Source organism: Girardinichthys multiradiatus, chromosome 2 (genome assembly GCF_021462225.1).
Source record: "Girardinichthys multiradiatus isolate DD_20200921_A chromosome 2, DD_fGirMul_XY1, whole genome shotgun sequence".
Classification (NCBI taxonomy): Eukaryota; Metazoa; Chordata; class Actinopteri; order Cyprinodontiformes; family Goodeidae; genus Girardinichthys; species Girardinichthys multiradiatus.
Window position 1 is genome coordinate 51,593,744 of NC_061795.1, and position 58,318 is coordinate 51,652,061.

Here is a 58,318-nt window from a genome sequence, read left to right on the forward strand (position 1 = left end):
AAGCTTTATGGAGATGAAGATTTCATTTTTCAGCACGACCTGGCACCTGCTCACAGTGCCAAAACCACTGGTAAATGGTTTACTGACCATGGTATCACTGTGCTCAATTGGCCTGCCAACTCTCCTGACCTGAACCCCATAGAGAATCTGTGGGATATTGTGAAGAGAACGTTGAGAGACTCAAGACCCAACACTCTGGATGAGCTAAAGGCCGCTATCGAAGCATCCTGGGCCTCCATAAGACCTCAGCAGTGCCACAGGCTGATTGCCTCCATGCCACGCCGCATTGAAGCAGTCATTTCTGCAAAAGGATTCCCGACCAAGTATTGAGTGCATAACTGTACATGATTATTTGAAGGTTGATGTTTTTTGTATTAAAAACACTTTTCTTATATTGGTCGGATGAAATATGCTAATTCTGTGAGATAGGAATTTTGGGTTTTCATGAGCTGTATGCCAAAATCATCTGTATTAAGACAATAAAAGACCTGAAATATTTCAGTTAGTGTGCAATGAATCTAAAATATATGAATGTTAAATTTTCATCATTACATTATGGAAAATAATGAACTTTATCACAATATGCTAATATTTTGAGAAGGACCTGTAAATGTTAAGCAATAAAGTTTCACACAACACGAAGAAGGACACTGAATTTTTTGACAATCTGCAAAAATATTCTTGATATGAAATAACTGAACATAAAATATTTAGCTGTGGAAATATATGGGTGTGTTAACCAGGTCAGATCACGCCTCTAGCCAACATATTCATTCTGTGTCATAGAAAGTTATACAAACAACCAAGATGTTTAATACACTGATCTCAAATACAGACTTATAACTGGACCCTTACTGTGTGACCCATCAAGGTCGCAACATGGAGAAAAAACATTAGTTTCAGCACCTTGATGAGCTCATAACATCTGCAGAACCTGAGCTCTGACTGAAAGGTGATTAAGGGCTCAGGGTTCTCCATAATGTTCTTCATTTTATGAAGAATCCTTCTTTCCACAATGATCTCCAGAGGTTCCAGAGGAGTCTCCAGAACAGAACCAGCCTTCTTTATCAGCTTGTTGAGCTTTTTTAAGTCCCTGGCTCTGATGCTGCTTCCCCAGCAGATGATGGAGAAGAGATCACACTCTCCACAACAGACTTATAGAAGATCTGCAGCATCTTGCTGCAAACACCAAAGGACCTAAGCTTCCTCAAGAAGTACAGTCTGCTCTGTCCCTTCTTGTAGATGGCTTCACAGTTGCATCTCCACTCTAGTCTGTTGTCCAGGTGAACATTGAGGTATTTATACTCTTCCACCACCTCCACTTCTTCTCCCATGATAGAAATAGTTTTTGACTTATTCCTGTTTCTCTTAAAATCTACAATCATCTCCTTTGTTTTAGTCACGTTCAAAATGAGATGATTGTTTCCACACCATGCCACAAAGTGGTCCACCACCTTCCTGTACTCAGCTTCTTGTCCATCTCTGATCCACCAACGACTGCAGAATCATCTGAGTATTTCTGCAGATGACAGGAGTCTGTCTTGTACTGGAAGTCTGAGGTGTACAGAGTGAAAAGGAATGGTGAGAGTACCGTCCCCTGTGGTGCTCCTGTGCTGCTGACTACCTGGTTAGACTCACAACCCTTCAGTCTCACAAACTGTGGTCTGTTTGTCAGGTAGTCTTTGATCCAGGAGATTGTTGAGGCCTCCACCTGAGTCTTCTGGAGTTTCTGACAAAGCAAATCAGGTTGGATTGTATTAAATGTTCTGGAGAAATCAAAGAACATGATCCTCACAGTGCTGCTAGCTTTGTCCAGATGACAGTGGGTTTGTTGAAGCAGGTGTATGATGGCATCTTCAACTCCAACTCCACAGAGATAAGCAAACTGAAGGAGGTCCTGATGGTTTACCGTTTGCTTACTCAGGTGGGCCAACAGGAGTCTCTCTAGGACCTTCATGATGTGAGATGTCAGGGCAACAGGTCTATAGTCATTGAGGACTGATGGGTGAGTTTTCTTTGGTACCAGAACAAGACAGGAGGTCTTCCACAACACTGGAACCTTCTTCTGGGCCAGGCTAAGATTGAAGAGGTGCTGAATCCCACAGAGCTGCTCTGCACAGGCCTTCAGGACTCTAGGGCTGACATGATCTGGACCTGCAGCCTTATTCCTATTCAGTCTCTCCAGTTGCATCTTCACTTGACTTCTTGAGACACACAGGTGGAAGGGGAAGGCAAATGGAGCAACAGCATCTTCTGATATGGTTGAAGGCAAACATGTAGAAGCAGAAGGGTCCAGGGTTGAGGTGGAAGATAAATAATTTGAGGTGTTACTGGACAGCTGTGGGTCCTGTGGGTCAAAGGAGGGTGGAATGTCTGTTTGGATGTCAGCAGGAGAGGAGGATGCTGAGCTTTAAATGCTTTATAAATAAAGTGGTGGACAGATGGATATTATTATTATTGTTATTATTGACATTTATTTTACCAGAAAAGTCCCACTAAGAATAATAATCTGTTTTACATGAGAATCCTGGTCCAGACTGGCAGCAGCAGCACAGAGTTACATGACATTCACGACAAAACACAGAAAAATAGAAAGGACAAATATTAACACATCATAAACACAATATTAAAACATCCCTCACATAAAACATTTTCAGACAAATAATTCTCTATAAAGATCTTTAGGAGTAACATTAAAAGCATTTAGTGACAGCAGCACTAATGACCAAGTTGTAGCGTTTCTGTGACTGCCTCCATGCAGATGAACTTCACACTTTAGGCCTGAAAAGTAAAAGAACGTTCTCACAACGAAGAGAAGAACCTCAGTAGCTTTTCCAGTTCTGTCGGCCAACAAACAGGAGGAAGCAGTCCAAGTATGGCTTTGAAATAAAAGTGTGCCAATGATGGAGTCTACAGGGGGCCTCAGATGTCCACCCAACTGGTGCGTACAACAATATATAAAACTTTTTAACCTGTTATAAACCTTAAGGCTCCAGCATGCATGTATAAAATGTCACCATAATCCTGGACATACAAGAAAGAAGCATCAACAGTCACTTTTTAGCCTCAAAAGAGAGGCATGATCTGATCCTAAAATAAAACCACAATTTTAATTTCAACTTCCTCACCAACTGTTGAACATGGAGTGCAAAAGGTTGACAGTCATCAAATAAAAATCCTAAATTCCTCAATTTTTAAACCTTGAGCTGTAGAAATGACTGCCAGATCTTTACCTTCAAATAAATAAACAGGAGCAGCCCCAGAACTGACCCCTGTCTGTAGAACACCATTGATTCTTGGAAGAGAAGTAGAAACCTTCTCCATGCAAACCTGATGGTCAGATAGACCATCCCAGAGTTTGTTCAGACAAGCCAATAGTGTGTAGCCTCTGCATTAGAACCTCTTGGTCAACTGTATCAAATATCAAATAATAAATATATCAATAAAAAGGTGTGCACAATGTTGCTTATTTTTTAAAAATTCATTAAAACCATTAATCACTTGTAGCGCAGCTGTAGGAGTACTACAGCATGTGGCTACGTGAGATTTTTAGTAGTCTAGTAAAAAAACTTTAATTATAGGACAATCTGTCACTGTTTCAGAATATTTGGCAACCCTTATAGAAGAATCTGTCTCTGCTGAATATCGAATATATTCTTTTTTTGTTGCTTTTTTGTTACATAAATAAAACATTTTGAGCTTTTCTATGTAAATTTATAGCTGTATATTGTGAAACGCTTAATAATAAAAAGAAAGGAAGAAAAGGTGATGCAATAAAATCAACAGATAGGGTTCCATCTGATCAGAACCTGCTGATTTTAAGGATCCAAAAGCTAGATAGCACTGTACACTTCAGATAAACCAGTTGTGTGAAACATGTTCTGTTCTCACATACAACATTATTAAGAGATTCTGGACCAACCCAGTTTTCTGTGTAAATGCTGTTTCTATAGACATCTCAGTGAATAAACAGGTCAATGCAAACAGAACTGAGTTCTATTCATACCAATCCAATGCCTGTGGCAGATAAAAACAGCCAATACCTTCATAAAGAAAGAATCTTGTGGCCAAGTGGCTCGGAGGATGTGCAGAAATTTCCCTGAAATTGCTTCGACCTGCACTGAAAATTTGCAACCACTACGTAGAAGCCAGGATTGTGCCAAGAAACCAGCCAATCAGAATCATAATTAGAGCCAGAACCATGCTAGAAGCTGTTTAGTTGAGACAAAAAGTTGTGGGTTTCTCTCTTATAGACTTTAAATCTTGCATCAGTGGGTTTGGTTGTTCAGTTCTGTGAAAAAATGTTTTGTATTTAAATGTCTGTATGCAAATGTGACCTCCAAATGATTTATTCCTTTAATATTTCATGTTGAAAGGTTAGAAGCCTTGTTATTTTCCAGGATGTCTGGGTGGTTCCAGATGGGTTTTGGTCTGCATGGGAGAACTGAAGACCAGTTCATCTTGAGATCTTCCCACAGGCAGCCAGAGATGTACTGATAGTGATGCTTTTAAAACTGCTAATAATTAGAGGGCTGATAAATGGAATATCTGACATAAAGGTTTCCATAGCATGTGTTCAATGAAGTGAAGTTTAATTAAAAAAAAGTGCTTAATCACGATTAATTTATGATTTAAGAAGGGTGAAGCAACCAGTTATTAGTTTAATGGGTGATGTGTCCTCAGGTTATCTTTGTCTGATATTAACATTTCTTTAATGAACTGAAACATTTGAGTTGGACAAAAAGCAAAACTAAAGAAATACTTCTGCACAGCCACATATTTATTTGAGCCTGTATGAATACTTTTGGACCTCTAAATTCAAATTAATGAACTCATTTCCTGTTGTTGTTATCTTATCATTGCAGCCTGGACAAAGAATGTTTCATCTATGCTAAACTTTTTACCCAAACAGTATTTGTTTAACATGATCATTGCTCAGAACTGGCTTAAAATAGAAAATATTTTATTTCAATCCAACCCTCATTTCCTATTCAAGGCAACAGAAATAAAGAAGAAACAAGGACCAGACATTCTTGACTATTTGTTAACGTTTGCCAAAATTATATTGTTTTTTATTTCCACACCTGTTCAAAAATGCATGTCAGCTAGCTTTAACAGAGGCTGTAACTCATTTCCTTGGAGCAACCTCCCCCTTGGTTCTGAAGATCTGAAAAAGCAGCCAGTGTGTCAGATCCAAACCCCTACAACATGTTTGATCAGCAGCGGACTCGTGACAATAATCCATCCAGCAGACAGGATAACGGGGGACATGCTGTCAGTGTTTGGGTTCAAACAGCTGGGAGCCATCGACTGACCCGATACCGACCAGAGGGCGTCTCTCACACTGACGGAACCTGCAAAATCAGGCCTGCTTATTGAAGATCAATATTCTTTGTGGACACGCTGAGATGGCCTGATGAGAACGCAGGGAGGAAATCATTAGGATCCAGCAGCAAGAATCGGACAGAAATGTACTTTTTATTTTGGGACTTTGCTGAAATGATGGTTTTTCTTTCTGTGATCAGCAGATTTTAGAAATGTTGGAGTCTGATTATAATACAACTTATCTCACAATGGAGAAATCGACCTCTGCATTCAACCCATCCTTTAGAGAGCAGTGGGCTGCCATTGTGTGGCGCCCAGGAGCATTCAGAGGTTAAAGGTCATGCTCTGGGACCCAGAGTGGCAGGCTGTGGGATTCAAACCAGAGTACTGGTGGCCTCTCTGGGTCACAAATACCCTGCTCTCTAACCTCTAGGTCACCATCCACACTGATTGAATGATTCCAGGTATTCAGAACCCTGTTTTTATGTTAATGGTTAAATAAGAATATTTTAATTACTGCTGATCTTTAAAAAGTAAAGGATTCTTTAGCATTTTACTTGCAGACACACGTTACTGGATAAATAAATTGTGACTCATGTCATGGTTATTGGGATACTGAGATTTTTAATGGTAGGGACCAGGATGGACAGCGTTAGAACTGAGCAGATCAGAGGAACCACTAAGGTTGGCAGGTTTGAAGATCAAGTTATGGAGGCAAGGGTGAGATGGTCAGGGCATGTTCGGAGAAGAGATGGTGGACAGACTGGAAAGAGGAAGTTGGAGACGGAGCTGCCAGGCAGGATGAGAAGAGAAAGACGTTTCATGGACGTAGTGAAGAAGGACATGGAGACGGTTGGTGTAAAAGTTCAAGAAGCAAAGGATAAGGTGAGATGGAGGCAGATGATCCACTGTGGAGACCCCAGAGAGGAACAACTGAAAGATTAGTAGCACTACCATTGATATGAGTAGTGCTACTAGTAGTGATTCTAGTAGTAGTGGTGGAACTAGTACTAATAATAATCACATCTCATTATTATACAGTGTTTCCTCCCAGCTTGTGCAATAAAAATGTTTAATATTTAATATACTGAGAAAATTATTATATTAATTATGATAAATTAATCAATGTCAGCACTGTGAAAGCTCAACAACCGTGATCCTGTCTGATTGTCCTCCAGAGCAGGTGTTCTGTGTCTGCTGCTACCTGCCTGGGTGGGACGTGGAGCTGGCTCCTCCCTCCTGGCGCCTAGCTCCTCTGCTATCCAATCACAAGGGGACCAGGAGGGATCAGACTCAATGACAAATTGTTGGTCTGTGCCTGATGTTATTCAGCCATCCCAGTACCTTCCCAGTCCCATTCCTTCCTAGTATAGATCTTTAGATCATTTCAGAACCAGTTAAAGACCAGACCTGTTTCATGCACTGATACATGAAACTTATTTGATTCATGACTAAATACTCCATTTATGAAGTGATGTTTGTTTCTACAGTTTTAATATCCAATAACCTCTTAAAAATCAAACTGAACTCCTAGTTGTGTTTTCACTGGTTGATATTAAATCAGCTAAAACCTTAGTGCTATAAAGGGAAATCTTACGGTTCTCAGGCACCGTGTCACTCCAGGAGCTCTCACTGGAAACAGGACCAATGGGTCTCTTTCTGGTATCACGCAGGTTCTGTCAGGTTCCCAGGCTCGTTACCATGACCCATACGTTCATGGAAAACATGTTGCTCAGTAATAAAATCGGTCGTGACAGCATGTTGTTGGAATGACTGGTCTGTGGTTGAACTTTGCTCTGGTGTGAATGTTGACACCAGTAAAATTAATGTTGAATTTAGCTTTTTTTTTTTGGAAGCCATATTTCCATCAAAAAGTTGAATATTTTTTTATTTAACTGTTGCGAGTGGTACCAACAGGCGGATGGTGCTTAAGGGAATGCTAACTGTGGCGGACTTTAACTGGTTTTATCTCTTCAGAACATCAACCAAGAACACCAAGAGGATGATTTTGTTAAACCTGCTACAGACCAGAATAACTCCTGCAACTGTATGAAACATCCATAACTACAAAAATATACATGATGCACGCCTCGAACTTGTGATTATGGAAAAACGCAACTAATGTATCTTAAAAATGTGATTTCTTCTGACTTGTTTTATGGACGTATCTCCTTTCAGAGGAACAAAAATCCTGGAGAAGCAGAATGTGGAAAAACAAAACACCAAGTTTTATTTTGAAATGTCTCTTTTCAGTTGTCTTACTTTTTGCATGCTTTTTTGGAAAATGTTTTCACCAGTGTTAAAGATGGAAAGATTCAATTAACAGTAAAACTCTTCAGATGAAATAAAATGGACAGAAAAATGAATCATTTTCTTTATTTTTTTGGGAGGAAGGGAGGGTTGAAACAAAAATAAAATGAGATACAACAACTGAGAAGCTGCTCCTCCTTAGATTTGAATGATGGGTCTGGACCCACCTCCTGCGCCTCGATGAGGACAGCCAATCACAGTGTAGTGTCCATAATATCCCATGATGTCTCTCTCTCCATGGGAGACTAAGGCAGTCAAAGACAGTGGGTCACAGTATGCATGTACGCAGGTGAGATGTTGCACCAGAAGAAAAGATCTCCATTTTCAAAATCTGTCCTGAAGTTTTGCTACAGGTTCAGAATCAGCTGTTGGTCTCTGTGGCAACACATCCACATCCTTATCGTTTGTCTTTGAGGATGAAAGAAAGCTGACAACTAGCAGCTAGCAGAGTTTGAAGCTAAAACTGGAGATCTGTTCTTCACAGCAGTACAGTTTGTCATGACTGAGAGCATGTTGGCTTCAAACAAATCTACTGGGTTCCTCCAGCAGCGGCTGCGGCCCAGCTGAGATGACCATGAGAGTGAGATGATAAATCTTAGCACAGTACAGAACCGACCATGAGTGGACAGTGGAGAGGGCAGAGTCGGGTGTCTTCAGGGTGCTTATAAAACCTGCTTTTCAGTATTTGGGAGGCTGGAGAGAACCGGCGGTCACACAGATCTGACTCTTCAAACGTCTTATTGTTTCTGTATACACTATGATTAACATGCAATGAACCCAACTGTTGAAGAAGTTCTGGTTCAGGTTTGTTTTAAAACGGCATTCTGCAGGGCGGCAATGAGCAGTTAATATCTTGCTAAACAGCTTAGTTTCCCCCAGAGGTTAAAGCTAATGGCTAAAGATTTTAAAACAACTCGCACAACATGCAGTTTTAGAAATCTGTACATCTGTCATGTTTGCCATAGATCTGCTTTCAATGAGGCTTTCAGAGAAAAACTCTTTCTCTCAATCTGAAGACATTCAAACATTCATCTTCTTCAATTAAGATAATAACCACTAATAAGCAGCTCAAAGAACCCTAAACACTAATAATGTGAACTATCCTTTGCATCTTTCTCAAAATTTACTGTAGTACCTGCCAGCCTTTTTAGCCAACAATGTTAGTCTCCATTTTAAATTTACATGTGGAGAAGTGCTTGTTAATCGTTTAACAGTACAATATTGTACTGTTAAATTGAAGTTCCAGAGTGGTTTCCCTAATTTTCGTTTTTTGGGCCAAAATGAAATAAGTTAGGCCAGTTTTCAGCTCCTAAAGAAGGGTGAGCAGTCCTACTAATCCTAGATTTTCCAGGGAAAAAGTAAAAACTCTTCTTTTAGCAACACAATCTGGCGCTGGCTGATTTCTGGTCATGCATGTCACAGTAATCGATGTTAAAAAACAAAGACTTTTTATTATTTTGGTTCATTAAGATGTTTCGCCTCATATCTAGTAAATCAGGAAAGATGACAGGAAGTTCCATTTACAAACACTTTAAAAGTGAGGATATAAGCACCCGTCAGACAACACGAAGCAAACAAACAACATTTTCTGTAGGATCTCATGAGATTTCATTAACAGGCCCATCAAGTGGTGTAAAAATATTTAGTGGTCATGTGCTCTTTCCATTCCCCCTCACTCCTTTCCTGAGAGGTAGCAGCCCCGCCCCAACTCTCCCCACCCCCTTTCAGACCACACAGTCCAACCGTGCCTAGTTCCCCCGACCCAGACCTTTCCATTGGACCGTGGGACTTCTCTACTCGGCCTGAGCATCATAGTTGGCTCCACCGGCCTTCTTCAGCTCCATGCGAAGGTATTCTTCTTCCAGTTCCCGCGGATCACTGATCATGAACTCCTTGGCAAAGTTCTGCAGAGAGAGGATGTCTGATTAGCTAAAGAACGACTGGAAAAGAACCTTCTATGACCCAAGAGAACATAGAACTAACACTTAATCTATCAGTGGATTTTGCCCTCCTATACAAAACTTGCAGGAGCCAGTTAACCCAGTAAGGTCCAGTTTCTCCTAGGGGAACCGTCAGTTTAACTGACACTTCTCCAGAGTCTCTGACCTGCACAACGTCCTTGACGAGCGTCTTATCGGTGCTAATCTTGGCACGCTGCAGTCCGCTGACATTTTCGCCAATCCAGGTGATGAGGGTGAACTTGGCCCGCTTGCTCAGAGCGTCTCCCGTCGTAAATCGGACAAAACCGAACAGACGTCCATCATCTGAGGGAACACAAGATTTATTTGTGATAAAATGGTGTAGAAAGCCAACATAGTTAAAGTGTTAAAGTTCAAATGGAACTGGACAGAGTTGGTTAGACAAATTAGCTTGAAGCCCCAGCAGTCCAAACGGGACTGAACCGGGTCGATAGGCTTCCAGAGTAAATGTGCTGCCAGCTTTGCAGCCTTCAGTAATCACGCCTGTTAAGAAAAGATCTTAGATATAAACTCATCCAGTCTGTAGATCGTTTGAATTTGTTCCGATCAGTTCTGATTATCTGTATTAACCAAACGGGTCCCAGTTAAAACCCAGTTCATTCCAGCCAACAACAGTCCAGTCTATGGACTATAGATCGGCCATATTCCGATTTACCGGAAGTAACAAAAATTATGCTGAACGCGATGAATGATAAAACTGAAGTGGTAAAAACGGGGGCGTTAAAATCAAGGCAGTGAATGAAAACAGGCAACGTTAAATTTAATAACCTTAATATTTATAACATTAATATTTACCATGTTCAGTATTTCACACCTTCAGTTCATTTCAAGTCTTCTTTTGTTACTTTGACCTCTCATACTGGTCCAGTTACAACAGAAACCAGTACTGGACCACACCTGAACACCTTCAGATGTGTCTGTTTGCAGAACCTTAATGGAAAATTGATTTATTCATTTGACATTCTTCATGCTGTTATTCTACCTGCAGCCCAATCGCTCTGTAGAACCTCTCTGTACTGTTCTCCAACCGGCACTCCAAAGAAACCCAAAAAGCTCCAGTTTATGATGGTACCGTTCAAATTTACAGGACAAATATGCACCAGTTCTGCACAGATTTCAGCAGACCGTCCTGGTTTACGAACTGCAACCATCTGATCTTCTCCATCTAAACACATCATTGAGAACCGGATCTGACCCGACCCAGTTAAGATTACACTGTTGGTAATAAGCATTGTGGTGCTCTCTTCTTTAGCTCCGTGTCTGCTCAGATCAAATGTGTCAGAACCAGTGAGCGTTAGAAGCCAGAAATGATCGATTTGATCTAACAAGACTTTGATTAGAGGTGCCATAAAACTTTCCTGTTTTACATTTTTAATTGGTAATCCATGGCTTCCTGTTTTTCAAGGGTAAAACATGTGATGTAACACGTGATGTAACAACTTCCCTTAGCAACTCTTCAAAACGGAAAAGACAAGAGAACATGCTCTAAGTAAGGCAGGCTGGAACTGGCCTAACGTGTCTACAGGGAGAGCTGCAAAACATCACAGGTTTATCATGGTGGCCAAATCAACACTAGAGAGAATCATATAGACTAAAAATTAGCTGGTTCTATGCATTCATGCCTCTGAAGCCTGGTATATACATATGTAGTGATGCTTGTAGTTTAATGCAGCAGAGCTCAAATGATCTTTAATCATTATTATTAAACGGCTGCAGTTCATTTCAGTCTGAATGCAGTGATTTTCTCAAGTCTCCATTGCAGGTGGAGGTGCTGTGTAGGGCTGCAGGACGTTAGAAACTCATGCGATGGTCATGTGACTGGTGAATATTGTGGTGGTGATGATCACATCGCATCAAAAATAATCTGCTTCTGCACACCAAACATCACTGAACTCAATGACAGAGCAATGGGCCGTCTCACACTGAGCACCGCTCCATGACCTCTTTCAGCTCCTGCCCTCTGGACGCAGATATCGGACACTTGTCAACCCGTGGAAACAACATTTTCCTTTGTGGGACAATAAAGCCATCTGTCCGTCCGTGACGACAACCATCTTGGGCTCTGGGTCCGGTCAGAACATCTTCTGCTCTGAGACTCCATCCAACAGGCTGAACATGATATCAGGAGGCAACAGGTGAACTCATCACACTGGAATATGTTCACTACTGCAGTCCTTTTCTGTCATTAATATTGCACACTCATATTTTTGACATATTGTAATGATTTATTATTAGCATTAGAATTTCTTAATAAAAATAAGAACTTATACAGATTTAAAAGCAGAATGAAGAGAGAAACAGGCCTTCACTAACTAAATATAATCTTCTAGAGAAACACATGTTGAATCGCTGCATGTTCTCACTTCCAGAGGTCCAAACGTGTGCTCATTGATGCTTCTCAGCCGGAGTCAGAGCTCTGTAGTCATTTTCAACATTATAGCTGTAGTCTCAGAGCTCCAGGAGCTGGATCCTTCAGCCCAGACCACAGTGAGCAGAGCTGTCACATCATGAAGTTCCGGAGTACAAACCGTAGAGCAGCAGCAGCCTTCAATAACAGCTCCATGTAGATGTGAACCATCACCCTTTGAAGATCTCATAGATCTGAAGGTGCAGTGCTGGAGAAGAGGGCCTCTGCTGGACATCATGGTTTGACGTGGCTGTTGCAGTATCTTCAAATGACCACTGCAGAGAACTGCAGCCAGGATGCACAGAGCTGGGTCCAGTTAGCTTCGTCAAGTCTGAGGTCACGTGTCTAAACCAGAAAAGGTGGACAGCCACCTTCTTGTAGTTTTGTTCCCAGTTGGTGGCAGTATGGAGCAGGGGATGGAGGTAACCAGAGGCTGGTTAAAGCAGGCAGAGGGTTTAAGACGTTTTTAAAACTGCTTAAAGAGAGACCAGGCAGAGTACCACAGTTTTCTCCAGCTGTATAGACCATAGAGTCACCCAGTGCTGCCCCTCCCCTACTGGTTGCTGTGCACTGACTAAAGGAGCACCACCATGAGTCTGACCAAGGCAATGACTGCAGGTTCTACCAGAGCAGACAGCCTGACTAATTAAGCAGCTCGTTATACTTGTGTGCGTCTAGAAAGAGTAAAATCTCCACAATAAGCAGGAGTGGGTGTTTATTCTGGAGTTTCACTGAAGTCTATGTATCAAAATCAAAAATCTAGATTATAGATAACCTTATTATAACTGGAATAGCCACTATGTTGTCTTATTTTAGCAGCTGCAGGAATACCTGTCAGTTCTGTTTTAAATAAATATGATTGAATCATGTTATAGTTTTATGTTTTAACATGACTGACCTTACAGAAGGTTTTTATCCAGTGAGAATGTCAAACCAGCCTGGTGGAGAAGGAGGAGTTGAGCTGCAAAATACAGGATTTACTGATCCATACACATTCCAAACCTCCTCTGTGGTGTGGAGATATGGGTCTGGGCTGGAAGAACCAGAACCTGGATGTCTTTCCTCTACAGACTGGTCTTAGAGATGAGGGGAGGAACCGCTTCTCTGCCACATCCAAAGGATTCAGCCAAGGTGGTTTGGGCGTCTGATCAGGATGCCTCCTGGGACCCTCCATTGGGAGGATTTCTGGACACGCCCCACAGGGAGGAGAACCTGGCCCAGACCCAGAACAAAATATTTCTGCCTTATAGATGGAGAACGTTTTAGGATCCTCCAGAATGAGCTGGAGGGGGTCAGTGGGGAGAGGAATGTGTGGCTTGATTTTTGTCCAGTGAAGGAACCGGAGTCGGCAGATGTTTGATGTGAAACGCTCGTTATGATGAGTTCATGATGAACGTTGTGGTGATAAGATGTGGCGCAACTCTCACCAACAGCAGCAGGAACGTATCAGTGCGGCAATTAACGATGCAGGTAAGGACACCTGCTCACCTGATTGGACTAAATCAGCCAACGGTTATGAAGGGTAAGTCATTTATTATTCAGTGGCGTGCTTGTGTTCCTGTTTATTGTCACAGCTTGAGGAACCAGAACAAAAAGAAACCCTCAGCCCAACCCAAAGCTCTCCACCTCCCCCCACTTCCTCCCTCTGCAAGACTCTTCCTGTTTCATCTTCTGTCTATCGCTGACTCTGCAAAGATAACAGCCAGGACACTGTGACGATGATGAGACGGCAGGAAAACCCTAAGCTCAGCCAGGAACCCTGGAGAACATGAGAGCCACGAGTTCAGCAAGGAAGGAAGCTCCAGCTGCTAAAACCGCACATTTCTGTATGAGCACTAGAGCCCGAGAAGGTCTGAAATCCTGAGGAGTTCCCCACACCTGAAGCCCGAGTTACTGCCAGATTTCCCTAACATCCTGACCAATAAGAGACAGAGCCCATCTGTGGTCACCAGACAGTTCAGTCAGCTGCAACAGCATCATTATCTTCGTCATCATCTGCTTAAAATCCTCTGGGAAACAGAAACATTTTGATTTATGTGCGAAACTAAAATCAGAATCAGCCAAGGTCCCCAGATTTGGGCCTAACTGGTGATACTCAGGTCAAATACTGAGAAATCTGATTTTTCTTCTAGTCATTAAAGACAACACCACCATTTTCTGTCTAGAAATACAAAACGACAAATCATATAGAGGTGAGGAACATATGCTTTGATGCTTTGACTTCTAATTCCTTTATTTTCTGTTGGATTCAAAGCAGCACGTCTAACCTGCAGCTCACTGCGTCTCTTTTATGTCTTCAATTAAACCTTGAAACAACAGATCAAACCTGAAAGAAAAGCAATAATTCATATCATCCTGGACTGTTTATTGTGCATTTTAGCCTCCCTGTGAACATCCAGAACATCTGAGCTCTTATTAACATCCAGGCCTGAAAGTCAACAGCCAGCTACTGCGGACGGACCTAAGGGATAAAAACCAGTGACGGCTTTGAGACTGATCCAGTGGGCCGGTCCTCAAGATGATCTGTAGAGTTTAAACCCAGAACGTCCCTGGGAGCAAGATCATCCAGTTCCTGTTGGACAGAAAGCTGAAAAACGAGCGAAGACATGAGATATGATCTTTGGCTGGCTGATTGAGTCAATGTGCTATTGTATATGAACTACTGAGTTTTTGTAAAGTACCTTGAGATGATGTTTGTTCTGAACTGATGTTATATAAATAAACTAAATATATTTCTATATTTTTGGTTGTTTAAAAGCTAAAAATGAAAATACTCTGGTTCAGAATATGAATTTCGAACCCTAAAAGAAGAGCTTTGGGAATGAATGAACTTGCTGTGATCCGTTTCTCTCATTGCTCATTATGCAACTTCTTGCTGGCACATTTTGCTACCAGGAAGTGGGCTTAAAATTCCCAAAGTGCTTGCGAGAAGGAAAGAGGATTTAGTAGAAAATGCTATACATGCTTTGTGCTCTTCTGTTATCACTTCCTGCTTCTGCAGAAGTTAGAGACAGATCGATACTCTGCAGCTCTGTATCTGGATCATCTCAGCCCTGATCAGCTCCTCCCACACTCAGAGGGTTTTCTGCAGGGCGAATGCTTCACTGCTAAATAAGGAAGACAAGCTCAAAGATGTGCGTGTGTGTCATCTCTGAACAGGAACTGAAGGCAAACCCAGCAGCTGGACCGATGTTGCATGAAGAAGAGGGATAAAGACTTGTTTCAACACAGGAATGTGAGCACCGAGAAGGAAGAAACAAATAGGAGACCAGCCCAGAGGCTGCAAATGTAGAAAAACTGAGAAAAGCCTGCAGCTGAAACTCCCGCACCCAATATCTGAGCAGATGCTTCACTCTGACCAGGAGGGAACTTTTGAAATCTGTATAGAAATGTGAATATTGACTTGAAAACTAGAACAGATCCTGCAGCACCACTAAGACAGAGTTAAATGATTTGACAGCTTCATAGCAGCGCTCAAAGGTAATGATTGACAGAGAACACAGTCTTATAAGATTACTGCTGCAAAGTCAAGTCATGGAACATCAGGCTGGCCATATAACACAGTATAACACAGGTATACCTGTACATTCACAACAATAACTTCTGCTTACCTGTACACAGCTTCTTGAAGTCCTCATAGTCAGTCCCCAGTCCTGCAGGCACGATTTTGGAGCCCTCATATTTGAATGCAGCCCTGCAGGAAGAACAGTGTGTTATTGTTGCACATTGCATGGTGCACTAAGTCACAAATGTGTGCAATAAAACGGGCAAGTTTCCAATAATCAAACTGAGAGATGCACCAATCACAGATCGGTGTCTGTCAATATGGACTCTGATTGGTGGACGGAAGATCATATACAGATGTTTTACTCATTAAATGCATTGTGACTCAGACCTCCTATTGTTTGCTGTTAAACCCATTAAGCAACAGGATGAACTTTAAAGGAATTTATTAAAAATCGGATCATTTTTTTGGGACAACTGCTTTATTTTTAGTTGGACTCTCAACAGCACATTTTGTTTTCTTTTACGCGGTACTAAAAGGTTGGTTACACCTGAAAGAAAACCGGAAATTGGTAGCAGCAAAGAAAGGCATCTTCACACAGACTGCCTGAACCACCACCTCCCCCAGCTATGAATCAGCCATGTTTCTGTGGCATCACAATAGCGTCCAGCTCTATGCATACAGGACAAAGTAAATCACTTCTGCCCCGCTGGGCCTCAGAACCAGACAGAACCCAGACACATGTGCGGCGCAGAATAAGAACATGTAGCTCCTGAACTTGAACTGTTCCCACGGTGAGCGAAGGTCCAACAAGCTGCATTAGAACTTGAAGAACCGCAGGTGCCACTCTTTGTTCAAGTATTGCGACACAAAACATATCCGATCACTTCTAATCTTTATTTAGTGCTTCGTCATAAATCCCGCATAGCTGCTCATATTTCCCAGACGCCTTGCTCTATTCAAATGAAATGACGTAAATTAAAATGTTTTGCTCTGATTAAATTCATTGAAAACCTGCTCTGTGCGTTTTTTCACCAGCCGAAGAACAGAATAACTGCAGATGACTCCGAATCTGTTCCACTTTATATGTGTGACACGTTTTAGTTCATGAATAAGTGAAAAACGCTAAAATAGTCCGATTCTTGAATGGACTCACCAGCTGGTTTCCGTGTTATCGTCTCTAACTTGGTTATAAGCTTCTCTGCAAGCCTCTTTATCGATCTGAGTAGCCATCGTTCAGCCGGACAGAAGTCAGTGGAAAATCAGAACCGAACCGGGTTAGTGCCAAACGGTTGAAATAGCGTCTAACTGGAGCGGTGGATGCTGCACATCCGAGAGGAGGAAGGGAGTCTGCGGGCTGCTGCTGCTGCGGGTCTCGCTGAATTAACGGGACGACGCGGCGTCTCTGGTAGAAAGTCGCTTCATTTCCTGGATGTTTCCACTTTATGGGCGTTGGTGATGTTAGTCAATCTGGCTCCAGTCAGGAGACACGCCGAGTTCACCTCCTCCTTCTGGCCACTGATCAGCGGCTCTGACGTCACCGTCAATCACAACAGACACGCAAATACAGCTTCCGGGAGAGACTCTTCAAAATAAAGCACGGAGCTGAAGAAAACCTTAAATTAGGCAGATTCAGACTAGGTACCCTGATAATTTCAATCATTTCAGTTACATTTTTGACAGAATCTATGATTATATTATAATAAAAAACGCAGTTTACATTTTGTAATGTGATTTGATTTTTTTGCCCTAGGAAAATTTGAAATGTTGCTGTGAAGCGGAAAAAAACTAAATTTCATCTTTGATACTGTGCTGATAGTTTTACACAGACAAACCTAAACTGAATTTCCTTTAAAAACCAAACAAGTCCATGAATCATAGAATATGGTCATGTGATGACCTCCAGGGAATGTTCATTAATGGGTTCCAGAAGGTCACACTGTGGATGTTGCAGCAACATCTCTGAAGGCTTTCTGAATGTCACTGAAATTTCCTTTCCAAAAATGTCTGGAGAATATTCCCTACAGCTTCCTAGAGAGTAAAAGTTGAAATGAACCTCCAGGAAATCTTTAGAGAAGGTTTTCTGTGAATGTTGAAGGTACGTTTAGGGGAACAATCCATGCAGGTTGCTTGAGTGTCACATTATAAAAGTTTAAATTACTTATGCACTAACCTTTACAGAATATTCCCGTAAGGTACGACTGAAAAACCTTTACGGATCCTTCCCTGAGGATTTCCTGGAGGTCATTTTATATTTATAACCAGAGGAGATTATTCCCAGATGGTTTTTTTCAGGCTATCATATCTGTGACCTCCAGAGACTGTTATGTTCAGGGAACATTCTCTGGTGCCTTTACACTGTTTAACGGACCAGGAACCTTTCCTTTAGAGAATACTTCTTGAAGGTTACTGTGAGGTTGATTTTTCTTGATTCAGCCAATTTTGATTCTAAATTCAAGAAATCCAAAATCAGATCAAATCTAATGAACTGGGTTGGATCAAAAGCACACAGCACTACATACTCAACTAAACTACTAAATGTGATACAATGAAAGTCCAGACCATTCTGTATCCATGTCTTGGATTTTAAACAAATCACACATGTGTAAAACAACAATCAAGTCAATACTTGTGCTGTTATTTATTTTCTGACTTTCTGAAGACGATCAAGCGTCAAAAGGTTTATGCCAGCTTCCCTGCTGCATTAAGGGTTCTGTGGTTATTTAACATGTTCATGCCTCATGTTCTGGATGCCAGCAGATGTGGAGACTGAAGAGGAAAACGGGAAGCAGTATTCAGAAGAACCTTTAAGGATAATTGTCATTTAGACATTATTTCAGACAGTTTCCATTCATTTTTTCAGGTGAACACCCTCCCTGGTACTTGTAAATGTCATTGTCATGTTAGACTCCTTCCACAGTACTCGTGCATCAGCTTTGTAGTCCCTATGTTACCAGGTTATGACAAAATGGTTCCTCCACTCTTGCTTCAATTCAATTCAGTTTTTATTTATATAGCGCCAATTAACAACACATGTCGTCTCAAGGATTTTCACAAAGGGTCTGAATGGTGTGGGTTGTTGGGGAGGTTAGAATAAACTACTGAGTGTTTGGACATTTTAGAATGGGCTATGTGTAGGGTTACTAAGTAAAATAATAAACTGATAAAGTTTGTCCATCTAGAGCCCACTGATGGTCATTGTTATACTAAAAACCACAAGGATTGGGATACCTCCCTCTGTCAGACTGATTATAATCATTGGAAAAGAGAAGGGGTCATACAGGTAGCAGAAATGGAGGGTGTGTTTGCACCTCAACCATAACTGAGCCGGTTTAGGCTAAACCTGACTCCCCCTTACTCCAACCAACAGGGAGGGAGGAAGACGGAGGTAAAAATAATTGGAGAGTAATAATAATTACTGACTTGAGAACCATGTTAATTACAATCAAACTGACACCATAATGCTAACAGCTATGTGAAAACCAGCTCTAGAAATGCGTCATGTAAAAAAACCTCCGTTTATTCTGAAAGATAAAGGAATCATTTCCGGTTACTGCTTTACTAAATAACGCAACTTTACGAAGCGCAATTCCCTTTGATTCGTTTGATTTAATCATTTTTAAATGTACAGAGCTGATCAAACTCCGCAGCTGAAAAGCATCTACTAAAAGCAGCTCAGGTCACGCACTGGCTCTCTGTTGGCTTTGGTTATTAATTATGACACCGTGGTTTTATTTCAGGGGCGGAACTCAGAGTTTCGGCGCATCATACAGCATGAAGGGCTGCATCTTTCCTCCAGTCCATCAGTTTCACCAGCTGATCAGAAAGTGAGAAGAGGATGACCTCAAACTGCTGAATGTGAGACCAGTAGCTGCATCGTTCTGCCACCTGCTGGTGCATCCTGCCTATTGGATACCTGAGCATGCAGGCCATTAGCAACCATCTGCTCTAATAGTACCATAAAGCAGAGCAAAGAATCAGAATCAGCTTTATTGCCAAGTTTGTTCAGACAAAAAGAGAATTTGACTCCGGTACACTTTGCTCTCAATAAAGAATATCTTTTTAAATGTACATATAAACACAACTGACCTTACAATAGAATATAATGTGAGATCAGTCCAAGTATGCCTGGTGTTGTTCTGGAGTTCTGACTGTCAAGTTTTCATCAGAGAAACAGCCTGGAGGAAGAAACTGTCTCTGTAGCGGCTGGTTTTAGTGAACAGTGCTCTGTAGCGCCACCTGAAGGTAAAGCTTTGAACAGTTTATGTGCAGGGTGTGTGGGGTCTGCAGAGATTTTAGCAGCTCTTTTACTGACCCTTGACCTGTATAAGTCCTGGATGGAGGGAAGGTCAGCTCTGATTATTCTCTCTACAGTCCTGATTATTCGTTGCAGTCTGGACCTGTCCTGTTTTGTGGATGATCCAAACCACACTGAGATGGATGAAGACAGGACAGACTGAATGATGGCAGTGGAGAAGATGACCAGCAGCTCCTGTGGAAGGTTGATCTTCTTGAGTTTCCTCAGGAAGTACAGTCTCTGCTGGGCCTTCTTTCAAACAGTGTCTATGTGTGAAGACCATCTCAGGTCCTCAGAGATGGTGGTTTCTAAGAACCTGAAGTGGTCCACAGCCGATACAGTGCTGTTGAAGATGGTGAGGGGGGTGTATGGGGGTGGTGTTCTCCGAAAGTCCACCACCATTTCCACAGTCTTGAGTGGGTTGAGTTCAAGGTAGTTCTGACCGCACCAGTGGACTAGCTGATCCACCTGCTGTCTGTATACAGACTCATCACCGTCCTGGATCAGTCCAATGACAGTGGTGTCATCTGCAAACTTCAGGAGTTTCACGGACGAGTCCGATGAGGTGCAGTCATTTGTGTAGAGAGAAGAGGAGTGGAGATAGAACACACCCCTGGGGGGCACCAGTACTTATTGATCTGGATCGGGAGAAGATGCTCCCCAGTCTCACCTGCTGCTGTCGGTCCATCAGGAAGCTGTTGATCCACTGACAGGTGGAGGCTGGGACGTTGAGCTGGGTGAGCTTCTGGTGGAGGATGTCTGGTATGATGGTGTTGAAGGCCGAGCTGAAGTCTACAAACAGGATCCTGGCGTACGTCCCTGGGTGGTCGAGGTGTTGCAGGATGAAGTGTAGACCTAAGTTAACAGCATCATCTGACGACCTGTTTGCTCAGTAAGCAAACTGCAGGGGGTCCAGCAGGGGGCCTGTGATGTCTTTCAGGTGCTTCAACACCAGCCATTTAATCCTACGATGGTGGGTTTCTTGTGTACTGGGATGATGGTGGAGCATTTGAAGCAGCAGGGAACCTCACACAGCTCCAGTGACTTGTTGAAGATCTCAGTGAAGATGGGGCAAGTTGGTCAACGCAGGCTGTCAGGTATGATGGAGAGACATCATCAGGTTCTGAGGCCTTCTTTGGTTTCAGGTGCTGAAAAAGCCTGTTTACATCTTCCTCTGAGATTCTTAGTGCAGGCAGGGGGTTCTGAAGGTAAGAGGTGGTTGGTGTACAGCAAGAAGTAGTGTCTGAATGGGATGTGGATGAGTTGGGTTGAGGTGTAAACTGCTGCTTTTCATACCTGCAGTAGAAGCCATTCAACTGGTTTGCCAGGTGAGGATTCTGCTCAGGGTTGGAGGAAGGTCTCCTGTAGGCAGTCAGGTTTTTTGTACCATTCCAAGCAGCAGAAACATCTCCATGTGAGAAGCTTTTCTTTAGCTTCTCTTCACTGCTTTGATCTCCTTGGTCAGTTTGTTCTTGTCCTTCTTATACAGGGCCCGGTCCACACTGCTGTGAGCCTCTTCCTTATCCCTACGCAGATGCCTCAGATGACAAGTGAACCAAGATCTATTTTTATTGAATGTGCAGAAGATCTCGGTGTGCATGCAGCTTCATCATTCATTTCACTTTATTTCTACACCATGCCGCAAAGTGGTCCGCCACCTTTCTGTACTCATCTTCTTGTCCATCTATGATCCACCAACAGCTGCAGAATCATCTGAGTATTTCTGCAGATGACAGGAGTCTGTCTTGTACTGGAGGTCTGAGGTGTACAGAGTGAAAAGGAATGGTGAGAGTACCGTCCCCTGTGGTGCTCCTGTGCTGCTGACTACCTGGTTAGACTCACAACCCTTCAGTCTCACAAACTGTGGTCTGTTTGTCAGGTAGTCTTTAATCCAGGAGATTGTTGAGGCCTCCACCTGAGTCTTCTGGAGTTTCTGACAAAACAAATCAGGTTGGATTGTATTAAATGTTCTGGAGAAATCAAAGAACATGATCCTCACAGTGCTGCTGGCTTTGTCCAGATGATAGTGGGTTTGTTGAAGCAGGTGTATGATGGCATCTTCAACTCCAACTCCACAGCGATAAGCAAACTGAAGGAGGTCCTGATGGTTTACTGTTTGCTTACTCAGGTGGACCAACAGGAGTCTCTCTGGGACCTTCATGATGTGAGATGTCAGGGCAACAGGTCTACAGGTCCTTCTCAAAATATTAGCATATTGTGATAAAGTTCATTATTTTCCATAATGTCATGATGAAAATTTAACATTCATATATTTTAGATTCATTGCACACTAACTGAAATATTTAAGGTCTTTTATTGTCTTAATACGGATGATTTTGGCATACAGCTCATGAAAACCCAAAATTCCTATCTCACAAAATTAGCATATCATTAAAAGGGTCTCTAAACGAGCTATGAACCTAATCATCTGAATCAACGAGTTAACTCTAAACACCTGCAAAAGATTCCTGAGGCCTTTAAAACTCCCAGCCTGGTTCATCACTCAAAACCCCAATCATGGGTAAGACTGCCGACCTGACTGCTGTCCAGAAGGCCACTATTGACACCCTCAAGCAAGAGGGTAAGACACAGAAAGACATTTCTGAACGAATAGGCTGTTCCCAGAGTGCTGTATCAAGGCACCTCAGTGGGAAGTCTGTGGGAAGGAAAAAGTGTGGCAGAAAACGCTGCACAACGAGAAGAGGTGACCGGACCCTGAGGAAGATTGTGGAGAAGGGCCGATTCCAGACCTTGGGGGACCTGCGGAAGCAGTGGACTGAGTCTGGAGTAGAAACATCCAGAGCCACCGTGCACAGGTGTGTGCAGGAAATGGGCTACAGGTGCCGCATTCCCCAGGTCAAGCCACTTTTGAACCAGAAACAGCGGTAGAAGTGCCTGACCTGGGCTACAGAGAAGCAGCACTGGACTGTTGCTCAGTGGTCCAAAGTACTTTTTTCGGATGAAAGCAAATTCTGCATGTCATTCAGAAATCAAGGTGCCAGAGTCTGGAGGAAGACTGGGGAGAAGGAAATGCCAAAATGCCAGAAGTCCAGTGTCAAGTACCCACAGTCAGTGATGGTCTGGGGTGCCGTGTCAGCTGCTGGTGTTGGTCCACTGTGTTTTATCAAGGGCAGGGTCAATGCAGCTAGCTATCAGGAGATTTTGGAGCACTTCATGCTTCCATCTGCTGAAAAGCTTTATGGAGATGAAGATTTCATTTTTCAGCACGACCTGGCACCTGCTCACAGTGCCAAAACCACTGGTAAATGGTTTACTGACCATGGTATCACTGTGCTCAATTGGCCTGCCAACTCTCCTGACCTGAACCCCATAGAGAATCTGTGGGATATTGTGAAGAGAACGTTGAGAGACTCAAGACCCAACACTCTGGATGAGCTAAAGGCCGCTATCGAAGCATCCTGGGCCTCCATAAGACCTCAGCAGTGCCACAGGCTGATTGCCTCCATGCCACGCCGCATTGAAGCAGTCATTTCTGCAAAAGGATTCCCGACCAAGTATTGAGTGCATAACTGTACATGATTATTTGAAGGTTGACGTTTTTTGTATTAAAAACACTTTTCTTTTATTGGTCGGATGAAATATGCTAATTTTGTGAGATAGGAATTTTGGGTTTTCATGAGCTGTATGCCAAAATCATCCGTATTAAGACAATAAAAGACCTGAAATATTTCAGTTAGTGTGCAATGAATCTAACATATATGAATGTTAAATTTTCATCATTACATTATGGAAAATAATGAACTTTATCACAATATGCTAATTTTTTGAGAAGGACCTGTATTGTCATTGAGGACTGATGGGTGAGTTTTCTTTGGTATTGGAACACAGCAGGGTTTTTTTTTTTACAATGCTGGAACCTTCTCCAGGGTTAGGTGGTGCTGCAGAATCTCACAACTAGTCTGCAGACCTTCAGGACTCTTAGGTTGACACCATCCAGACCTGCCGCCTTGTTCTGATTCAATCTCTCCAGCTGCCTCTTACCTGTTTTCAAGACAGGAGGAGACAAATGGAGCTCCAGCACCTCCCTATTTGCTTAAAGACAAACATGTAGAAGCAGAAGGTCCATGGCTGAGGTGGAAGATAAAACATCTGAGGTGTGACAGGGACATTTTGGGTCAGAGAAGGGTGAGATGTCTGTTTGGCTGTGAGCAGGAGAGGAGGATGCTGAGCTTGTAGGGTTGAACATTAGCGTTCATCATGATTATATAAAAACCATAAGAAATATGTTGAAATAAAACCAGGTTGATAGAAATCATCCTAACAGACAAGTAAACGTGTCATTATGCTTTCCTTATGAATTACTGACTTCAACCTTTTTTAAACGCCTTGGCAACGTTTCCTGTCTTGAACGCACACCTGCTCTAAAACGGCTAATTTCAAAATATGTGACATCAGTGACAACTTCCGGTTAAAATGTTTGACTTCAAAATAAACCACAGCAGGTTCCGAGCTCAATTCGTGGCAGTGGCAGGAGCAGCCACAGGATGCCAGAAGGTCCCAGCCCGTCTGTAAAAGTCTGTCTTTACATAATAAATGTTTCTTCTCGACATATAGTCACATGTGCAACATTTTATTTTGTCTAAAATAAACAAAGTTTAGGATTCTTTGTTTTATGTCTTGTTTCCGTGTGCTGTAGTACACGCCATAGGCTGCAGGGGGAGTATTATCTGCTCTATATCAGCTTTTCTTTGAGCAACCTGGGTCTTAACAGAACCACGGTCCCACCCACCTGAAGCAGCTTCTCCAGTCTTCTCCTTTAAATCAGTAATAATCTCTGGTCGCCCATAATCCCACAGTGAAGATGAGAGTTTCTGTTTTATAATATGATGCAGAGGCCGTTGAAATGCCTCAAAGTGTGAAGCTGAGGTACAAACCTACAATAACTAGCAGAGAGAAATTTCACTGGACCAGCTGAACTGAAGCCACCACCTTGTTTTACTGTAGGAACGCTGTTCTTTGGGTTTCTCTCTTCTTCCTCCAAACATAAACTGTGTTTCTATGCCTCCAATATGTAGAGTCTTCTCCCAGGCTGTCCTCAACAAACTTAACTGGTCTGAGTTCGTCCAGCTCAGCGACCACTGATGTTCTGATACCACAGAGATGACCTTACTGGCTTGGCTGAGTCATGGCAGTGGTTCTCCCACTGGTTTCTCTTAGTTCCTGTCTCTGTCAGGCTTGTTCTGTGCTCGGTGGCTCTCTTTAATTTCTTATTAAGATTTCTCACTCCAGTTAATTGGAACAATGTTTACATCTGCTTGACAAAACTGAAAGTTATTGAGATACACCAGCAGCAGGAATGAGCTGAAGCTAAGGAACGACTGCAGAGTTTCTCTTTTCCTGTTTTTTGTTATTAATTAATTAACGAATTAAAGGGAAAGAATAATCCTAAAACTTTATTTTGAAAACCCATACCGGAAGTCCCGTTGTTTAGCGCGTAGCTAATAATGTACCTGAGCTGAAACCTGCTGCTTTGTCGGGAGAAAACACCTGGAGGAGGACACGTGAAGACGTGCAGGACATTTCCTGCTTCATTCAAGAATAAAATGGGTCACTGCCGGAGGTGAGAAGAGCTGTTTGTCTCTACTGTCCTCTGGTCGGAACCCAGGCAGTCAAATCTGTTCTTCTGGACCCTCGGTACTTTGTGTTTCAGGCCGGAAACCAGAATCGCTTATAGCAGTTCTGGTTTCTATGTTCCTGCACCTCAGTCTAAGTTTTTAACTCTTAGATCACTCTTTGGACCAGAACCTAATATTCGACATGGAAGTGGGTTCTGTTTCCATGTTTCCCGGTCAGTTGCGTCTCTGCTCAGAGTTTTACGGCTGTTGCTTTAATTGTATGGAAGCAAATCGTTACCATCGTGGCAGGGGGTTCCAGAAGGTGCCACCAGGTTCCAGAAGGTGCCAAAAGGTTCCAGAAGGTGCCAAGAGGTTCCAGAAGGTGCCAAAAGGTTCCAGAAGGTGCCAAGAGGTTCCAGAAGGTGCCAAAAGGTTCCAGAAGGTGCCAAGAGGTTCCAGAAGGTGCCAAAAGGTTCCAGAAGGTGCCACGAGGTTCCAGAAGGTGCCAGACCAGCCGTAAAAGTTTGCCAAGGCGGTTGCTGCTGTTTTTGTGGAAGCTGATGCTGATTATCGGCAAATAGGATGTCATTATTGTTATAGCCTGTTACCTTTAAATAATGATTTCATTATTGATTATTATTTAATAAACAGCTTTAGACCCATAACATAAGGTGATTGTATTTACTTGACATGGAAAATAAATAGCACTATATGTTTGTGTGACGTGTTGAAAGGATGACAAAGATTTATTGCACGAACAGCCGGTTTATTATAGAGACGAGCGGCTATTCTGAATTGTCACTCACAGAAAATTATAAATAAATGCTTAAAAACACGCTGGATGTCTCAGGCCATAAGGCTGCCACCAGAACTACCAGTTCTTCCTGCCACTGCCACAAATTGAGCTTGGCTCTGCTGCAATTCAATCAATTTCTCGGCACGTTTGCAATGTAATGCAATGCAGACGTGCACAGCGCCCCCTACCGAACAAGATGGGTAGCTCGGTCAGCAGGGAGCTGAGGAAGAGCGGCTGCTGACGTCACTCTTCTGCGCCCGCAGCTCGGAATGCTTTTTCGTTTTCGAGTTCTGGGCAGTACTTTGCGGGCAGACCACGAAAACGAAAAAGCAATGTCTGCTTTGTTTTCTTTTTGATTATGGAATAAAATGTGAAGTCATGAAGAAGAAAATACAAATAGGATGATTGATTACTAATTGTATTTATGGGTCAAATAATGCAGCCACATTCTTAAAATGAAAAAGCATTTCTGGAAATGCTTTTTCATTTGAAATATGGTAAAGATTGGCTTCCATATAATTCTGAAGTAACTTGACATGATTCAGTGTTCAGTCAGTAGAACAACATCAGTTCTCTGATCATCAGTGAGGCATGGTTCTGCTGTGGTGGTAAGGAAGCCCAGGTTGCTGTATTACTCCTGGCTAGGCTTTGCTTCAGATCCGCTGAAGGCTGCAGTTAGTCCTACTGCTGGACCACCTTTTCCTACCACACGTCGTCCTTCCACTCAACTTTCTTTGAATATGCTTTGATACAGCCCTCTGCGATCAACCAGCTTGTTTTGTGACTTGCTCTGCTTGTGGAGGATGTTCATGTCAGTCAGCTGATGGTGTAGCTGTAACTGTGATTAACATTTGAAATGTTCCAGTTTAATGTCATCAGGATTTCACCTGGTGGGATTCATGTTGACTTCTAGACTTCTACTGATGTTAATATTGTCCTGTGGTGCCTGTTGGCTCAGTGTGTCTTTGTGTTTTTCAGATGATTCCTGTCTGAGGGAACGTCATGGACAGACTGGGCCGTATGGGTCGACCCTACAGGGTCAGTGAATCCTCCAAGGTCAGTGAGTGCAGGGTTGGTTGAAATCCAGCTGCAGTTTGACTCTTTCTACCTACAAGTAATAAATAGTAGTAGTTGGTTTTCCAGTGTAGATTTTATTAAAAGAAGCAGGTTTATTAAGGAACATGTTCCTATTTTAACTCATCAGCAGTTTATTAATGATATATTTTTAAAAGGAGCATCATTTTTGTATTTGACTTGGACTTCTCTTTCTGGGAAGTGGATATTAGGGAATGTTTTACCCTTCCAGGAATAACCAGGAGACTCAAACATCTCTCAGATGTTTGGTATTTCTTGCCGTGACGTCGGCTCATCCTCCTCAACCTCTGATTGAAGACCTACTTTGATCTCCTGATTCAGCTGCTGCTCTGCAGAGACTCCTAACTTTAGCTGATAAAGCTGTGTTGTGTCTGATACAGTCCAGGGCTTTTATTCTGAAAGTGAAGACAAGTGTTGGAAGAGTGCTCTGCTCCATTTTCACCCTTTGATTTTCTCAAAAAGACATTTTTGGGACTATTCCTTCCTTTCTCCTGCCTGATGACAGATGGTCTGCAGCAGACCTTCAGCAGCTTTCACACTGAAAGCTTCAGGCTTTAACAGACCTCTGATCAATGTGCTCTGTTTGGCAGATCTTCCGCTCCATGGACCAGGCTGTGGAGGTCCTGAGGGGCTTCAACGACCAGCGGCAGAACAAGTGCTTCTGTGATGTGGAGCTGGTCGCCAACGGTCAGCGGATCTCTGCACACCGAGCCCTTCTGGCCATCTCCAGCCCGTATTTCCACGCCATGTTCACCTTGGGCATGAAGGAGAAGCAACAGCAGGAGGTACGCAGGACAACATCACAGAGAAATGTAGCAGAAGAAGAAGAGTTCAGGGAAATAAACCTTCCTGTTAAGTCAGAAACCCCGTGGTGGGAAATTATTCACACCCCTGTCATATTAAAACCTGATTTCATCCAACCAAGAAGTTTGGTTCTGAGACACGCAGATGATCTACAAAGGGTTTTATTTTTTGAAAAAGGATAATTTCTCTGTTTATATTTATGTTTTAACAATTTAATTTATTATTTATCCTCTTCTGAATAACCAATGAAAAAATCTTCATGGGCATCACAGCTTTCTCTGATGTTCTGGTGATTTATCTTTGGTAATGAGGTTGAAAGGCCTCCTTACCATCACCCTAATCTTTAGCTTCATCCACAGATTCTCTGTCGGAATCAGGTCTGGACCCTGACTGGGCTGCTCCAGAACATTAATATTACTCCCTGCCGGAAGAACCTTGTTGGTTAAAGTAAAAGATTCATTTAAAACTAAAGATGCCGGGTGTATGAATAATTATGGCCTCAACCGTAGTCCTCATTCTTCATCGTTTCATCCATTTTGTGCAATGTACCAGTATCACTGGCAGCAAAACAGACCCCCAGCATGATGTGGCCACCACCATGCTTGAGATTTGGTACCGTGTTCTGACCTTGACTCCTCCAAACATTTCTCTTCTCGATGTCTCCAAACATCTACATCTTTGTCTCACATGAGCATCAAACTTTTCTCTAGCAGACATTTGTCCATGGGCAGCTGCAGGTCCCAACCCAGCTTGGTCTGCAGCAGAATCTTTTTCCTGTGTCAGCCCATGGTTCTGTTAAACTGGCTTCGGTTTGGACGGTTCTCACAGAAAATCAGTTATTTTGTGGGTGTTTTGGATTCTGTAATTTCATCCTGTCTTGTATTTTACATCGTAGAAATAATACACGTGTTGATAGTTTTCAGTTAATGCAAAAGGAATAAAACCAGCAGTTAAAGCTTGACCTCCCATAGATGTTTGTATGATGTGTCCTTAATTGAAGCATTATTACCAAGTTGTTACAACCAAGTATTAAAGCACAGGGAAGTGATGACAGATCTGAGGGACTCTTCCTGTCCACAGGTGGAGTTGGTGGGGATGTCTTATGTGGGTCTGAAGGCCGTGGTGGACTTCCTGTACAGCGGGGAGCTTCTGCTGGATGGAGGAAACATCGACAGCGTGTTGGAAGCTGCACACCTGCTTCAGGTAAGTTGCTGCAAACCGGTTCAGCAGGTTACAGCAGACAGAGTGAACCCATGACCGGTACCACTCCATTTCACTACTAGATTTGAGTTTTCAGTCAGAATGATTTATTAGTGAGAGAAATGCTGCTGTTTTACTTCTAAGCGCCTCCACGTGGAGCAAATTAAGCATCTCTAACGTGAAGCAACAGTTAAATGAGGAAAATGTTCCTGAATGCAGCAATTCAGCTTTGATTGCAAGTTTAAAACCAGCTGAACCTGATGGAACCTCAGTCTGCATTGTTTGATCTATAGGGGTTGGACAATGAAACTGAAACACCTGGTTTTAGACCACAATAATTTATTAGTATGGTGTAGGGCCTCCTTTTGCAGCCAATACAGCATCAATTCATCTTGGGAATGACATATACAAGTCCTGCACAGTGGTCAGAGGGATTTTAAGACATTCTTCTTGCAGGATAGTGGCCAGGTCACTACGTGATACTGGTGGAGGAAAACGTTTCCTGACTCGCTCCTCCAAAACACCCCAAAGTGACTCAATAATATTTAGATCTGGTGACTGTGCAGGCCATGGGAGATGTTCAACTTCACTTTCATGTTCATCAAACCAATCTTTCACCAGTCTTGCTGTGTGTATTGGTGCATTGTCATCCTGATACACGGCACCACCTTCAGGATACAATGTTTGAACCATTGGATGCACATGGTCCTCAAGAATGGTTCGGTAGTCCTTGGCAGTGACGCGCCCATCTAGCACAAGTATTGGGCCAAGGGAATGTTTTTTGGATACAATCCAGGTTAGCACCCGAACATCCCTTTCAGACAGCTTCCTCTTGCGTCCACAGTTAATCCTGTTGGATGTGGTTCATCCTTCTTGGTGGTATGCTGACATTACCCTGGATACCGTGGCTCTTGATACATCACAAAGACTTGCTGTCTTGGTCACAGATGCGCCAGCAAGACGTGCACCAACAATTTGTCCTATTTTAAACTCTGGTATGTCACCCATAATGTTGTGTGCATTTCAATATTTTGAGTAAAACTGTGCTCTTACCCTGCTAATTGAACCTTCACACTCTGCTCTTACTGGTGCAATGTGCAATCAATGAAGACTGGCTACCAGGCTGGTCCAATTTAGCCATGAAACCTCCCACACTAAAATGACAGGTGTTTCACTTTCATTGTCCAACCCCTGTATGTACTGATAAGACATCATTCATGTAAGGAGATGGTACATCAAGTTCTGGTTGTCATTCCCACTTCTGTTGGAGATGTGAAGATCTTCCCATAATTCAGCCCATAATTCCCAATGTTTGCTGCTTTTCCTTCTCATTCTTTGCCTCTCCTGATGATTATGACGCCGTTGCTCTAGACCCACATTGAAGAGTTCTTGCTCTGGCTTAACGGGCCTGCAGTAGCTCAACATGGAGGTCATCCCTCCATCATTCACCCGTCATCCATCCACTAAATGACTGTGGCATAGTGGGAAGAGTAGCCATCTTGCAGTCGACTCCAGCTTTCTCCCCCCAGGCGCCTGTGGATGTGCCCCTGGGCAAGGCAGTTAACCCCACGCTGCCCTCTGATCTGTGTATCCGCGTGTCTGGGTGGTATGACTAGAAGACCTCTGTAAGTTCAGTCCATGTCTACCAGACCTTAATCATGAGTGCATCCAAAAAGGTCACTATTCTGATCAAGGTTGGTGGAAATTCCTTCTTGTTTCCTTTGATTGAACCAAGTCAGCATTTATTCCACAAGCTGCTTCTAACATGGTCTGTGAATATAATATGATTCAATGCTGAAAACATGTTGAAGTTAAAGACGTGATTTGGGTCAAGGCCCACTGGAAACTAATTGTGTTTTTGTGACAGCTGGTAGTGATGGATGTTCTGGTCCAAAGTAGAGGTGGGCAATATATATCGCCGACGATAGTATCGTAAACGTTGCTTTGACAATGTGCAGTTTTACGTTATCGAGTATTCATGCTGTCTCGAAAACACAACAAATGGAGGGTGCATAAAAATCCTCATTCAAAGAATGTGTGCCTCAGAAGCCAATCAGCAAACAGAATTCAGTCTCGTGACCAAAAGAGAACAATCTTCTCACATGGAGGAAATATGCAGCAATATTCTGTCTCAGTGGATGATTTAATAGAAAGATGTGGGTCCACGTCCCTAGCCTGGAAATGGTTCGGTTTTGACAAGACTGACGTCGGTCAAAATAGCGTTATATGCAAGATATGCCGAGAAGCGGTCACCGTGAAGAGCAGTTCAACAACAAATCTGTTCCACCACTTGCGAACGAACCATACAAAAGAGTATGAGCTACGTAAAACTTGGCGACTCTATGAGCACTACTGCAGCCAAAGAAAAGACAAGTAATTCAGCACAACACACTCAGCAAATATAAATATGGCCATTGTTGGGCAATGTTTTGCAGAAGATGTATGAAGCACTTGAAAAATAAACAAGAGCTGTAGTTCTGAAACACCGTTTATCCATAGATGTCCTGGTAGGCAAGTAGGGTTTGACAGCAATTTTGTTAATAAAAAAGAAAGAAAAAGGATATCTTCAGATTATCGTTATCGAAAAAAAACAACAAATTATCAAGATATTTTTTTTGTCCATATCGCCCACCCCTAGTCCAAAGACCGAACTGAAAAGAATTCAGAGAGAAACTAAAATCCAAAAATGGAGAAAAATGTAGGAACATCAGCCGTTTTGGAAGGTTCCTTGGTACTTTAGGTCCTACATTAAACGTTTAGATGCTTGTTCTGAAAGAAAATCAGTAAGAGGAAATTATGGTCTAATGTGAGAACGTCTGTCAGCATCTACTCACTGTCTGAAATGTTTTTGTGCTTCAGCTGTGGCGCACTGTGGATTTCTGCTGCCAGTATCTTGAGCGGGAGGTAAATGAGCACAACTACCTGTACCTGCAGGAGCTGGCCCAGCTCTACAGTCTGGAGCGCCTCGACAGCTTCATCGACCACTTCGTCCTTGCTCGATTCTCCACTCTCTCTTTCACTCCTGACTTTCTTCAAAACATTCCTCTGCACAAGCTCTGCTCCTACCTCTCCAGTGGCCAGGTAAAATTCTCTTTTTCTGTCACTCAGTGCCAGTGTGGCTTGATTAAGAAGCCTTCTCTGGTTCTCCATCAGGTCCAGCATCACAGTGAGCAGGCCCTTCTGCAGGCCTCTCTGCAGTGGCTCAGCCAGAACCCGGAGCAGACTCTCCATGCCAAACAGCTCCTATCCCTCATTCGGTTCCCACTGATGCCAGTAGGAGACCTGGTGAGCCTGGTGCTGCCTGCAATAAGGGGGGTGCTGCCTGAGGGAGCCGGTTGTGAGGAACTGGTGGAGGAGGCGTTGAGGTACCATGCCAGGCTCAGCGCTCAGCCGCTTCTCCAAACAGGACGAACCGCGCTTAGGGGAGGGGTGGAGCAGTTGCTGCTGATTGGAGGAGAGGTACTGATGGATGCCGACATCAGCAGTTAGATTTCAGACCTCCACACCTATTGGCTTCCCTGGCAAAGATGTGCCAGGGAAGCCAATGTCTGTTTTATTGCAGCTGCCTAATGTCCCCCTGAGAAACTGGACTAATCTGAGCACATTTAGTCAGTAGAACCTCAGAAGAAACTTCATTTGTTCCAACACAAAGTTTGTATCTTGAAGACATGGTTTCCCACCACTGGTACCCCAGTGCGGTACCATCGTGCCCGTTTGACACGATGGAGATAAGAGCTGGTTTTTGTTTTATTACTTAGATTTTTATTGATTGGTTAACTTTTCTCAAACAGAGATAGAACAGAACAATTGTCAGCATTAGATATTATTGACAGTCAAACAGAAAAAACCAGGGGGTAAATATATGAAATATGATTCAATTGACTCTCTGGAGCAGCTTACAACATTTCAGAAGAGCAAGAGACAAGTCTCAGTTGTTGAGCTCAAGGAATCTATTCCATTTGTACCATGTTTTTTTATAAAGTTCAGATTGTAATCTCAGCATAAATGTTAGCCTTTCCTTTTTGTGTACTTCCACCGTCAGTTCCAGCCAGTCCTTAAGCGTCGGTGTTTCAGGTTGAAGCCATCTACGAGTGATCTTTTTTTTGGCGGTTGCACTAAAGATTTTTAATAGGTATTTGTCTCTCAGATCCAGACCATCAGGAGTGAATCCTAGTAATAATGACATGGAGGGGTGCTCATGTGTAAGATCCAAAATCGACTCAATTTTCCCCCAAACATCCCAACAGTAAGTCTTAGTTTTTGTACATGTCCAGAAGATATGGCTGTGGTTTGTCTCAGTGGCCCCGTAACCTCTCCAACATCTAGATGCATTGGAATATTTATAAGACTGTTTTTGTTTTGGTGTTTTAAAGAAACGTAACAAATTTTTCCAATTGAACTCTCGCCAATAGTTTGAAGAGGAAGCTGAGGCAGCAGATTCACACGTTATCCCATTGTTCTTGCGATATTTCAATTTTCTACTCTTTCTCCCATCTTTTCTTAACATAGTGAGTTTACATTCCCTTAGTACTCAACAAACCCTGATATAGTTTAGAAATGATAAATCTACACGGCCTGGAGTAAGCTTGAGAGACTAGTCGAATTATCTCATTGCACTCTAAGACAGGATCTTTCAGTATATTCGAAAAATGATATTGTCTGAGTTGCAGCTATCTAAGAAAAGTCTCCTTTTTCTAAGTTACCTTTTTGTTAAAGTGTTTGAAAAGTTGATAAAGTATTTTTATCCAGTACCTTGCAATATGCCGTTATTGCATAACGCTGGACAGGTGTGGTAAGGCGTATTCGTCACTTCCTGTTCTCACTGTTGCACTCGGTGAATTGTTTGGTGTGTGAAGCTCATCGTTTGATCTGATTTCTCTCTACTGTGATATCTCTTACTTGTTCTAATACATAAGCACGTTAAAACACATACTTTCTGTTGCTACTTTTAACGTTTGGGGACTCTCCGTGTTTTACACGGTTTTTCTAGTAGTGGTAAGGGGTCGCTAGCTTAGCTTTAGCTCCAACATGACTACCCGTTCTGCTGTTTCTCTCTCTGAGTCTTCTCCTCTCTCCTTCTCTCTGTGTCAGATGTTCAGTTACTCCTCTGCCTCCTTTAGTGATAATGGGACGTGTAATAAATGTAGCATTTTTGTAGCTTTGGAGGCGAGAGTGTCGGAATTGAAGGCCCGGCTCCACGCTGTTGAAAAACCAGCAGATATCCGAGGCCCCTTAGCCAGCGCGGAGCCACCGAGGGTAGCTCCCCGTAGCAGTCCTCCAGCAGAGCCCGCACAACCAGGGCATCGGGCAGGCTGGGTGACGGTACGTAGAAAGCATAGTTCTAGATCCCAGCCCACAGGTCACCACCAACCCGTCTGCGTTTCTAACAGATTTTCCCCGCTCAGCGACACACCCGCTGAGAAGCCAACTCTGGTAATTGGCAGCTCCATAGTCAGAGAGTTGGCACTAGAGACACCAGCGACCATAGTCAAATGTCTGCCAGGGGCCAGAACGGGCGACATCAAATCCTACCTGAAACTGCTGGCTAAGGATCAGCGTAAATACAGTAAGATTGTTATTCACGCTGGCAGTAATGACACCTGGTTACGTCAATCGGAGGTCACCAAAGTTAGTGTTGCTTCGGTGTGTAATTTTGCCAAAACAATGTCGGACTCCGTAATTTTCTCTGGTCCCCTCCCTGATCTGACCAGTGACGGCATGTTTAGCCGCATGCTGTCATTCAACCGCTGGCTGTCTAGGTGGTGTCCAGAAAACAATGTGGGTTATATTGATAACTGGTGAACATTTTGGGGAAAACCTGGTCTGATCCGGAGAGACGGCATCCATCCCACTTTGGATGGAGCAGCTCTTCTTTCTAGGAATCTGACTGAATTTATTAGTTCTCCAAACCTCTGACAACCCAGGGTTCAGACCAGGAAGCAGGGTTGTAGTTTAACACTCCTCTCTGCAGCTTCTGTACTGCTACCCACCCATTACCTTATTATAACACACCAAGATGGCGCTGACAATGGCCGCCTCGGAGCTTCGCTCTCTCTTTGTATTTTGTATTTTGTGTGTTTTTATATTTTTCCAGCCACAGTTATGTGGTCTCATTCAGCAGAGGAACTTCTCAACATCAGAGAGTCCTCTCTTGGGATTTTTTCACCATCTTTCATCGATCCGAGGTTCACTGAGCTCCTGGCAAGTGGAGCTGAGGCACTCTGGGATACTGCGCAGGAAGCGTCGAAGGGGAAAGCGTGCTGGTAAAGCTCCGCAAAAGAGGACTACGAACACCACTGCCTTCAATCCATCTGGCAAATGTCTGCTCTCTAAACAACAAGATGGACGAGCTGCTTCTCCTCACCGGTAAAAACACGGACCTCCGTGAATCAGCGGTTCTCTGTTTCACCGAGACATGGCTGAGTGGAAACAACCCGGACCGAGCACTGCTGATGCCGGACTTCCAACTGTTCAGAGCGTATCGCAGCGCGGAGCTATCGGGGAAGAAGAGAGGAGGTGGAATCTGCTTTTATATAAATGAAGGTTGGTGCAGAGACATAAAAGTGCTGGAGAAACATCTAGTCCTGATCTGGAGTCATTTTCCATAATCTGTAAACCGTTTTATTCACCGAGAGAGTTTTCCTCGTTTATAATAATCAGCTCATATTTTCCACCTCATGGCTGAACTTCTGCTGCTGAAAAACATCTTGCTGAGATGATTACAGACGTGGAGAAAAAATACATGGACTCTTTCATCATAATACTGGGAGATTTTAACAGAGCAAACCTCTCCAATGAACTCCCCAAATACAGACAGCATATTAAGTGTCCCACCAGAGACAAAAACACACTGGACCATTGTTACACAGTTTTAAAGGACTCATATCATGCTGTTACCAGGGCTGCTCTGGGTTTTTCAGATCATTATCTAATCCACCTCATCCCAACCTACAGACAGAGACTAAGAGCTTCCAAACCCAAGGTTCACACTGTTAAGAAGTGGACTGAGGAATCAAAGCAGATGCTACAGGCCTGTTTTGAATGCACAGACTGGACTGTTTTTGAAACCTCAGCCACTGACTTAAACCAACTAACTGATGTGGTGACATCATACATCAGTTTCTGTGAGGACATGTGTGTGCAGACCAAGACCTTCTGCACCTTTGGGAACAACAAGCCATGGTTTACTCCACACCTCAGGAATCTGTGCAGGGAAAAGGAAGAAGCTCACAGCAGTGGAGATTGGGCGCGGTACAGGCAGGCCAGGAACAGACTAACAAAGGAGATCAAAGCAGCCAAGAGAAGCTACAGTGAGAAGCTTAAGAACAGCCTTTCTACTGGTGACACTTCAGCTGTATGGACTGGTCTGAGAAACCTGACTGCCTATAGGAGCCCCTCCACCCATCCTGAACAGAGTCATCTCCTGGCCAACCGTCTGAATGGCTTCTACTGCAGACATGACAAGAAGCCATTCACACCTCAAACCATCTCCTCCACATCCCATTCAGGAACAAGTTCTTCCCATAAAGCTACCAACCCCCTACCTTCAGATCCTCTACCTGCACTAAAGATCTCAGAGGAAGATGTAAACAGGCTCTTTCAGTGCATGAAAACAAAGAAAGCTGGAGGACCTGATAACGTCTCCCCATCATGCCTGAAAGCCTGCGCAAATCAACTCGCTCTGATCTTCACAAGGATCTTCAACAAATCACTGGAGAAATGTGAGGTCCCCTCCTGCCTCAAACGATCCACCATCATCCCGGTTCCCAAGAAACCCACCATCCTAGGATTAAATGACTACAGGCCTGTAGCCCTGACGTCTGTGGTCATGAAATCCTGTGAGCGGCTGGTGTTGAAGCACCTGAAAGACATCACAGGCCCCCTGCTGGACCTCCTGCAGTTTGCTTACCGAGCAAACAGGTCGGCAGATGATGCTGTTAACTTAGGTCTACACTTCATCCTGCAACACCTCGAACACCCAGGGACGTTACTTCAAGGCTGGACTATTGTAATTCTTTACTATCAGGATGTCCACAAAATGCAGTTAAAAGCCTTCAGCTGATTCAAAATGCTGCAGCAAGAGTTCTGATGGAAATTAAAAAGAGAGATCATATTTCTCCTATTTTAGCTTCCCTTCATTGGCTCCCTGTTAAATCCAGAATAGAATTTAAAATTCTCCTCCTCACATATAAAGCCCTTAATGATCTAGCTCCATCATACATCAGAGATCTGATTGGTCCATATGTTCCTAACAGAGCACTTTGTTCTCAGACTGCAGGTTTACTGGTGGTTCCTAGAGTCTCTAGAAGTAGAATGGGAGGCAGATCCTTTAGTTATCAGGCTCCTCTCCTGTGGAACCAGCTCCCAGTTTTAGTCCGTGAGGCAGACACCCTGTCTACTTTTAAGACTAGGCTTAAAACTTTCCTTTTTGATAAAGCTTATAGTTAGAGTGGCTTAGTTTATCCTGAGGTATCTTCCTTATTTTTTACCTCCGTCTTCTTCCCTCCCTGTTGGTTGGAGTAAGGGGGAGTCAGGTTTAGCCTAAACCGGCTCAGTTATGGTTGAGGTCCAAACACACCCTCCATTTCTGCTACCAGTTAAATGAGGAAAATGTTCCTGAATGCAGCAATTCAGCTTTGATTGCAAGTTTAAAACCAGCTGAACCTGATGGAACCTCAGTCTGCATTGTTTGATCTACAGGGGTTGGACAATGAAACTGAAACACCTGGTTTTAGACCACAATAATTTATTAGTATGGTGTAGGGCCTCCTTTTGCAGCCAAAACAGCATCAATTCATCTTGGGAATGACATAAACAAGTCCTGCACAGTGGTCAGAGGGATTTTAAGACATTCTTCTTGCAGGATAGTGGCCAGGTCACTACGTGATACTGGTGGAGGAAAACGTTTCCTGACTCGCTCCTCCAAAACACCCCAAAGTGGCTCAATAATATTTAGATCTGGTGACTGTGCAGGCCATGGGAGATGTTCAACTTCACTTTCATGTTCATCAAACCAATCTTTCACCAGTCTTGCTGTGTGTATTGGTGCATTGTCATCCTGATACACGGCACCGCCTTCAGGATACAATGTTTGAACCATTGGATGCACATGGTCCTCAAGAATGGTTCGGTAGTCCTTGGCAGTGACGCGCCCATCTAGCACAAGTATTGGGCCAAGGGAATGCCATGATATGGCAGCCCAAACCATCACTGATCCACCCCCATGCTTCACTCTGGGCATGCAACAGTCTGGGTGGTACGCTTCTTTGGGGCTTCTCCACACCGTAACTCTCCTGGATGTGGGGAAAACAGTAAAGGTGGACTCATCAGAGAACAATACATGTTTCACATTGTCCACAGCCCAAGATTTGCGCTCCTTGCCCCATTGAAACCAACGTTTGGCGTTGGCATGAGTGACCAAAGGTTTGGTTATAGCAGCCCAGCCGTGTACAGGTCCTTCTCAAAATATTAGCATATTGTGATAAAGTTAATTATTTTCCATAATGTCATGATGAAAATTTAACATTCATATATTTTAGATTCATTGCACACTAACTGAAATATTTCAGGTCTTTTATTGTCTTAATACGGATGAGTTTAGAGTTAACTCGTTGATTCAGATGATTAGGTTCATAGCTCGTTTAGAGACCCTTTTAATGATATGCTAATTTTGTGAGATAGGAATTTTGGGTTTTCATGAGCTGTATGACAAAATCATCCGTATTAAGACAATAAAAGACCTGAAATATTTCAGTTAGTGTGCAATGAATCTAAAATATATGAATGTTAAATTTTCATCATTACATTATGGAAAATGATGAACTTTATCACAGTATGCTAATTTTTTGAGAAGGACGTGTATATTGACCCTGTGGAGCTCCTGATGGACAGTTCTGGTGGAAACAGGAGAGTTGAGGTGCACATTTAATTCTGCCGTGATTTGGGCAGCCATGGTTTTATGTTTTTTGGATACAATCCAGGTTAGCACCCGAACATCCCTTTCAGACAGCTTCCTCTTGCGTCCACAGTTAATCCTGTTGGATGTGGTTCGTCCTTCTTGGTGGTATGCTGACATTATCCTGGATACCGTGGCTCTTGATACATCACAAAGACTTGCTGTCTTGGTCACAGATGCGCCAGCAAGACGTGCATCAACAATTTGTCCTCTTTTGAACTCTGGTATGTCACCCATAATGTTGTGTGCATTTCAGTATTTTGAGCAAAACTGTGCTCTTATCCTGCTAATTGAACCTTCACACTCTGATCTTACTGGTGCAATGTGCAATCAATGAAGACTGGCTACCAGGCTGGTCCAATTTAGCCATGAAACCTCCCACACTAAAATGACAGGTGTTTCACTTTCATTGTCCAACCCCTGTATGTACCTGACTTTTGTGAAGAGCCTTGTGACAACGTGTTGTGAATTGGCGCTATATAGATAAACTGAACTGAATTGAATTGAATTATTCCTTTATGTAACCAAGTTTTAAAAGTTGAGTCCAACTGGTTGGGAGTAAAGTCAGAGTCAAAAGCAACCATCTGAGAATTCGTATTTGGTTGGACAACTTTAGTTCCCTGACCATTTCAATCCAGGTCATTAGTGTAAATGATGCCAGCTGGTTTAGATTTCTTTCACATGCTGTTGCAAGTTTCTGATCCCCAATCAAAGCCTGTAATGGGATGGTTCCACACATGTTTTCCTTTTCTTTCCATTTAGCTTCACAAGTATTCTCACACCACTATATTACTGTTTTAAGTTGAACTGCTAGATAATAGACATGGAGATTTGGGAGAGACAGGGACTCCCTTTTTCTTTTCTGATCATAAGAGTACTGTATTTAATTCTGGATGCCCGTCCTCTAAATAAGCCGAGATATATGTGTGTCCCCGTCACAAAACTGAGAAAGAGGGATTTTGACAGGCAGTACCATAAATGGATATAATAATCTAGGTAAAACCGACATCTTACTGACTTCAATTCTTGCTCTGAGGTCTATTAAACCTGTTGCCCATTGTGCGAGGTCTTGTTTAATTCTCTTGATAACAGTTTCAAAGTTATTTTTATACAAGTCATTTGGAAGAGAAGTCAACCATACTCCCAAGTATCAGATTGTTTCCTTGGGACTTTATTTTTAAGTTCTGCTGAGGGGTGATAGTTAAAACTCATAATTTGTGTTTTCCCCATATTTAACCTGTATCCTGAATAAACATCAAACTTGCTTAATAACTCTAAGAGAGCCTGGATGGATTGTTCCAGGTTCGAAATGTATAACAGTATATCATCAGCATACAATGCTATTTTATGTTCTCTTGAGATAATTATGATACCATGGATATCATTACTTTACTGAATTGCCTGGGCGAGGGGCTCAATGTAGAGGGCAAAGAGGGTTGGAGAAAGAGGGCAGCCCGAGTGGATCTCTCCAGGCTTATCCGGTCTTTTAAGGGTCCATTTATTTAGATTTTAGCAGTGGGTGATGAATATAATGTTTTTATGCTATTAATTGAACTTTCTGAAAAGCCAAATCATTCCAGGACTAGGAATAAGTATTCCCAATTGACGCAGTTGAAGGCCTTTTCTGCATCGAAGCTAGAAAATACGGCTTTATATTTATTCGCTTGTATATTCCGGATTACATGAAGGAAGCGCCTTATATTATCCTGAGTTTGTTGGCTGCTGATAAAACAGGCTTGGTCCTCGTCAATCAGCTCTGAGCCAAAATCATTCAGCCTACTGGCCATGATAGATGCATATAATTTATAATCTTGGTTAAAGATTGATATAGGTTTATATGAATTGCATAATGTTATGTTCTTCCCTTCTTTTGGTATTACAGTTATAATTGCTTCAGACCAAGATGGTGGTATTGTCGTTTTCATTAGTGTCCAATTTAATACTTTAAATAATACTGGCGTTAGTTCTTCAAATGCCTTGTACCACTGAGCTGGAAGGCCTGCCGTTCCAGGTGTTTTATTATTTTTTAATTTTTTTAATGCAAGTTTTAGTTGTTTTGTACTAATAGTCTGTGTTAGGTTTTTGTTCTGGGATTTTCCTATTTTTGGTAAGTCTAATGAGTCAAGAAATGTTTTAACCTCTTCTGTTTTATTCTGTTGTGGTTGTGTATATAGTGTTTTGTAATATGTTTGAAAGGCTTTGTCCCTTCTAAACTATTTTCTAAATTTCCTGTGTCTGGGTTAATTATTGAACACTAGAGATGCTCCGATCAGGCTTTTTGCTGCCGATTCCGATACCGATCACCCATGAGTTCCGATCATTGCCGATCACCGATCACATGTATTGGCAGTACATTTTTCAATTTAGCTATAAGGGCTACTGGCTACATGATGTGGAAAAAAGGAACCATAGAATCACCTTAATTTAGATGAAAAATGTGTTTTTACTTACTTTTTCAAAATAAAAAATGCAAAAAACTTGTAGGCACAATGCAGCAAATATTTAGCGAAAAGGACAACTGAAAACCTGCTATCAGTAATGCAATCTTTAACAGAGTTAAGTCATTAAGCCTCTTGGCGAATAATGCAGTAAAAATAAATCTCACATTGCCTTAATTAAATTATGTCAAATAAAAAAGGAATTGTTCAAAGTTAAGTGCAGGTTGCATTCAAATAACTGTCATAAATACATGAGCAAACTGTTGTGGATTGTCAGAAAAAAAAACTACATGTTTACCTTTCTTATAATTTACTAAACAAATCAATACTATGGGTCTGATGCTTCATATATAAAATAAAATAGCCCATTTGCTACTCAAACAACATTAACATGGTTTTAAAGATCTTGAAACAGAAAAACAGCACAAGTGAAATTAAAGTGCATTTGCTTTGAACAGGCAAAATGTTGAACAGCATTTTTACATGCTAAATGCCTATTACTTATTGGTCAGCATTGTGGGAAGGTTCTTTTTAATAAAGAGAAGCATCTCAGCTTTTTCAGTCATGAGTCTATTCCTGTGTTCGTCCACAATGTTGGATGCAGCACTGAATAAGCGCTCACTCTCCACACTTGTGCATGGTGCAGACAGGTAAGCTCTTGCTACTTTAGCAAGGTCTGGAAAACGTTCCTTATTAGTTTTCCAGTATTCCAATGATGATGCACCCCGAGAGATGGGTGGCTCTGAGAGGTAGATTATCATCTCTGATGGCGTTGGACTGTCGGTGTGAGAACTGCTGCGGGGTTTCTTCTGCCAGGATCTCACCAAATATTGAAGACAAAGATCCTGGTCGTTGCACTTTCTCTGCTGGCTCCCCTGTGCTGTTAGCTTCATGTTCTTGGTTTGGATCCCTCTGAGCGGCTTCTGTCATCAGACCAAGAAGCAGTCTGTTTTGAGTCCTTCAGAATAAAATCCGTCTTTGTACCTTTAGGGGAGGAGGTCACATTAATTTTCAGGCCATGTTGAGAATAAAAAATGTAACTATGTTGCTTTTATAATTTCTATAATGCTTTTTTTAATCCATCATTATTTTGATGATGATTAGCTCACCTTGGGTCTATGACTGTTGCCAAACTGTAGAGGGGCTCTTCTTCAATGTCAGCAAATCTTTTGGTGACAGCTTCCAGCAACGTGTCCTTAGTTGTCTTCACACCATGATCTGCTGCAGTCTCTTTGGTCAGAATACGCTTTAAAACCATCACAGAGGGTATGACATCAGCAGCAGATGCAGTTGATGAGCATATTTCCTTAGTCAGCTCTTCAAAAGGTTCCAGCAGTGTTGTCATGTTTTCAATCAATTCCCACTGAGAAGATGTAAAGGTTGCAGGTAGCTCAAAGTCAGCAGCGTAAACGCCCAATACTCGTTTTTGCTCAAAGATACCGTGGAGCATATAATAAGTGCTATTCCACCTAGTGCTGACATCTTGTTGCAGTCTTTTGGTGGACTGGCCAAGTTGTTTCTGTTCACTCTGAAGTCTTGCATACGCTAATGGGGAGTGCCTGAAGTGCCCCACAATGCGTCTCCCTTTGGCAATAATGTCACTTACACTGCGCTGTGACAGCACTGCCTCATAGATGGTCAGCTGCAGGGTGTGTGCCATATACCCCAAACTTGGTAAACCAGCATCTATTATAGCTTTCACCATGTTTCTGACATTATCTCTCAGTATCACGTGTATCTTGTCTTTTGAAATATGCCACGTTTGAAGCATTTTCTCAAATGTGGCGGCTAAAGCTACGGCAGTATGGGAACCAGAAAACTCCTGGGCATGCAGAACAGCTTTATGAAGTTGAAAATCCGAATCAATCCAGTGAGCTGTTAAACTTAGCATCGACACAGGACTGACGTCCGAGCTCCATTTATCACTCGTGAAACTTAAAGAGGATGAGACGCCTTCTTTAAGGAGATGTTGGACGTGAGAGTACACCGTCTGGTGGAGCTCGGGCAGGGCTACATCTGTGAAGTACTTACGTCCCGATGACACCTAGCGGTGCTCCAAGTGTGAGAGCAGTCGGTGGAACCCAGCGTCTTCCACCACGGAGAAAGGCTGGTCATCTAGCCCGATAAATGCAATTATTTTTCGAGTTATTTCCTTAGCCTTCTGACTGTCACGCTCATACGAGCGAGTGTTGGCAATGGTGGGCTGCGTTAACTGCCGTCTGACTGCTCCGGTTGCCTTCTTTTCATTCTCTGCAGTGAGCCTCAAAAACTCAACATACTCCGCCAAGTGCTTGTTCTTTAAATGTCGTATTAAATTTGTTGTGTTGAAGCATTTTGACGTGCTTCCCCCTCGAGGTATTTTACCATTGCATGTGTTGCAGGACGCAAACTTTACGTCACTCTCACAGACCGTATAAAAGCTCCAAACAGCAGACATGTTTGTTCAGGATTTGCCGCCGCGCGCTTGCGCAGTTTGTAGGACATTGGGAGCTACACTAAACTGCAAAGTATGAGGTACATGTGATCGGGTTCTGTAATCGGCAATGAAAGGCACTGATCGGCACACGTCGATTACATACTTTTTAACGGAAATTGGCAGATAATGATCGGTGGCCGATTGATCGGAACACCACTGTTGAACACACTGAGTGCATTATTTATTTCTTACGAATTTTCCTTGCAAGTAATTTTGTTGCCTTTGGCCCTGTCTCATAAAATGATTTCTTCTCCTCCTCTTCTTTACATAAGTCTAGGATTTTATTTTGAGTTTTTTTAATTTGTGCTTCTCTGTGATCAAGTTGAGTGTTAATATCCATTTTTTAACTCTTTTAATGAATAGTTCATTTAATTCTTTTTCCTTCCTTTTCTTAATAGCTGTGCTTAGTGGTATAAATGTCTCTCTTATTACAGCCTTTAATGTGTCCCATAAAACGTTGGGATCAACTTCTCCATTGTCATTTAATTCTAGGAAGTTTTTTATTTCTGTTTTTACTTCTTTTATGACATTTTTGTCATTTAGCAGGCCTGTATTTAGCCTCCATATAGTTTTTTATTTTACATCTTATGTCTAGATTAAGAGTTAAATAAATTGGCGAGAGGTCTGACAAGCTTCTAGAACCAATTTCACACTTTCTTATTCTTATTCTTATTCTCGATCGTTTCTAAGAACTAAAAAGAGATCTATGCTTGGAAAATACTTCGTGGGGGGGGGGAGAGAAGTAGGTAAATTCCTTGTCTGTCGGGTGCAGCTCTCGCCAAACAACCAACAAACCAATATCAACCAGTCTCCTTTTTAACAGTTTACTTTGTGGTGTGGCCTTCCTTTTGTTATTGGTCGTGTCGTTTTTATTCAGAACTGTATTAAAGTCAGCTGCACATATTATTATACCTTGTGATTCCGATGAAATCAAATCTAGGATTTTTTCGATATGGATCATAATGCGGGGGCATATAAATAGAAAGGAGGGTAACTAATTTCCCTTCAATATTACCCCGGACCAATATGTATCTACCTTGACTATCTTTTATTTGTTTAAGGGGTTCGAAGTGTGTAGCGTTATGTATTAGCACTGAAACTCCTCTTTTATGACCTATTTTAGACGAGCTGTGAAAAACATTCCTAAATCCAAATTCTTTTAGCTTCTCGTGCTCTGTTGGCGATAGATGAGTTTCTTGAAGAAATAGAATCTGGATTTTATCCCTTTTTAATTTAGACATTACTCTGCTCCTCTTAACTGGGTTGCTGAGACCATTAACATTCCAAGGAGCTGCTCTTATATCACCATTATTCATACCAGTATATCTGTTTTCCTAAGCCGACAGTTTGAACACAAGGAACAACAGGAACATGGAGAACATAACACAAATACAAATAAGACATCTTCCATCCTCAGGGCTACGCTATGCCCCATCATCCTACAACTTCCTTTCCCACATTGTAGGAGGAACAGACCTACCATAAGTAGGGGCTCCTTCTCTGTCAGCGACAAACTTCCCTCACCTTCGAGCATGACAGGTTATTTCCCTCCATTAGTCCTGATCAGTATAATGTTTTATATATAAGATGGGAGAAACGCTTAGGTATTAGCACTAAAGAAAAGTTACGGAAATGTCATCCTTCTCCTTAACAATATTATTACTGTAGGTTATTATAACTTATATACTTATTAAAAGTACACAACATGAGGCAGGTTATACTTGGTCTCGTCAAAATTCTAGGAGTTTTTCTCGCAGAGTGTGATCTGACCGCTTTGCTCCAGTGCATATCTTGGTGACTTGCTGGATCCTCGTCCACGATGGTCGATTGTGGCGTTTCTACGCGGTAACCCCTCTTCCACATGTCGTCCGCCACTTCCAATACACTCCTGTACAGGCACGGGCCGTTGTCCCAGTGAATCCTCATCTTGGCCGAGAATGGTGTTTGGAAGCGTATCATTTCTTCTTTGAAAATCTTCTTGATGTTCTTGTATTCTTTAAGCTTGTTATTTATCTCTATAGGAAGATCGTGCACAAATGAGATCAATTTGCCCTCATAGAAGATGTTTTTTCCCGACGCCGCTCTTAGGATTTTCTCTTTTATGTCGTATCTATGAAAGTTAATGAGAATAGATCTTGTAATCGCTGCATCCTGCGGTTCAGGGCCCAATCACCTGTGTGCACGTTGTATTTGCAGATCAGGATCTTTGTCAATGGAAAGATGCTCCTTTGGAAAATTTGTCATGAACATTAGCATGGCGTTGCCCCCGGCCTCTTTGATGGACATTCCCATGCTGTCTATACCGTCTATATGTGTAGAGCTGTTAGAACAAATAAATGTGGAACCTTCTGGCACCTTCTGACCCAAGGATGACCCAGACTGGCGGAGATTCCACAGTTCTCCTCCTGATATCTGGGTTGTTCCGTGTTGATTTCTCCATGATGTCACACAAGGAAGCAGAGAGTTTTAGGTGTAGCCGTAGGATACCTCCACAGGGTCTCCTTCAGTTAACTCAGATGTTGTGAATGACCCTATCAGAGGCTCACAGAGCCATGACATCATCATCTGGATTTTGTGAAATTGGTCATGATCATCTTAGTGTATGTAAACCTCTGACTCCAAAGAAAGTAGTAAAACTTCTCTCTTGTTGTTCTGACATTCATCTAACAGAAATAATTTTAATCCCAACTGACCCAAAACAGGAAATGTTTAGTGTGATTTAAGGTCAGCCAATTAGAATAAAGGTTGGGTGTATGTAAATATCTGGTTTCAGCTGTAGGTCTTTTTGCTCTTCATGGAAAAGATCCTCCTGTTTCTCCCTCTGTTTGTTTGTGGAGGTGTATGAGCGTGGACAGGAGCTGAGCGCCAACGTCTGCTGGCTGGACAGTGAGACGGGAAGCTGGGAGCTGGAGACGGAGCTGCCGGCCCGGCGGAGCCACCACTGCTTGGCTGTACTGGGAGGCTTCATCTTCGCTGCAGGCGGCAGCTCATCCAGGGACAACGGAGGAGATGCTGCTTGCAACCTGCTGTACAGATACGACCCACGACTCAACCAGTGGACCAAGGTGAGAGGAAAACCAATCCTGCCTCTTTATTACCTAAGAGCTTCCTGTCCTTATTCTGCACGGTAACAGCGTGATGTTTCCTAGGGGGCTCCGATGAACCAGCGGCGGGTTGACTTTTACCTGGGAGCTGTGGGAGAATATCTCATTGCTGTAGGAGGCAGGAATGGCAGCGGAGCGCTGTTGTCTGTGGAGGTTTATTATCCTGCAGAGGACTGCTGGTCATACGTAGCACAACTCCCCAGGTAGGAAAACCTCCCTGCAGCATCTGCTGCTGCTGCTCTTTTTGCTTCAAGGCACCTTTCAGAGGTAGCAAAACACTTTAGGAGAAATGAACCATGAACTCCTGCTTTGTTGACCCATAACAGAAAACTTTATCAGATGCTCCAGTTAACCAATGAAACTTCCAGAGAACCCGGAAGACCAAAGAACCAGCAGACAGGTCAGGAAGGATGTTCTGGTTCAGTCTAAAGCAGGGTTAGGTTCTACAGCAACGTCCCAAGCTTTGAACATCTCATAGAGCTCTGCTCAACCCATCATCTGAACATGGAGAGGATGGACCACCTGCAGACCTACCAAGAAATGGAGGTCCACCTAAACTGACAGGTGGGACAAAGTGAGCATTCATCAGAGAAGCAGCCAAAATGTTCGTGGTAGCTCTGGAGGAGCTGCTGAGATGCACAGCTCAGGTGAGAGAATCTGTCCAGAGGACAACTATTAGTTGTGAACTCTACAAATATGACCTTTTGACGGAGGAGCAAACAGAAGAATACAGAAAAGAAGAAAGTCCAGAGTGGTGGTTCTGATCTTCATAGGATTACTGTTCCAGAGCTTTAAACCTATGTTAGCACCCTCTAGGTGTTAGCCTGGTGTCATATGGCTGACACTTGGACACAGCTAGAACCCTGGTTCTGGATGGATGGAAGAAGCATAACAATGAGCTTCTAGCGGCTCATTTCAGCCGAGCATGCCTGGCATGGGGGGTGTATAAATTTGAGCCTTCGTGGATCAGAGAAAATCCACATTTTTGTACCCAGTTCTGTGGAAGGATTCTTCCTCCCTGGATGGAGAACAGCTGATCAGAAAGCCCAAACTGACGGAACTTGATGTGGATGTTTAGTGTATGTAAACTTCTGACTGGTGGTGCTGTTAACCTTTTCACTGGTCAGCTGGGTGCAGTGGAGGTTTGCATTGTCCTGACCAACACTCAGTGGTGAATCTCCTGATATCTGGACCTGGTTCTAAAACCACAGAACCCGACTCTGAGAAGGCCTATATGTGTTTTTTTGTTTTGTTTTTCAGGTTCACTTACGGCCATGCCGGCACCGTCCACAAAGGCGTGGTCTACATCTCAGGTGGTCACGACTATCAGATTGGACCATACCGCCAGGACTTCCTGAGCTATGATCCGTCCCAGGATGGGGAGGTGTGGGTGGAACGCCAGCCCATGTCCCTGGCCCGGGGCTGGCACTGCATGGCCTCCCTCGACCACCTCATCTATGCCATCGGAGGCAGCGACGACCACGCGGACACGACAGAGCGCTTTGACATTCTGCACGTGGAATCCTACGACCCTCGGTCCTGCCAGTGGACCCGGGTGGCACCGCTGCTGCTGCCCAACAGCGAGGCGGGGCTGGCGGTCTGGGCCGGGAAGATCTACGTGCTGGGAGGCTACAGCTGGGAGAGCATGGCCTTCTCCAGAGTCACTCAGGTGTTTGACCCCGACATGGGGTCCTGGTCCAGAGGGCCCGACCTGCCTAAACGAACAGCAGGAGCATCGGCGTGTGTGTGCGTTGTTAGGCCCTCGCCCCAGCCGGCTTCACCGGAGAAGAAAATGAGCCGAGGAGCAAGAGGGAAATCACTGTCAACGTAGCACAAAGGCTTCAGAGAAACCGCTGAGTTCTTCAGTAGGAGGATTCTGGTCCTTCTGTTTGGTGAGAACCTCTTCAGCTTCACAGCAGGACAGAGAAGGAGCTTTAAGATCAACCAGAGCAAACCTTCTTGTGTCTATAAACAGTTGTGTACATTTTTATCTCAGAGTGAATCTGAAGGAAATGAGAGGGAGGGTGGTGGAGCAGCACCAAGCTCTCCGTATCTGGGCTGCTGACTGGGTCCACAAAGCTGCCTGTGGCCCTTTAGCTTCTACTGACCATTGCATACATTTGAAGTTAATGCTTTCTTTGTTATACAGTAGAAATATGAACTAAACATGAACGGGAAACCAACTTTATTTCTTTTGATTTGAATTTTCATTTTGTTCAAAGGATAAAACCGGAAAAGGTCAAATGTTACATAAAATGTCCTACAGTCATGATCAGATGTTTATACTCATCAAGCCTGGATGTCATAGTAATTTTGAGCTTTTAATGTCTTTAAATATGTTTTCCAGGGTAGAATGGTATCAGTCAGACAGCAAAGTGAAGTGATGGATAAGAACCAGAATCAGGTGCTCAAACGTCCACAGACAGGCTCCAATATGAGTCTGTGTTTATTAATCTGCATATAGTTCATTCTTTGGTTTTTCTGTTTCAAAACAAAATGGCAAAAAGAAAATAAATTCTTTTTTTTGTTTTGTTTGTTTTTCCATTTTGCTTCAACTATCTACAGTAAATCCAAAACAAAAAAATATACGACGGCTGTTTTAATTTGTAGCGATACCGCTGTTCTGACGATCTGTGTTACATCCTCATATTTTCCTACCGTAGCGCGTCTAGATGGCTGCATCTGTCTGTCGGCGCTACCCTTGGAAAACTGCTTCTGTCATGATGAAAACATGATGGTTAATGTTTATGTTCAATGTAATTATCGGAAAACATTTTTGAAGAGACGGGACTGAAGTGGGAGTTTAGTAGTTATGTAGCATTGGAACAATTTATCTGAATGCCGAAAACTTTTCTGTAACCACCAGAATATCTCCCTATTTAAATATATAACTATAAAACATACTAAAATCCTTCATCAGAATATCTAACCTGAAGAAGAATGAACGAATAAACTGGTATCAGGTGAGCTTTTATTGCAAATAAATAAACATCTACAAATTCAGTTTATTTCAAAAATACTTTATTAATCCCAAAGGGAAATTAAATGTTGTTGTAGCTCATATTATGAAGGTTTCTTCAAAGAGTCGTTGTAGATGCTGATGGCTGTGGGCAGGAAGGATCTCCTGTAGCGCTCCGTCTTACAGCAGATCTGAAGAAGCCTCTGACTGAAGACACTCTGTTGTTGTAGGACAGTCTCATGAAGAGGATGCTCAGGGTTCTCCAGATCTGCAGCATCTTGCTGCAAACACTGAAGGTCCTAGGCCTCCAAGAAGTACAGTCTGCTCTGTCACTTCTTGTAGATGGCTTCACAGTTGCATCTCCACTCTTGTCTGTTGTCCAGGTGAACACCGAGGTATTTACAGGTCCTTCTCAAAATATTAGCATATTGTGATAAAGTTCATTATTTTCCATAATGTAATGATGAAAATTTAACATTCATATATTTTAGATTCATTGCACACTAACTGAAACATTTCAGGTATTTTATTGTCTTAATACGGATGATTTTGGCATACAGCTCATGAAAACCCAAAATTCCTATCTCACAAAATTAGCATATTTCATCCGACCAATAAAAGAAAAGTGTTTTTAATACAAAAAACGTCAACCTTCAAATAATCATGTACAGTTATGCACTCAATACTTGGTCGGGAATCCTTTTGCAGAAATGACTGCTTCAATGCGGCGTGGCATGGAGGCAATCAGCCTGTGGCACTGCTGAGGTCTTATGGAGGCCCAGGATGCTTCGATAGCGGCCTTTAGCTCATCCAGAGTGTTGGGTCTTGAGTCTCTCAACGTTCTCTTCACAATATCCCACAGATTCTCTATGGGGTTCAGGTCAGGAGAGTTGGCAGGCCAATTGAGCACAGTGATACCATGGTCAGTAAACCATTTACCAGTGGTTTTGGCACTGTGAGCAGGTGCCAAGTCGTGCTGAAAAATGAAATCTTCATCTCCATAAAGCTTTTCAGCAGATGGAAGCATGAAGTGCTCCAAAATCTCCTGATAGCTAGCTGCATTGACCCTGCCCTTGATAAAACACAGTGGACCAACACCAGCAGCTGACACGGCACCCCAGACCATCACTGACTGTGGGTACTTGACACTGGACTTCTGGCATTTTGGCATTTCCTTCTCCCCAGTCTTCCTCCAGACTCTGGCACCTTGATTTCCGAATGACATGCAGAATTTGCTTTCATCCGAAAAAAGTACTTTGGACCACTGAGCAACAGTCCAGTGCTGCTTCTCTGTAGCCCAGGTCAGGCGCTTCTGCCGCTGTTTCTGGTTCAAAAGTGGCTTGACCTGGGGAATGCGGCACCTGTAGCCCATTTCCTGCACACGCCTGTGCACGGTGGCTCTGGATGTTTCTACTCCAGACTCAGTCCACTGCTTCCGCAGGTCCCCCAAAGTCTGGAATCGGCCCTTCTCCACAATCTTCCTCAGGGTCCGGTCACCTCTTCTTGTTGTGCAGCGTTTTCTGTCACACTTTTTCCTTCCCACAGACTTCCCAATGAGGTGCCTTGATACAGCACTCTGGGAACAGCCTATTCGTTCAGAAATTTCTTTCTGTGTCTTACCCTCTTGCTTGAGGGTGTCAATAGTGGCCTTCTGGACAGCAGTCAGGTCGGCAGTCTTACCCATGATTGGGGTTTTGAGTGATGAACCAGGCTGGGAGTTTTAAAGGCCTCAGGAATCTTTTGCAGGTGTTTAGAGTTAACTCGTTGATTCAGATGATTAGGTTCATAGCTCGTTTAGAGACCCTTTTAATGATATGCTAATTTTGTGAGATAGGAATTTTGGGTTTTCATGAGCTGTATGCCAAAATCATCCGTATTAAGACAATAAAAGACCTGAAATATTTCAGTTAATGTGCAATGAATCTAAAATATATGAATGTTAAATTTTCATCATTACATTATGGAAAATAATGAACTTTATCACAATATACTAATTGTTTGAGAAGGACCTGTATACTCCACCACCTCCACTTCTTCTCCCATGATGGAAATAGTGTTTGACCTATTCATGATTCTGCAGTCCTTGGGTGGATCAGATATGGACAAGAAGCTGAGTATTTCTGCAGATGACAGGAGTCTGTCTTGTACTGGAGGTCTGAGGTGTACAGAGTGAAAAGGAATGGTGAGAGTACCGTCCCCTGTGGTGCTCCTGTGCTGCTGACTACCTGGTTAGACTCACAACCCTTCAGTCTCACAAACTGTGGTCTGTTTGTCAGGTAGTCTTTGATCCAGAAGATTGTTGAGGCCTCCACCTGAGTCTTCTGGAGTTTCTGACGAAGCAAATTAGGCTGAACTGAGTTAAATGTTCTGGAGAAATCAAAGAACATGATCCTCACAGTGCTGCTGTCTTTGTCCAGATGACAGTGGGTTTGTTGAAGCAGGTGTATGATGGCATCTTCAACTCCAACTCCACAGAGATAACCAAACTGAAGGAGGTCCTGATGGTTTACTGTTTGCTTACTCAAGTGGGCCAACAGGAGTCTCTCTAGGACCTTCATGATGTGAGATGTCAGGGCAACAGGTCTATAGTCATTGAGGACTGATGGGTGAGTTTTCTTTGGTACCGGAACAAAACAGGAGGTCTTCCACAACACCGGAACCTTCTTCTGGGCCAGGCTAAGATTGAAGAGGAGCTGCAGAATCCCACAAATCTGCTCTGCAGAGGCCTTCAGGACTCCATGGCTGTCACCATCTGGACCGGCAGCCTTATTCTGGTTGATTCTCTCCAGTTGTCTCTTCACCTGAGTTCTTGATACACACAAATGGAAGGTGGAGGCAAACGGAGCATCAGCATCTTCTGATTTGGTTGAAGACAAACAGGTAGAAGCAGAAGGTCCATGGCTGACGTGGAAGATAAAACATTTGAGGTGTGACAGGAAAGCTGTGGGTCAAAGGAGGGTGTAATGTCTGGCCGTGAGCAGGAGAGGAGGATGCTGAACTTGTTCAGAACTGAACCTATTGAAGAATGTGTTTAGTTCATTGGCTGGCACAGTGCGTCCCAGTCTGTAGCCTCAAAGCAACCTTGCGGGGCTTCTTCAGCTTCCTGGGACCGTTTTCTCACAGTCCTCTTTATTACAGGTTGCCTCTGAACAAGGGGCTTGTATTTCAAGCAGAGAAAAACAAGATTGTGAGCTTAGCAACAACTTAGCTGATGGCATCATATGCAGTGTTGGCAACAGTGGAAGGTGGAATGTATACTGTTGCCAAAATAACACTGGTGAACTCTCTGGGTAAATAATATGGACAAAAACTTACTGCTAACAGTTCAATATCTGGACTGCATCGACGACACTTCACAGTAACATATCCTGGATGACACCATCTGTTGTTCACAAATACTGCTAGTCCACCTCCTTTGCGTTTGCCGCTCCTCTTTAAACCTCTGTCTGCTCGAATGGTCAGAAAGCCCGGCAGAGAGACGCTGGAGTCAGGGATATAATCCTGCAGCCATGTCTCAGTATAACACATAATACTACAATCCTGATACTGTGGCTGGGTCCTTTGTAGGGCTTGGAGTTCATCCAACTTGTTTCCCAACGATCTCACATTGGCCATCATAATCAATGGAAGAGATGGTTTGAACTTCCTCCTTCTCTCTCTTCTCTTAGCTCCTGCTCTGCATCCACGGCGCCTCCTGTTCAACTCCTCAGGGATTTGGGGTTGTAGTTGAAGTATTGTTTGAGCTTTTGAGATATTAATCAGCTGCACCCGGTTGTAAAAAAGCCCAAAAACAATTCCGGTGCCATGGTTACCCATCATAGCAAATGTCCAAAAGTCATAAAGTGCAAAATCCTTCCAGCTGCACAGAACTGATACCAGAGAGGATAATCGTCCAGAAAAATCAATTTTATCCATGACAAGAGGAATTTGAGTTCTTAAAACAATCAGAATGAAAAGTAACAGAGCTACTTCAACCTGCTGCCACCTTGAGCAGTGCAATTCTAGAAATACAGGTTATCCCTGCAAACACTCTGTTATAATTATATCTGCTGCAATCAGTGTGTCCACAGACCACACAGCTCACACTGCACCTGAAATGATAAAGTGGCAGATATAGAAAAATCAACACTCAACAAATACAGAAATATAGTATAATTGTAAGCACAAAATAAAGCGTGCTTTTCGTGATTCACATAGGATGGGAGTAATCTGTAGTTTAAAAATAATGTGCATTGCCTCAAGGTAGGTGGCAATGGCTGCACTAGAACCCTGCATTGATTACAGAACCTACCTCACAGGACTCATACCTGAACCTGAAGAGCTCTATGGTGAAATAGATGCAGCCCCCATGGTGTAACACCGGTGCTGTGTGACCAAGGGAACAGATCTGTAATCAGTGGGTTCTAGTGTAGCCATTGCTGGTATCTTACTTCGTTAAAATGTCCTAAATGGTGATTTAACGAAATATAAAACATGTCTTTATTTTAACCACTAAAGTGAGATAAACAGCCTTTTTCATGTTGGGATTTGCCATTTTCTAATTTAATTTTAAAATAAAAAAGAAAAGCCTCATTATTCGTTTTTTCTCATATTATTTTGAAATGGAAAGAACAAAGAAGGAACCACGGACTAATATGCTGTACATCCTTTATTCTTTTAAAACTCATCATGACTCACTGCAGACTGTAGTTGGTTTTCAACAAATGAGGAAGGTTTGCTTAACGGCACCAGAACAAAAGCAAAGTCCACAGAACTGCTTAAATCTGATCTAGTTTGGAAAACCTTGTGGAGCCAACTGCAGATCCCTAGATCTTCAGTTGAAACTGCAGATGTGTTGCAGATGTGTCACCATATGGACAGGGCCTTAAAGAAGACCCTAACTGTTCCCCTGATTGAAGGGAAACTGGTTAGGATGTCCAGGAGCAACCAGAGAAGACTTCAAGCTCTGACATCTGCAGCTGCCTTCAGGGACAAGTCAAAGGCCTTCTGATGTTCCATGATCAGAGGAGCTGTTTGACTACAACAAAACCAAGTAGGCTTGGAACACTCAAGGTGTGGCTTTTCAAACCAAAGCACTAAACAACAGCTGTCAAGTATGGTAGTGGCAGCATCATGCTGTGTGGCTGTGCTTTGGTGCGAGTGGTACAGGCGCAACGGGTCAGTGAACAGAACACCAACAGACATTTGGGCCCTGATCTTCAAAGATCCCAAATAGGGGGCACTGAATAAAAGTTGCCAGTGCAATAAGTAAGTGTGTTGCACACTATCCTCAAAGATTGGATGTTCAATGGATAACAGGTGCAAAAGAGATGCAGGCTGCTGTATTTAAATGAGGAAATTAGACTTGTGCTACTGACTGGCTGCTACTGCCCCTGCAGATCCTCTCTGCTGTGTTGCATGAAGCATGCAAGGATTGTTGCTGCATCATTATAAACGATCCAGTTACTGATTTTCCTTCTGTTCCATTCTGCTTTTCTGGTCTGTTACACTTTAACTTTTGTCATCACTATTCACATCGGCAAGTTTGTCATCGCAGCCTCTGCCCTGACAAGACTATTTCTTCTCTCTGTTCATTTCCGCAGGGCACCTCTGAGTCCATAATTGCACCGGCAGAAGGCTGAGTTTGAAGTTGTTCTGTGAGCTGATGCTTTAAGCTTGTGGTACGGACAGAACCAGTGAGGCAAAGACTAAATCCTACTTCTCCTTTAATCAGAATATTGGATTACAGGCTATTGTGCAAGAGGGCAGAGCTGTGTCCAAAGTAGCAGTGCGCTCCACCCTCTGCCATTGGAGCACACGGGGCAGCTGGTTGGTGCTGTGTCTAGGCTGACAACAACACAGGAGCATCAACAGCTTGCTAACTGTGTTGCTTGGCGCAACTCACAACAGTTGTTGAATTGGCCAATCAATATTAACAATAATAAAGACAAATATGTGTGTCAATTCATTTATTAGAGGGTTGTCTCCTGTGAACTTAAATATTATATATATATATATGTTTGATGAGTTCGGAGTTCATCATAAATAGCCACAATATTTAAGCCTGAATGTAATATTGGCAACATAAATATAGCTTGTGGTAAGAGTTGGCTATCTGTATGTTAATTTGAAAATAATAATGTCACATAAATGTCCTGCAAAGAATTTAAATTGAACATTTATGCACATAAAAAAATATTATTTTCCAAAGATTTTACTGAATTTGTTTTGTTTTTTGCCAATATTTTAACAATATACAACATGTTTGATTGTTTAAATCGTTGTTTTGGTGGCATGAAATCATTTTTACTGTACAAACCCTCCTCTGGTATATGTTCACATTCAAAGAACATACTCAAACTGATCCAGCTCCAAATGCTCTGCAATGACACAATGTTTCTGTCAATAAGGCAGTTTGCTTAGCTTAGTGACACGCTTAAAGCATAGACTCTCTTTGTCACCTCATGGAAAAGCTGCCTTAAAATTCACCTGCTAAGAAGTGATTTTAGCATCTAGTTTGCAAATGAAGGATTTAATCTGTCTTATAATGTCTTTATTTCTCTTCTATTAATTATATTATCAACATCACAGCACAGTGGGTTCTTTACATGATGTACAATTACAGTTTAGAGGCTGTGTGCTTCTCTGGCGTATAATCAGCTATACAGGTCCTTCTCAAAATATTAGCATATTGTGATAAAGTTCATTATTTTCCATAATGTCATGATGAAAATTTAACATTCATATATTTTAGATTCATTGCACACTAACTGAAATATTTCAGGTCTTTTATTGTCTTAATACGGATGATTTTGGCATACAGCTCATGAAAACCCAAAATTCCTATCTCACAAAATTAGCATATCATTAAAAGGGTCTCTAAACGAGCTATGAACCTAATCATCTGAATCAACGAGTTAACTCTAAACACCTGCAAAAGATTCCTGAGGCCTTTAAAACTCCCAGCCTGGTTCATCACTCAAAACCCAATCATGGGTAAGACTGCCGACCTGACTGCTGTCCAGAAGGCCACTATTGACACCCTCAAGCAAGAGGGTAAGACACAGAAAGACATTTGTGAACGAATAGGCTGTTCCCAGAGTGCTGTATCAAGGCACCTCAGTGGGAAGTCTGTGGGAAGGAAAAAGTGTGGCAGAAAACGCTGCACAACGAGAAGAGGTGACCAGACCCTGAGGAAGACTGGGGAGAAGGAAATGCCAAAATGCCAGAAGTCCAGTGTCAAGTACCCACAGTCAGTGATGGTCTGGGGTGCCGTGTCAGCTGCTGGTGTTGGTCCACTGTGTTTTATCAAGGGCAGGGTCAATGCAGCTAGCTATCGGGAGATTTTGGAGCACTTCATGCTTCCATCTGCTGAAAAGCTTTATGGAGATGAAGATTTCATTTTTCAGCACGACCTGGCACCTGCTCACAGTGCCAAAACCACTGATAAATGGTTTACTGACCATGGTATCACTGTGCTCAATTGGCCTGCCAACTCTCCTGACCTGAACCCCATAGAGAATCTGTGGGATATTGTGAAGAGAACGTTGAGAGACTCAAGACCCAACACTCTGGATGAGCTAAAGGCCGCTATCGAAGCATCCTGGGCCTCCATAAGACCTCAGCAGTGCCACAGGCTGATTGCCTCCATGCCACGCCGCATTGAAGCAGTCATTTCTGCCAAAGGATTCCCGACCAAGTATTGAGTGCATAACTGTACATGATTATTTGAAGGTTGATGTTTTTTGTATTAAAAACACTTTTCTTTTATTGGTCGGATGAAATATTCTAATTTTGTGAGATAGGAATTTTGGGTTTTCATGAGCTGTATGCCACAATCATCCGTATTAAGACAATAAAAGACCTGAAATATTTCAGTTAGTGTGCAATGAATCTAAAATATATGAATGTTAAATTTTCATCATGACATTATGGAAAATAATGAACTTTATCACAATATGCTAATATTTTGAGAAGGACCTGTATGTGCACCTCTACATGATCAGGTTTCTGTTTCAGCAGCAGATGACCTCTCTAACAGCGATGGTGTGCTGGAATGATCCAGGCACAAGAAAAAAAGTGTCGCAAGGAGTTTTATCATAGGAGAGATGTT

The 58,318-nt window shown here is 42.8% G+C and overlaps 2 protein-coding genes and 1 long non-coding RNA gene across 5 annotated transcripts; 2 read left to right on the top strand and 1 right to left on the bottom strand.

Moving 5' to 3' along the window:
• The first annotated feature begins 2,491 nt into the window (after positions 1-2,491).
• Positions 2,492-7,959, top strand: LOC124857327. Its single transcript, XR_007035570.1, has 2 exons — positions 2,492-2,530; positions 2,597-7,959. It is a non-coding gene; the product is annotated as an uncharacterized LOC124857327 (long non-coding RNA).
• Positions 7,686-17,046, bottom strand: cotl1 (coactosin-like F-actin binding protein 1). The gene is made up of 4 exons (XM_047348540.1): positions 16,683-17,046; positions 15,633-15,715; positions 9,742-9,899; positions 7,686-9,539 (listed from the first exon to the last, which is right to left on the bottom strand). The coding sequence occupies exons 1-4, from the start codon at positions 16,757-16,759 to the stop codon at positions 9,429-9,431; spliced, it is 429 nt and encodes a 142-aa protein (XP_047204496.1). The 5' UTR covers positions 16,760-17,046; the 3' UTR covers positions 7,686-9,428.
• Positions 17,047-25,269: 8,223 nt separating this feature from the next.
• klhl36 (kelch-like family member 36) lies at positions 25,270-56,417 on the top strand. 3 transcript variants are annotated; one of them, XR_007035100.1, is made up of 10 exons: positions 25,270-25,404; positions 27,174-27,251; positions 27,881-28,075; positions 29,175-29,297; positions 32,154-32,375; positions 32,448-32,753; positions 47,001-47,228; positions 47,313-47,470; positions 48,528-49,159; positions 55,809-56,417. XR_007035100.1 is itself a non-coding variant. In XM_047345388.1 (9 exons), the coding sequence occupies exons 2-9, from the start codon at positions 27,198-27,200 to the stop codon at positions 49,096-49,098; spliced, it is 1,857 nt and encodes a 618-aa protein (XP_047201344.1). In that variant the 5' UTR covers positions 25,270-25,404; positions 27,174-27,197; the 3' UTR covers positions 49,099-50,270. The 3 variants fall into 3 exon arrangements, 2 of the variants coding, with proteins under 2 accessions (XP_047201344.1, XP_047201358.1); XM_047345388.1 differs by lacking the exon at positions 55,809-56,417 and having other exon boundaries at positions 48,528-50,270; XM_047345402.1 differs by lacking the exon at positions 55,809-56,417 and having other exon boundaries at positions 32,448-32,579; positions 48,528-50,270.
• Positions 56,418-58,318: the final 1,901 nt, after the last annotated feature.

What these genes read in the sequence shown, in the direction of transcription:
- cotl1 (XM_047348540.1), bottom strand. Translation starts at nt 16,759, where the DNA reads ATGGCTACTCAGATCGATAAAGAGGCTTGCAGAGAAGCTTATAACCAA. An exon ending in GATAACACGGAAACCAGCTG is followed by an intron (nt 15,716 to 16,682) that starts GTGAGTCCATTC and finishes TTCTTCCTGCAG; the next exon opens with GGCTGCATTCAAATATGAGG. An exon ending in CTTCAAGAAGCTGTGTACAG is followed by an intron (nt 9,900 to 15,632) that starts GTAAGCAGAAGT and finishes GTGTTCCCTCAG; the next exon opens with ATGATGGACGTCTGTTCGGT.
- klhl36 (XM_047345388.1), top strand. Translation starts at nt 27,198, where the DNA reads ATGGACAGACTGGGCCGTATGGGTCGACCCTACAGGGTCAGTGAATCC. An exon ending in GGGTCAGTGAATCCTCCAAG is followed by an intron (nt 27,252 to 27,880) that starts GTCAGTGAGTGC and finishes TCTGTTTGGCAG; the next exon opens with ATCTTCCGCTCCATGGACCA. An exon ending in TGCTGCTGATTGGAGGAGAG is followed by an intron (nt 32,754 to 47,000) that starts GTACTGATGGAT and finishes TTGTTTGTGGAG; the next exon opens with GTGTATGAGCGTGGACAGGA.